General features: G+C 41.7%; 1 protein-coding gene across 1 annotated transcript; it reads left to right on the top strand.

Annotated features, from left to right (window-relative positions):
* Positions 1–20,345: 20,345 nt before the first annotated feature.
* Positions 20,346–51,572, top strand: TMEM161B (transmembrane protein 161B). Its single transcript, XM_082191967.1, has 12 exons — positions 20,346–21,008; positions 27,026–27,129; positions 28,847–28,930; positions 29,370–29,467; positions 30,373–30,529; positions 33,734–33,885; positions 34,974–35,034; positions 37,922–38,062; positions 39,784–39,897; positions 41,964–42,138; positions 42,981–43,077; positions 44,589–51,572. Exons 1-12 carry the CDS (start codon positions 21,006–21,008, stop codon positions 44,864–44,866), a joined length of 1,464 nt encoding a protein of 487 aa, XP_082048093.1. The 5' UTR covers positions 20,346–21,005; the 3' UTR covers positions 44,867–51,572.
* Positions 51,573–72,089: the final 20,517 nt, after the last annotated feature.

The following is a 72,089-nucleotide window of genomic DNA, read 5'->3' as shown; positions in this document are numbered from 1 at the left end:
CCATTGTGAGAACAGGATGATGGACTAGATGGGCCATTGGGCTGATCCAGCAAGCTCTTCTTATGTTTTTAAAAGGTACAGAGAGGTAAGAGACGAACAGTGGTAACAGAAGGAGAAAAGAGAGATATAGGGTTTAGAGAAGAAAAGGGTAGGGATGAGCTAAAAACATACAGTGGTACCTCCGGTTACAGACACTTCAGGTTACAGACTCCACTAACCCAGAAATAGTACCTCGGGTTAAGAACTTTCCTTCAGGATGAGAACAGAAATTGTGCTGTGGCAGCAGGAGGCCCCATTAGCTAAAGTAGTACCTCAGGTTAAGAACAGTTTCAGGTTAAGAACAGACTTCCGGAATGAATCAAGTTCTTAATCCGAGATACCACTGTACTCAGTTTAAATTGTGACAAACATTCCATCTTCAAGATGGTGACATAGCCTTCAAACTGAATATAAAACCAGTTCTTAGAGTGATCAGAGTAGCACACTTCTGTTTTAAGATGAAACTCTTCATTTCAAGGTTCAAACAAAAAATAAGCCTATCACTGGTGCATATTCGTGATGCCCTTTTGAAGAAAACATACATGTGTTGGAAGAATTCACCCCCCCCCCCCAAATCCAGCAATTTTACTAGAGAATAGAAAGGGAAGTTAAAAGCAGCAAAACTAACAAGATTTCCCCATAATATTATCAATTTCACTGGAAGCCAGTGATGAATTGGCATGATATTAATGGAAACCAATGAAATTAATGGAAACCAATGAATCACTGGATGAGGGAGTTGCTCTCCCTCTCATCTATGCATTTATCTATCATCTATTATCTGTTTCATATTTCAGCAGAAATCTATAAGCGATTTACAAATCCCAACAAAAAAGGAATTAATGTAAGAAATACAATACAAATCCCATTCAAAACCAAAACTATTACTACTAATTAATAAAAATTCTATGGTTTATGTAACATAATTTGAAAAATACTGTATCTCCAAATGATGCATGTAAGTAAAACAAATTTTGTATTCACCTCCTCCAAAACGTATCTAAATAAATGAAAATGCAACATAATTATAAAGGTAAAGGTAAAGGTACCCCTGCCCGAACGGGCCAGTCTTGACAGACTCTGGGGTTTGTGCGCCCATCTCACATCAATTGGCCGGGGGCCAGCGCTGTCCGGAGACACTTCCGGGTCACGTGGCCAGCGTGACAACGCTGCTCTGGCAAGCCAGAGCCGCACACGGAACGCCGTTTACCTTCCCACTGGTAAGCGGTACCTATTTATCTACTTGCCCCCGGGGGTGCTTTCGAACTGCTAGGTTGGCAGGTGCTGGGACCGAGCAGCGGGAGCGCACCCCGCCGCGGGGATTCGAACCGCCGACCTTTCGATCAGCAAGCCCTAGGCGCTGAGGCTTTAGCCCACAGCGCCACCCGCGTTATCACAAAAATCTATATCACAAAAATCTATATCACAAAAATCTCGTAAATATTACATACACACCATACATAATAAAACCATTCACCTACAGTATGCATTCACACTACACAGAACTACACAGTAAAATGATTAAAGTCTCCCTCCTACACAGGGAGGAGATGCTAAAATGTGAAAAAGCTCAAAAGTGTTGAGGAAGAACTGAGTGAAGCATTAAAAATCCTTCAAAAACCATTTGTCATTATCATTTCAGGTTTCTAGCCCCTAAAAGTGTGGGGTATAGGTTTGATGAGAGCACTCTTTAATTCCCTGGTTAGGAGAAGCAGAAGAAAACCTTCACTGTTTTGTGAGTACGCAGGCTTACATTGTTCTGATTGATAGATTTATGGAATTGTACTGTACTTTGATGCATATTTTGTTGTTTTAATATGCTGTTCACCACTTTGGGGGCCCTTGAGCTGGAAAGCAGCAAATGGCAATAATAATAATAATAATAATAATAATAATAATAATAATAATAATAAATTAAAATGTGCTTGAGATAAAACTCTTCAGTGATGTCACAATAACTGCTGGGAGGTTGATATGTGTTTGCAAATCCATCTTCTTGCATGTGTGTTAATTGGTTTAAAGCCTGCTACAACAGTATTTAAAAGTGCATTTCTATCATTTGCAGAATTCAATGGCAGCAAAGAGATTCAAAAGTGCTGGAAGCGGCAGGTGTGAAACCTGTCCATGCTTTCTCCTTCAACTTCCTGCTGTTGGCAACAGTAACAGATTAACATGGCTAGCTGCACCTCTGGAATTAGCAAAAACTGTATCTGGCTGTCTATCTAGCAACGTGCACAGTCTAGATAATATATCTAATTTCTGGATCACAATGTACTTGAATTTTAAGAAGCTCTCTGAAATGCTAATTGCAGCTGTTTCAAACCTAATTAATATTCCACAACATTTTTAATTTTTCTCTCCCTTTTTCTCCCTTTTTGCTCTTTAATTTTTTGGGGATTATTTTATAGCAAAGGGACATGTTGACCATTTCCTGTGCTGATTAAATTGAACTGTGCTGGTTTTTGCTTCATCCTCATTTTAAAAGTGTTTTCAGTGATTGCAATTAGTAAGTTTTAAATTGGCTAGGTGAGGATTTTACATAAATTAAATGGATGCAGTAATTTATTAAATTGGGAAATGAAAACATTATAATGTATACTGATCCGAAGTGCCAACTGGTACAAAAACACCTTTTCCCCCTCTAAGTGCTAGGACACAAAAGCCTTACTTTTTAAAACAGAAAGTTTGTGCATAATAACGAAGGAACGACATTTAAATGGGAGAAAACTCTTCCTTCATTGAATTGTAGGTACATGATGATTTCTACTGTCCATTCATTATAGTTTAGAATCTGCTTTGTTTGTGGGCTTTACTATTCATGTCACATTAGGACTGAAGTTGAATAAGAGGGGGGAGAGAGAGGAGGCGGCAAGAGAGACCAGCTGACAAGTGTGTTGGTCAGAACAGGGAAGCATCTTGAGCCAACAAACTGAATGACACTTGCCTTGGCAGTCTGAAGACCCATATTTGTCTCCAGGTCAGTTGAAGGAGCTGGGTAGGTTTAGGCTGGGAAAAGAGGAGACTGAGAGTAATAATAATAATAATAATAATAATAATAATAATAATAATAATATTTCCCCAGCCACTCTGGGCAGCTTCCAACAAAGATTAAAAATACTTCAAAATGTCACACATTAAAAACTTCCCTGAACAGGGCTGCCTTCAGATGTCTTCTAAATGTTAGGTAGTTGTTTATCTCTTTGACATCTGATGGGAGGGTGTTCCACAGGGCGGGTGCCACTACCGAGAAGGCCCTCTGCCTAGTTCCCTGTAGCTTTGCTTCTCACAGTGAGGGAACCGCCAGAAGGCCCTCGGCCCTGGACCTCAGTGTCCGGGCAGAACAATGGGCGATGGGGTTGGAGACGCTCTTTCAGGTATACTGGGCCGAGGCCATTTAGGGCTTTAAAGGTCAACACCATCACTTTGTATTGTGCTTGGAGATATGATAGCCATCTTCAAATATCTCAAGGGCTGTCACATGGAAGAGAGAACAAATTTGTTTTCTGCTGCTCTGGAGGGTCAGACTCGAACCAAGGGCTTCAGGTTACAAGAAGGGCAATTCCAACTAACTATTAGGAAGAACTTTCTGACAGTAAGAGCTGTTTGGCAGGGGAAGGGTCTCCCTTGGGAGGTTGTGGACTCTCCTTCCTTGGAGGTTTATAAGCAGAGGTTGAATAGCCATCTTCCATGGATGCTTTAGCTGAGTTCCTGCATTGCAGGGGGTTAGACTAGATGACCCTTGGGATCCCTTCCAAATATATGATTCTATGACACCTATTGGTTTCATCGACTTCATTCTTCTGTCTGAGCCTTCATTTGACTCACAACTCTGCAATGCCCAAAGGGCAGTCCTGATGTTGTTGACATAGACTGGGTTGCAGTGAGTGTGTTGTGACTTCTGCACTTAACCACCACCACCACATCTCTGTTCTGTCCACGCACAACATATTCAGTAGGACAGTGACACAAAATAAACACTGTTGCATTAGCCAGAGCTTCTGCACCAGCAGCAGCCTTGCTGTTTTGCTCCATCGGCGACTTCCAATATTGCACTTTGACAACAGACTACACAGCAATGAGATGAATCGGGGGGGGGGGGCAGTGTGAGCTGGAAGAGCAGACTTATACAGAGATAAGCTATACTTCTCAGCCCCAGAGAGATGGACGATAAACTTGTGCATTTAAAACTCAAAAGTAGTGCAACTTAGGACCAACTAAAATGACACAAAGCTGTGAGTGAGGTTTCATGTTTGGAGAAGCTTGCTACTTTGTCATGTTTCAGTTGCTCCTGCTAAAGATAGGGTTGGGTACAGGCTACAAGTTACATAAATCATATACAGTACAGTCCATTCTTAACCTGAAACTGTTCTTAACCTGAAGCACCACTTTAGCTAATGGGGCCTCCTGCTGCTGCCGCGCCGCCAGAGCATGATTTCTGTTCTCATCCTGAAGCAAAGTTCTTAACCCAAGGTAATATTTCTGGGCTAGCAAAGTCTGTAACCTGAAGCATCTGTAACCTAAAGCATCTGTAACCTGAGGTACCACTGTAAAAACAATCATGAACTAGAAAATCAACATAATCAGAGCATTTCAAACTTGCTTTAAGCTACAGTAATTGCCTTAAAACAATGAAGAACCTGCACTAAATACTGCAAAGCATGGTAAATCTTTACTTGGCAGCAGAATGATAAATGTGTTTGCACCAAGCTTCCAAGGAGAAGGGCATTCCACAAATGGGGTGCCACCACAGAGAAGGCCCTTTAATTAGAGGACTGCCCTCTGTAAAGTAGGGTACTTGGCTACCCAGGAGCCAAACACCTCCTACCTATTTTTATGTCAGTCCATCAGCTTTTAGAAGCTGAACTCCGTATGATTAATGTTTCTTACTGAGAGAAAATGTCACAAGGCTTTCTGTGTTCCTGCTCCACATATCTGCAAATCTTAACGGTCCTCTCAAGTATTCTCTTCTATTTCTCAAGAAAAGAACAGGGGGAGGAGAATGTGTACATGCCACTCTAAGAGAAAGTGCTTGCATTCCCGCTTCTTCTATTTAGCAATTGTATAGCGCTAAACAGTGTAACAGTGGCAGGCTTACAGTTCTGACTTTACATATTCATGGCTCTTCAGAAACGGGGGTGCCTCCTGAGAGACTAAAGAGGAAACAAGGCCATGTTTGCACACTTCCCTTTTCTCTATTTGTCCTTTATTCAGACTGGGTGGAGGTGGGAAGGAGAGAGAGATGTGGTTCATACCCAAGAGGCAATCCACAATTCTTTGGTCTGTGTCTAATGCCTAATATCACGGGTAGGCAAACTAAGGCCCGGGGGCTGGATCCGGCCAAATCACCTTCTAAATCTGGCCCACGGACGGTGCGGGAATGAGCGTGTTTTTACATGAGTAGAATATGTCTTTTTATTTAAAATGCACCTCTGGGTTATTTGTGGGGCCTGCCTGGTGTTTATACATGAGCAGAATGTGTGCTTTTATTTATAATGCATCTCTGGGTTATTTGTGGGGCATAGGAATTCATTCATTTTCCCCCAAAAATATATAATCCGGCCCCCACAAGGTCTGAGGGTCAGTGGACAGGCCCCCTGCTGAAAAGGTTTGCTGACCCCTGCCTAATATGCTTACAGCACAGGAAATAGTTAAGGTTCACTCTTCTGTTCTGCAGTGGGAATCCTTAAATTCGCATTTACATTCTGCAATCCCTGTTAGGCTGACTACACATTCCTTCACACATTTCTGCGTGAAAATACAAGAGAAAGAAGTGGTGCAGTGTTGCCTGCCTTTTCTGGCTGGGCTCCTGTGTGACAAGAAGCATACTGTAATTTCGGGTTAGCTAAAGCTTCACCTGTCGAACTTCCGCTTCATCAGAAACATGTCGTCCATCACCAAGGGTGAAGGGGTAGATGCGCACCTGTCTGCTCCCTTCCCAAATAGGGTTCTTTCACCAAAAGGAGTCCATGGGGGAGGAGAGAAGGAACCTGTCTTGCTCTTTTATGCTCCCCCCCCCCAGCTTGGCTCTGATACTGGAAGTGAACCAAGAAGGGAGAAAATTGCTCCAAGCAATGGAGCACATTTCACTTCTTCTTCCCATAAAGCACACAGCATTGCACTGCCAGTCAATTAGATGTTTACATGCATTGATTCAAAACCATTCAACTAAGAAGGCACCTCATTTATCTGGCAACAATTCTTCAATACTTTTGAATGCATTTTCAGTGTGTGCTAGTCAAGTCTATACTGGGGAAAAGAGGAATTTGTTTTATGATTTGACCACCTCCATCTGTATTGCATTGGTTTCTAACTTTGCACACTGCACTGGACTTTTAATTTTTTTTAAAAAGTCACTTCAAGTCTTTTGTGGGAAGTGATAAGCCATAGTAACTGAATTATTATTAATTAATGTTGTTATTATTATTATTATTTAATTTATTATTAGCAGTAATAATAATAATACAAGCTGAAAAACTGTATTTTTCATAACAGACATTCCTCTTGCCTCTTTAGATGGTGCATGCTGTGTCATGTGCTGACAGTCTCCAAAAACAAAGTATGCATTTTTCTTCACAACCATTGCTACTTCTATGCAGAGGCCTGGATATTTAAATCATTCTTAAATTAATAGTCATACAATTAATCAACTAAGATTTCTTTACTTGGGTGACAGCCCTCACCTGAAGAGAGAAGAGTTTTAAAATCCCAGAGCTCATAACTGAGTTTGTTGAAATTCCCAGGATTATTGTCAGAGTCATAACAACAATTAGTACTCAATTATTAAGTCCCTTCTCACTTTTAAAGGATGTTGAGTAGAAAAAAAGAAGGCATAATGCTTTTGCAATCCAGAAAGAGTAGCTGAAAATGGTAGATCTTTATAAAAAGATGGTGTACACCTAAAATGAGCTGCATTGTAATGAGCAATGACAGAGACAGGAGAGCCATAGCTATAGGCCTAATTTCACACAGCCCTTCACTTAATTTTATGCAAGTCACAAGGAGATGGGGGGAAAGTTGAGAACATCATCCCCTTACATTGTATTTTCTCTCACCTTAGGAGAGAAAAACTATGAAGGTGGTGATCACCCTCAAGAGAGATTGTGTGGGCTGGGGTGGCTCTGAGGAATTCATTTTCAAAAGGAACTAGTTCTATCTAGTAGAAGAAGGAGCTAATTCATTTTTGTCCAATTACAAAATGAATTAGCTTGGTTCACATTCATCCAAATTACCCTTGGCAACCCTCCCTGCCCCTCAGCATTCAGAATGTCACAAACTGCTGTGCTGAAGTATAAGACTAAGAAAACATCAAAACATGCACAGAGTGAAATAGGAATTGTTTGATTTATTTCCCTCAACAATTAAGATTTTGAAGCTTCAAGGACCAAAGAGTCAAAGAGTTTTTAAAAATCCATACACATGTAAGAGAATGAATTTAGAAGATGAACTAGAAATCCTCAAAAGTTCTATTCCAAAATGAACTTAATTCGCATTAAATTCACCTGGCAGTTATGAGAACTGCTTTAGGGTATAATTGTTGCCATGCCTGTGTTCTTACTTGCAACCAGTCCAGAGAATGAGTCTGCCTGTTATCTGCCTGCTCTTTGGTCTTGCTTTTGTAGAACTTGGCATGGAGGACAGGGACAAATCTAGAATGATTTGACTTTGCTTTGGTTTTATCTGCAATTGGTCTGCTTGCTTTCTGTCCTGCCAAATAAGATTCCAGTGTGACAGCAGCTGCTGGTCTGCTGCAAGAGGCTGCTAATCAAAATCTGAGGTTTCAAAAGAGGCTTAAAAATTACAAACTTCTTGTTGGTCCTCAGCATTGCAGTGGCCCAACACCAGGATTATCATGAGCTTCCTTTCCTAAATGTCTGTCTCTATTCAAGCTTCACTTTTGTAAGCTTTGGCTTTTTATTTTCAGGCAGTTGTAAGTAATAGTTCACTTGTTTACTGTTCTAGCCAAATGCCATGACAAACTTATAGCAATAGTATTAATAAAATAATATGGAGCATGCATCCATAATATAAGCCAACATCCATGATGGTATGAGAGAGAAGATATCAGAGACACCAACACGTTATGTCTCCTGGGTTGGTTTGTTTTTTGCAACCAGTGCATGGAGGGCCACTCTGTGTTACAAAGCTATTATTGTGTCTCAAAAGAAACCAAAGCATTTCTGCCAGGTTGTACTGCTTGCTTGTGTGCACAAACGTTTCAGAAAGTGATCCCTTAGGTCTCTTTATAAGGGGCAGGCTAATAGATAAAGAACAGTGTCTTGAAGTTGACCACAAATACAGTCTGTCTGCATACAGGACCATGTGGTAGTGGCCACCCAAGACTGTGGTGGGCATCACTTGGAAATGCAGCTCAATAAGAACATTTCTTAAGAAAACTGGTGAGTTTGGTCAGATAAAATGCTTTGTTCTCAGGAGTGGATACCAAGGGGGGAAACTGGTGTTCCTAATTAGTTGCAGGTACTTTTTGGATCCCCTTCATGGATCACTGTCTTGCTGTGGTGAAGGGGCTTGAATAACTCAGAGAAGCTATGAACTATGCCAAGCAGGGCACCCAAGATGAACAGGTCATAGTGGAGAGTTTTGACCAAACGTGATCCACCTGGAGGAGGAACCGGCAAGCCACTCCAGTATCCCTGCCAAGAAAACTCCATGGACAAAGACAACAGGCATATAAAAGTTATGGCGCTGGAAGATGAGCCCCTCAGGTCGGAAGGTGTCCAATATGCTACTGGGGAAGAGCGGAGGACAAGTACAAGTAGATCCGGAGCTGATGAAGCGGCTGGGCCAAAGCCAAAAGGACGCTCAGTTGCGGATATGCATGGAAGCGAAAGGAAAGTCCAATGCTGTAAAGAAAAATATTGCATAGGAACCTGGAATGTAAGAACCATGAACCTGGGTAAGTTGGATGTGGTCAAAAATGAGATGGCAAGAATAAATATTGACGTCCTGGGCATCAGTGAACTAAAATGGACGGGAATGGGCGAATTCAGTTCGGATGACTATCATATCTACTACTGTGGGCAAGAAACCCATAAAAGAAATGGAGTGGCCCTCATAGTCAACAAAAGAGTGGCGAAAGCTATACTGGGATGCAATCTCAAAAATGATAGAATGATCTCGATATGAATCCAAGGCAGACCTTTTAACATCACAGTAATCCAAGTTTATGCACCAACTACTGGTGCTGAAGAAACTGAAATTGACCAGTTCTATGAAGACTTACAAGACCTTATAGAAGTGACACCAAAGAAGGATGTTCTTCTCATTATAAGGGGTTGGAATGCTAAAGTAGGGAATCAAGAGATAAAAGGAACAACTGGCAAGTTTGGCCTTGGAGATCAAAACGAAGCAGGGCAAAGGCTAATAGAGTTCTGTCAAGAGAACAAGCTGGTCATCACAAACACGCTTTTCCAACAACACAAGAGACGACTCTACACATTGACATCACCAGATGGGCAACATCAAAATCAGATTGATTATATTCTCTGCAGCCAAAGATGGAGAAGCTCTACACAGTCAGCAAAAACAAGACCTGGAGCTGACTGTGGCTCAGATCATCAGCTTCTTATAGCAAAATTCAAGCTTAAACTGAAAAAAGTAGGAAAAACCACTGGGCCGGTAAGATACAATCTAAACCAAATCCCTTATGAATACACAGTGGAAGTGAGGAACAGGTTTAAGGATTTAGATTTGCTGGACAGAGTACCTGAAGAACTATGGGTGGAGGCTTACAACATTATACAGGAGGCAGCAACTAAAACCATCCCAATGAAAAAGAAATGCAAGAAAGCAAAGTGGCTGTCCAACGAGGCCTTACAAATAGTGGGGGAGACAAGGCAAGCAAAATGCAAGGGAGATAGTGAAAGATACAGGAAATTGAATGCAGATTTCCAAAGAATAGCAAGGAGAGACAAGAATGCCTTCTTAAACAAGCAATGCAAAGAAATAGAAGAAAACAACAGAATGGGAAGAACCAGAGATCTGTTCAAGAAAATCGGAAATAAGAAAGGAACATTTCGTACAAAGATTACCATAATAAAGGACAAAAGTGGTAAGGACCTAACAGAAGCAGAAGACATCAAGAAGAGGTGGCAAGAATACACAGAGGAATTATACCAGAAAGACATGGATGTCTCGTACACCCCAGGTAGTGTGGTTGCTGACCTTGAGCCAGACATCCTGGAGAGTGAAATCAAATGGGCCTTAGAAAGCACTGCAAATAACAAGGCCAGTGGAAGTGATGGTATTCCAGCTGAACTATTTAAAATTTTAAAAGATGATGCTGTTAAGGTGCTACACTCAATATGCCAGCAAGTTTGGAAAACTCAGCAGTGGCCAGAGGATTGGAGAAGATCAGCCTACATCCCAATCCCAAAGAAGGGCAGTGCCAAAGAATGCTCCAACTACCGCACAATTTCACTCATTTCACACGCTAGCAAGGTTATGCTTAAAATTCTACAAGGAAGGCTCAAGCAGTATGTGGACCGAGAACTCCCAGAAGTGCAAGCTGGATTTAGAAGAGGCAGAGGAACCAGAGACCAAATTGCAAACATGCGCTGGATTATGGAGAAAGCTAGAGAGCTCCAGAAAGACATCTACTTCTGCTTCATTGACTATGCAAAAGCCTTTGACTGTGTCGACCACAGCAAACTATGGCAAGTTCTTAAAGAAATAGGAGTGCCTGATCACCTCATCTGTCTGCTGAGAAATCTCTATGTGGGACAAGAAGCTACAGTTAGAACTGGATATGGAACAACTGATTGGTTCAAAATTGGGAAAGGAGTACGACAAGGCTGTATATTGTCTCCCTGCTTATTTAACTTATATGCAGAATTCATCATGCGAAAGGCTGGGCTGGATGAAGCCGAAGCCGGAATTAAGATTGCCGGAAGAAATATCAGCAACCTCAGATATGCAGATGACACAACCTTGATGGCAGAAAGTGAGGAATTAAAGAACCTTTTATTGAGGGTGAAAGAGGAGAGCGCAAAATATGGTCTGAAGCTCAACATCAAAAAAACACACGAAGATCATGGCCACTGGTCCCATCACCTCCTGGCAAATAGAAGGAGAAGAAATGGAGGCAGTAAGAGATTTTACTTTCTTGGGCTCCATGATCACTGCAGATGGTGACAGCAGTCACGAAATTAAAAGATGCCTGCTTCTTGGGAGAAAAGCAATTGACAAACCTAGACAGCATCTTAAAAATCAGAGACATCACCTTGCCAACAAAGGTCCGTATAGTGAAAGCTATGGTTTTCCCAGTAGTGATGTATGGAAGTGAGAGCTGGACCATAAAGAAGGCCGATCGCCGAAGAATTGATGCTTTTGAATTATGATGCTGGAGGAGACTCTTGAGAGTCCTATGGACTGCAAGAAGATCAAATGTATCCATTCTGAAGGAAATCAGCCCTGAGTGCTCACTGGAAGGACAGATCATGAAGCTGAGGCTCCAATACTTTGGCCACCTCATGAGAAGAGAAGACTCCCTGGAAAAGACCCTGATGTTGGGAAAATGGAGGGCACAAGGAGAAAGGGGTGACAGAGGACGAGATGGTTGGACAGTGTTCTTGAAGCTACAAACATGAGTCTGACCAAACTGTGGGTGGCAGTGGAAGACAGGAGTGCCTGGCGTGCTCTGGTCCATGGGGTCATGAAGAGTCGGACACGACTAAACGACTAAACAACAACAACCACCTTTTGGATTTTACCCAGAATAGCCAATCCCTTAGTTGCCACTTATTCAAGGTCAATGTAGAGTTCAGTTCTCAGTCCCAAAATCACTTAAAAACCCATGTTTGAAAGGTTGGCACTTTCTAAAATGCACCTTCTTATTAGATGAGATATTTGCCAGTTCAGAATATGGTGGGCCATTGAGCCTATGGCTGAAAGTGTGGAGGGTTGTTAATTCCATCATTTAGATCACCCACTTACTTTCCTATCCAGCTTACCTATGGTTAAGCTGTGGCAGCTTAAATTGTTGTTTTATGTGTGTTAGATTTCCTCCCCTATATTAATTTCCTATAAATACCCTATTTCTAGATGGTCAAGGAACTGTTCAGCCACCACCTTCCCTGAATTCCAGGACTGTAGGAATTCACCATAATCATTACTTCCATTTCTGAAGTTCATGTGGATTCTTAATGGCACCATCTGTGCACAAGAGGAAGAAAGGTAGCAGCAGATCCTAAGTTTTGCAAAAGTGTAAAAATTCTCAGAAAAATACTTTTATGGGACCCTCAAAACTGCCCTATAAGGATTAAATGTACTCACTTGAATGTGGAGTGAATGTTGGGAGATGAGAATGAGGGAAATGGAGTATCTTAGGATAGGGCTTCACTGAGTGACTCAAATACTGAAGAAAAATATTCCACAGTATGGTATTTTGCTGCAGATCTCACCTGTATATCCTCACAGAACTAAACTAGGTGATATGCCATGATTTCCCCCCCTACCCAGCCTAACCATTTGAAAATGGAAGGACCCTGCAATTTTTGTTGCCATCTATCGAAAAGGAGGCAGGCTTTCAGTATCACTTAGCAAAGGGAAGCATACAATTTTATTGATCACTTTACATATCAGCAAGCGCATAAAATGACACTTATTATGCAGAGAACAGAGTTCTTCACATTTTTACCTTAAGCCTACTTTGGATTCACATTAAGGCACACATGGGCCTAGCTGAAAACTTGACAGGCCTCACTATTCTCTATGGGTTTTAAAAAATTTGAACTTAATATTCTAAGTACATGTCCTGTATTTAAAAAGTGACCCAGATTCTGGTGTAATTGCTGAAGTCAACGAAACTGCACCAGGGATTATTTTCCTCTTAGTATTAACAACTCTGCTTTCTCTGTAATCTGCCTATATCAAGATATTTCCAAGGTTTCCTCTGTTTGAACCAGGGTGAATAGTCAGCCATATAATAGCACTTGCAGAGAGACACACAGTGAGTAATAAGTACAAACAACAAAAATCCTCACTAGCTTTTATTCTATGATCAGACATCATCACTTCCAGCTAATGCTATAGAAGCAATGACAGACTTTACTATTGGGTATAAACAAAACATAATGAGCATCTATGGGACACCACACAACTCCCACCAGTGAGGAAAGACCTTCATAATTCACATGTTGGTTTACCACTTCAGTTTATTTAACTCTGTCATTAGGTAGCAATTGTGTCCTCAGCTGAAAGTGGCAACTGCATGTTTCTGAAGCACTGAAAGCATAAAGGGGTCCCACCTGTGTACTTTCAATGGGAACGGGGAGGAGATAATTTAATACATTATGCATACGCGCTGGTGTTCTAGCATTATTCTTTAGTCAGAAGCCAGTATAGGTGAAAGCAACAAACTGACCCTTTATACTTCCACATGTTTGAATGACCCCTGAAGTCTGGCCCTTTAATTGATGAGCTGGTCTTCTTGCTTCAGACAAGACAGAAGAATAGGAAACTCGTCATCTGACCTTGATATCCCACCCTGACCCTTGCTGTTCCCTAAGCATCAGCGGTCTTTCAGCAAAGAAAAAAGCTGTTGCTTGAAGCTCATGCCCTGACATTTATTCAACCTAGGTTTTTTTCTTTCTGGTTTGCAGAAAGCTTCACATATCTGAATGCCCTTAACACATTATAAATATGACACAGGGATTCTTCTACTTGCACTATATAATATAAAGCCTGCTCTGTGGAATGTGTTTCACATATACTTTCTAGGAATCTCATGAATTAGGTTTTTTTTTAGTATATGTGCTGCCGAAGTGAGCACGGAATCTCATGAATTAGGATCTTTAGACATTCCCAACAATTTGTCTTGGTGGATTTATTTATAAAAATATTTATATACTGTTCCATTAAAAAACAACAACCCACAAGAGTCGATTACAACAGCCACACATAAAACCATACAATAAAAACCATATTACTATTATTACATATTTATTTATACCCCATATTTTCCCATGATGGAACTCAAGGAAGCCATATAAACATTTTAAAAGCAGAAATCAGCTAAGTGTTATGGAAAGATGTATTCTTAATTGCCCGCATAAGTCTGGCAGAATAGAAAAGTTTTCAGCAGGTATTTAAAGGCTGAAACAGGCGCCTGCTGAATCTCTATTGCCAGAGTATTCCACAGGACTGGACTGATGACACTAGAGACTTGGGTTTGTTGTTGCTGTCAAATGAGTCTCATTGACTTGGGAATGACCAATGATGCTCTGAATATGATCTCAGTGATTGAGCTGGCATATAAGGGCTCAGGTGATCCCTAAGGTACCCTGGACAGTTCAGGGCTTTGTAAATTAATGCAAGGTCCAAGAACCTGTCTTGGAAGTAGATGGATAGCCAGTACAGGAGTTTTAACTATGGTTTCACATGTTGTCAGCCAGGTACCCCATCAGCAGTCTGGCTGCCACACTCAGCATAAACTGGAGCTTTCAAACCAGATCCAAGGGCATTCCCACATAGAACACATTACAGTAAACCAGCCTCAAGCAGTGTTAGAAACTGAGATATGAAAGCTAGGAGCTAAATGGCACCTTATACCTAGATTACGGGTGCAACAACGGAATGTCTAGGTGATATATATATATATATATATATATATATATGCAGGTTTTGGTGTCTTCGGGTGTCTTCCCGTGTAAGAGTCGGGGTGTCTGTGCGACGTTTCGACGAGGTCTCACTCGTCATCTTCAGGCTGGTGCTTTCGGCTTCTTGTTACTGGAACAGAGCAGAGTCTGGTGTTTGAGTTCCTATAAATACTGTTGAGGGGTGTGGTGTATAGCCTCCAACGTTCTGGGCAGAGAGGAAGTTCCTAGATTAGTGTGCCTTTTCTTCTTTTGTTCCTTAATTACTTGAGGGATATCTTGGGTGATTTCATGAGTGATATTCTGAATACCACTGGGTGGGTATTCAGAATATCACTCATGAAATCACCCAAGATATCCCTCAAGTAATTAAGGAACAAAAGAAGAAAAGGCACACTAATCTAGGAACTTCCTCTCTGCCCAGAACGTTGGAGGCTATACACCACACCCCTCAACAGTATTTATAGGAACTCAAACACCAGACTCTGCTCTGTTCCAGTAACAAGAAGCCGAAAGCACCAGCCTGAAGATGACGAGTGAGACCTCGTCGAAACGTCACACAGACACCCCGACTCTTACACGGGAAGACACCCGAAGACACCAAAACCTGCATTCCTGTACCCGTGAAAATCTACGAAAGCATATATATATATATATAAACACAAGAAAACAAAGCTGAAAATGAATGAACTGCAGCTAAAATATTATGTTCATTTTCCCACATGGTCTAGTCCTTCCCCTGCCCACCTTCCTAATATTTCCCAGTCTTCAGAGAGTAGCTGGAAGTGGGGAGGCAGAAAAAGTTCCTCCTTTCCTGCCATTCTGCAGTTTTAATCTTAGGTGCAGTACTGCACCCAGAGCTCAGAAACTGCTTACACTAATGAAATTCCCTGTCGCAAAATGCACCTAAAACAATGGGCATTTCAAACACTGGCCTCAAGGTTACTATCACATGGACTACAGTGGCCAGTCTATGCCTGTACAGCTGTCATTGGTGAACTAGACAAAGCTGGTAAAAGCAAGTCCTAGCCCAGAGCTTTGCAAACTGTGTGTTGCGACATGTTAGTGTGTTAGCTGCAGTGTGTAGGTATGTTGCGTGAATGCTCCCCGCGCTCTTCCTGGGGCTGCAAAGGGGTTAGTTTAACCTCCGGTTTGCTAGTAAAACTGAATTACTGTGACACGAAATGATGCATGGCTAAACAGTGTGTCACCAATATGAAAAGTTTGGAAAGCTCTGTCCTAGCCACAGAGAACACTGTTGTATCCAGGAGTACCCCTGGATTGCTCCTTCAGAGGAAGAGTATCCCCATTCAGAACCAGTAATTTGCCCATCCCCTCAGACATGGAACTACCCACTCAAAGAATCCCCATCTTTCCAGGGGTCAAGCATTATTTACTTGCCCTTATTCAGCCCAGCCCTGCTTTCAAACACCACTGAGATGAGCGACTTTACAAGGTGGTCTAAACCTTTCCCAGCAGTTCCCAAGCACTCCCTTTGCAAAGTTAACTGAAGACATTTTTAAAACCATATAAGCAATAATGGACTGGACTCTCTGTTAGGTTTATAAGCTAGTAGCTAGCCTGCCAACAATTCTTAAGCTGCAGTGCTTGGTTTTCCTGTACAGATAGAAGGCAGTACTTTTGTACCCATCCATATATTTGGAGCAAACTTCATGGCTGCCTCAGGAGCTCACAACCCAGACTGGGCCTATGGCATTTTTAAAAAAATACTGTTCTCAGGTAGTTAACTTGCTCCCAAGCCTCAGAACATACTGTAGTTATTTTGTTCATTACAGTAGTTCCCCATGAAAGAATGGATTGATTTTCAAATTCTGTTTCTGACCTGTGTGACCTTGCAGTGGTCAAGTTCCTGTAGACTTGAATAATCACTGTTCCCTACCTGTCCAGCAGAAGCAAGTTACTTTTAATCATTTGCTATTATGTCTGAACACTAAGAGAATACAAAATCTTTACACAGGATGCACTACAACTCTAGAAGTCTGATTGTTTCTCAAATAAAAATGATCCTTATACAAAAGAATCCATTAGTTTGTACAGATGGGTAGGACCAACACATTCTAATTGTTCTGATCACATTCTTATACTAATACAGATTTCATAATTGTTTTCATTTAATATTTTTGTCATTAATGATATTTCTGCAACTAACCTCCTGGGATGTGCAGTACTAGAGAAATATAACTCATAAATCCATAAAGGCAGTATGTTGTGGAGCATGAACAGCTACTGTGGGATAAAAACAGCACTGAGTACTGAAATTATGTGCAGTGTGCTTTGGAGATAGAAACCTGCTAGTTCTTTAAAGCAAGGGTTGGATTGAAAACCCATACATTGCCAGACAAGAAAAAAAAGTAATGACCATATCTTTCATCTCAGAAACGAAAGGATAATATTTGAAATGTGACATCCTAAAATTTAGTTGTTGTTGATATGCAGGCTTCTTTTAATGTTACTGTTGGGAAACTGCCAGGGAGATAACGTCCATCATGGCCCCCAAGCCGGAGTTCTGGACGACCATCGGCCTCCCGTAGTCACGCAGATCCAACAGTTAGGGGCACAAAGCCTTAGAAATTCCTACCCACATTCCAGGGCTTGGTGCACCCTCTTTCAGCAGAAAGCACGGTCAAAAGCTTGCACCGCCGAAGAGCATAATTTACAGACTTTATTTAGCGTTTAACAGAACAAAAGAAAACGTGACCGTTCTGTGTCAGCATCTCTGGCCAACTGGCAAAAACGAAAGGAATATCAGAACATAAACATCCTGTGAATAGGACATGCGCAGACTCTGTGACTCCCCAAAGCCTGCTCCTTTTTAAGGTGGAACGGAAATATCCTAACATCCTCCCCCTTTCCGTGTAACCTGTTGTACCTGTGGTTCACCCAATTGCAACCTTTGTACATAAACCTTAAGTTGTTCTCTGTTAACAACCTTCGACAACAGATCAGCAGGAATTTCATTTCCTGGCATGTAGGACACCTGAATAAGTCCTTTCTGAATACACTCCCTTGCACGATGTAGCTTAATCTGCAAGTACTTGGTTCTCTGCTTGCAACTCTCGGAGTTCAGCAAAGCCAAACACGATCTATTGTCTTGATACACTTGTACAGGACATTTCACAGACACCCTGATGTCCTTAAACAGTTGCATCAACCATTCACAATCCATTGTGAGGTTTTCATGTTGTTGTATCAACACTGCAATTAACAACTGATTTTACAAGGTTAGTTCTGTTATGGTATCCCAGTAATGCTACACATAACTGTAACATTGGCTGAGATGTATGCTAAACCATTTTAACAGAGATATGGCAGAAAGCTAGCCTATTAAATTTAAATCTATTATACGGCAGCTAACTGAATCTTTTGGCTGATTGTGTGTGTTGGCTTTGGAGAACTGCCACTGATACAATTAAAAATGCTGGTCCAGGTGACTCAACACATGCTCTCCTGGTATGCACTCTGCTTTTTTCCAAGCCAGCATACAGTGTTTCCTCATTTCCATCATTTACTGGTTAACAGGTTTTGTTTTGTTTTAAAGACAGTTGGTGGTTCTTAAAATGTATCCATATCAGAAATGATTTTGTTGCAAATGTGACATTTACACCTCTGCCATTGTTAAAAATGTGTTTTGGTTTATGGAATTTGGTAGCTTCCAATTACAGTATGAGGTTCTTTTTCACTCCTGGCCCACCAAAGTGCAAGATGGAGTATATTTCAGAACACTTATGGGCTCTTCTTTACTGGGCTGGCCTTTGAAATTCAGGGTTAATTTGGAATGAGTAGGGGAAAATGGATGGGGAACTTGTATGTGCAAGCGTGTGGGGGAGATGTTTTGGATCAGGCCTTTGGTATCAGTGGACAATATACTTAAACAGAGGAGCGAGAACACAGAACAGCCTGGAGAAATCTAGCTCCCAGGGTTCCAGCTGAGATGACTTTTTGTTACCCAACTGCCACCACAGGATTATCAAAAGCTAGATTGCCCAGAGGAAATAAGAAAGGTTCCCAATTGCAGAGCCACCACCAAAAAGGCTCCGTACTTGCCAACGTAACCAATTTCACTAGCAGGAACATAAACCAGACCTCAGACCTGGATCTTAGATTATGACCATGGTTAATTGCAGCAAGGTAAGGTAAAAAGGTAAAAAACGCCTGGACGATTAAGTCCAGTCAACTATGGGGTTGCGGTGCTCATCTCGCTTTCAGGCCGAAGGAGCTGGCATTTGTCCAGACAGCTTTCCGGGTCATGTGGCCAGCATGACTAAACCACTTCTGGCGCAACAGAAGACCGTGTCAGAGTGCACAGACTTTGATTTAGGCCTAGAAAGCCAACACAACTGGTGCAAATAAGTGATGCCACATCTTTAGGCCTTCTGCCTACCATTGGAGTTGCCTTCAGAGGTAGCCCCATAGAAAACACATTTCCTTAGTCCAGTTTTCTCTCCCTCTCTCCCTGCGCCCATCAAAACTGGCGGGGGGGGGGCTGGCGGTGTTGGGAGAACCCCCAGAACACCTCAAGGGGGGAAAAGAGGGGAGGTTGCTCCATCAGCTCAAGCACTTCTGCTTGCCTGATGAAACCATCTCCTAAGTACCGGTAATACACTGAATCCCTCACATAGCATCCTTCAGCCACCAAATGCCTATGCAAACAGGAATGTCATCCTAGGATGGAGAATAGGCCAAGCCGGGGCTGTGCATGCATGCATGAATTTTCAGCTGCGAGCTGAAAGAAATGGAAGGCTTGAGCTTCTCTGCGGGCTAAATCCCACAAAGCTGTGGTTTGGTGGGTGGCTGGGTTCCCATTAAAACAAGAGCTGTTGGAACATCCATGCTGTAACTCCTTCCAACCTATGCTAGTCAGGATGCACACCTGTGGATCCATATATCCTAAAGACTCTATTGATTTCTATTCCCAGGAAACCAAACCTGGGTAAATGCTGGAGCCTCTCAGAGATTGGGGTGAACGCAACAGTATTATCCTTGCTCATTATTTTCATTTCGATTGTAAGCCAACTTGTATATTTTTTATAGGAAGGTAGAATATAATGCTTTATTATCTTTATGTGGTGCAGGCAATTCTACTGAGGGGTGGGTGAGGGGCTTCCACATTTCTCTCGCGTCAAAGCAGCTAGAATTGACACACATTGACACACACTCTCTCTCTCGTTTAGACTGAATATATATATATATTTGCGACTCGGCAACCAGAGATGAGCTCCTGCAATAATTTTGGTGTTCGCGTTAAAGGAGCTGGGAGGCTCGCGGTTCTGCACGGGTGGAAGCAACGCGCGCTGGTGAGGCTCCTCGGGCGGGAAAGAGCCGCCTCCTCCTACTCCTCCTCAGCGGCCTTAGAATAACGGCAAACGTAGCAGGCAGCATGCGCGAGCCGCCCCAACCGCCTTTCGCCTCAGCAGCTCGCGCGAGACTCCTGACGCGCCCCCCTCCGCTCCCCCTCCTTCCACGGCACGAGACATGCCAGCCAAAACTTCCGGGTGTACGCACTTTCATACCAGGCGGCGGTTGGTTATAACGATGCGTGCGCACTCAGCCGCCCTTAGCGCTTCTCAGGGCGGCGCATGCGCTAATTGAATGCGCCGCTCCGTTAGTCAAGTCTTCCCTCCCTCTCCCCTCATTGACTAGGTCTCTTCTCTTGCTCTCGTTATTTGTCGCTCTCTTCACACCGTTTTAAAAAGCCTAGCTTTTGCCAACGATCCTTGTGCTTAGCTACCTATGAGTAGCCGTCTTGCGGGGGATGGGAGGAGGGTTGGACGGACAGCGACCTGCAATACACACAAATCAGAATCCCAAGCGAGAGTCATGCCCGCTTCACCTCAGACTATTTATCTCGGACGGCAGAAAGGGCGACTCTGGTGACCTCCCATGTCACGTGACAGGGCTCCTTCCCTTGCTCCCCGGCATCGGGATGCCTTTCCTTGCGCCTGATAAAACAAATAATTCAAGAACAGCATCTTATGGGCGAAATGCATCCCCTTTCCGCTTAGAGTCTCGGTGTGAAGCAATTGCCTCTCCACCGCGGCAGGAATGCGGCGAAGCGGTGCGCCGCGAAACGAGAGGCTCTTCCTTTTTTCAGGCGGATCTTCAGGGCAGCACTGCTCGGGGTCCTTGTTCACCTGGGTCCCGGCGTGACCTCTGCAGGCTTTGGGAGGCGTGAGCCGGGCATTAGAAACCGGCGTTAGCTGGCGAGAGGGGTTCCGAGCGGCACCGGAGCCTCCCCGCGAGCATTCTGCGCTTCTCGGCTCGCGCGGGGAGGATTTATGAGCTGGGTGTGGGGAGAGCCCGCGAGGCGGCGGCGGCGGAGGCTCCTGGGGCAGCATGGTGAGTCTCTGGAGGGTGAGACCTCGGAGGGGAGAAGAGAGGCAGAGTTGGAAGTTCTCCCTAGAGCCGGTTGGCCCTTTTAGGGCTTTCGGGACAAATCATGTTTTTGAGGGCGAGGGCTGAAGCCGGAATAGGGGTGTTTGTGTGTGGGGAGAAGTCGGGGGTGGGGAGGCTGTGGGCCTCTGGATGTTGCTGAACACCACCTTCTGTCCGCGCCAACCAGGATGGCCAGTGACTAGGCGTGATAGGAGCTGTAGCCCAGCAGCATCTGTTGCCCATCCCTGTTCGGAAACGAAGGCCGGGCCTTCGGATGCTGCGGACTCCCACAATCCCTACCCTATGGACGTCAGCCCATCTTCTCCCCAACTGCCTACCGGGGGATGTAGGGTTGCCTATTTTCAAATATCCGTGTGCAACCTCACAGGAGGGCAGTGGTGGCCACCAACTGGGATGAATTTAAAAGAGGACCGAGGAAATTCGTGGCTGTCTCCTGCCAACCTAGCAGTTCGAAAGCACGTCAAAGTGCAAGTAGATAAATAGGTACTGCTCCAGCGGGAAGGTAAACGGCGTTTCTGTGCGCTGCTCTGGTTCGCCAGAAGCGGCTTAGTCATGCTGGCCACACGACCCGGAAGCTGTACACCGGCTCCCTTGGCCAATAAAAGCGAGATGAGCGCTGCAACCCCAGAGTCGGTCATGACTGGATCTCATGGTCAGGGGTCCCTTTACCTTTACGTTACTGATGGCTATGCCCTTGCCTCCACAGGGAGAGGCAGCGAATGCTTTTGGATGCCAGTTGCTGGCAAACACAGGGGTGAAGGTCTTGCTTGTGGACTTTCCGCAGGCAGCCGCTTGGCCAAATGGAGGCAACTGTGCTAATCTAGTAGGCTCTTCTTAGGTTAACTTGGGGAAGCGTGGCCACGTGTGTTCTCCTTTTTCCAGTGTGGGTGGACTTTCTAGGTGGGGTGGGTGAGGCCTAGTTTCATCTGACCAGCCACAGGGCCCAGGTCTGCTGATAAGCCATTGTTCCTGTTGAGGTGTTCCTGCTCTTCATTTGTGATTCAGGGACAGTCAATTGATCAAGCTCAATGGAATGCATAATGTGTGTGTGCACTGAAAACAAAGAAATCACCAAGTCAATGGATATAGTCAACCCGAAACTACAAATTTATCCAGATTTCCAGCTATTCTAATATATACCCTATGAAAAAAATACAGTTGGGTTTTATTTGCTTGTTGAGAACTGATTTGGCTGAGTCTAATCCATTTAATATTGCTGTTCTTAAATATAAGCACAAGCTGTGAGGCTGGATAAGAAGGGCATATGAACGTGCTGAAATAGCAATTCCAGCTCACCTGCTTCTGTGATGAAAGGTAGTTGTCTCCTTGTACCATACTTGATAATTTCACTTGGAAATATACATAAGTATGAGAATGAGCACTAGTGGTATTGGTACAATTTGAGGGAGTGGGGTTGTCTGCAGATGGCACCTGTGATAGTAGTATGCATTCCAGATTTCAGTGACCCAACCACTGCTGAATGAGTGGTCAGCCTATGTTGTTTCAATGACCTGCAAGCCCTTCTGTAAAACTTCAAAGAAAAAAAATCAACTTCATATATGTGTTTCAAATCATCCTGAATATCACTTCTTACACTCCATTACCTAGATTTACCACCAAGCATACACTGAGTCATGGTGTCCTATGAAATCTCTGCTCTTTCCCAACTGTATTTGTGTGATGTGTCATATATGTGTTTTGCAAATGTGTTTTCCACATTCGCACCATGTAACCTTTACATGTACACCTAAAAATATCAGTGGAAAATGAACCCAAGGGTATATGGGATAGATTGCCCCATTAAATACTATTAGTCATATAGTTAAGTGGAATTGCCATACCACTGAAACTGGATGCCTCAACTGTTGGGAGAGGATGGCTATCAACCATTTAAGGACATTGCTTGTGAACTGAGACCTTAGTTATCGACTGAAAAGTATTTTTTGGTGCTTTTTGAGTAAAACCCTGCAATAAACTGGATTCTCCTAATATTAGGCCAGCACTGGTGAATGTTTCCTGAAACACGGTATTGTGACCAGCTGAGTGGATGTCCACCAATGTAGGAAGGAAAGGGGTTCTCTTCTTAGGTTAACCTTATGGTTTGAAAATCACTGCTGCACATCTCTTTTCTAGTTTGCTGTTTAGACCAGGTCCTGTATATCAACATGGCTCATTCCATGCTAGTGTTGCCCTGTTGGGGAACTGGGGTGATCCTGGCATGGAAAGGAGCAATATTTTCAACTCCTTTTCACATGGCCTGAAGCTTCTGAAACCACAGAAGAGATGTAAGAAGGAGCCAATCCCATGCTGTTGAGACTGTTGAAAGAGCTTTAGAATTCATACTACATATTATCTTTAGGGGCAAAACTTCTTAATGTAGGCATGATAAATGTTGCATGAGCTATATCGTACTTTAAGAACCTCTTAGCCAGTGGTGTTTGAGAAACTAGGTCACTAAGCAGCAGTCTTCTGAACTACTTATTATCTTCCATTGATTTAAACTGTGGGAAGCAGCCTTGTACAACTGGAACCTAGTGAATCCTGCCAGGACCTGTTTAGTTTCTGTTTTCAGCCTGGACTTGAGGATCTGTTGCATTTCAGCAGAGCAAGGACGCAGCTCCCAGATTTCCAGCTCTACAGTGCCATTGGTTGCTACCCATACTATGAGTTAAATTTGTATATAATTTATATAATAGATTTTCATTTTCTACCTTTTGGGGGCAGTGGGAGTGTGGTAGACTTGTCACGCTTCATCATTAGGAAGAGAAGCAGAACATTCCTAAAGTTTAACACTGAATACTTCTGTTCACACACCTTGACACACAAATATTGCCTGCAAATTTCTCTCTCTCTAATGCTTATATGAGATCTAACTAAGTCATAACCAGAGTAGATTCATTGAAATCAATAGACTGATTTAATTTCATTGATTTCAGTGGGTATATTCTGAGTATGGCTAATGTTGACTTTCGTCCTCTGTATCTTTGTGTTATATTCATAATCTCTGCAAAAGAGATGGATGGATCACGTGAATGGAATATGAGTATATAGAGAGTTGATCTTTCATGACCTTGTATGCACAGTGGGAATGTACGCAAGCCTGAGACTTGTGCTCTGCTTTGTGTGGTGCCCCCCAGATATTGCTGAACTACTACTCCCATTGTCCGTGCTGGCTGGAGCTGATGGAAATTGTAGTCCAAGAACATCTAAAGGGCACCATGTTGTCTACCCTTGATGAGGAGAAGCTGTGTGAATCAACTCTGAAATCTTAAACTCAAGAGTACTTAATATGCCTAAAGGGTTGGTACTTATAGTGAAGCTGTTGTTTTTGTTAGAGAAACTACTAATGCTGCATTGCAAACAGTTTTGAAACTGAGTTTCAAAAGCAGTGTCCCAAATCAGCCCTGTAGTCATGTTATTTCTAAAGAGCAATATAAAAATCTGAGAAATAGTGCACTTGTGCTCTGCATTTCACCTTATACATTTTTCTCTCTGTTGACCTTGTTTCCCCCCTAGATCATGTCTTCCATATTTAACCTGTTTTGTCAATTGCTCTATGCTTACCACTTATCACAATGCCTTATCAGAATGTGGTTCCAAACTGTCTGACCTCTAGATATTGTTACAATGCAGCTGCTAAATTCTTTTCAAAACAAAGTGCTGCAGCAAAAGTAAATATTAGGCATAATTGTGTGCAAACAGTTTTCTTGCCCTTGAATAAGTTATTTCCTGGGGGCCTTTTATAGTCTGACTGTATTATGGTCACTATTTTTCCATGAAATCTCAGACTATAATTTATCATAGCACTGGGATGGAAAGTGTATACTATAGATTTACGCAATAGTAATGTGTTTGGTAAGTAATAAAGTGATGTTTAGCAATTGGTGAGCCTTGCTTTTTATCAATATTTTCGGGAAACATGGATTGCCGACTTGGGTATATAAGATGCTAAAAGCATCTTGGGCAGTTTTCTCTCACTGTGAAGTAAAATGTTAGTCTGCTGCCTCTCAGATGGTGCACTATGCATGCCTAGCAGCGTTTTTTTATTCCAATATGCAGAAACTTGAATATGGGTTCCAAATGCCACATTAAACTAATAATTTTTGACTGGTGTTGGTTGCCAAATACCATATATACTTGAGTATAAGCTGACTTTTTCAGCACATTTTTAATGCTGAAAAAGCCCCCCTCGACTTATACTTGAGTGAGGCGGGTGGCGGTGGCAGAGGGACGAGCAGCCAGAAAGGAGCCTTTTCTTGCCACTTGTACCGCTGCTGCCCGCCTCTCACAAGGGCAGGTACAGGAGCTGCAGTTGAGAGAGGCGCTGCACTGTGCCTCTCCAAACTGCAGCTCCTATGCCTGCTCTTGCAAGCGGCAGAGGCGGCGGCGGAGGGATGAGCAGCCCGAAAGGAGTTCTTTGGGGCTTCTCCTTCCTCCTCCGCCTTTGCCGCTGTCAACAGTGGTGGAAGAGAAATGAGCAGCCCAAAGGAGCCCTTTCGGGCTGCTTGTTCTTCCTCCGCTTGTCGTGAACCGGCTTATACTCGAGTCAATAAGTTTTTCCGGTTTTTGTGCTAAAATTAGGTGCCCCGGCTTATATTTGGGTCAGCTTATACTTGAATATATACGGTAAATGTTTTTGTTTTTTGCTGCTGCATGACACTGTTGACTCATGTTAAGCTTGTGGTCCACCAAGACCCCTAGATCATTTTCACATGTACTGCTAGTAAGCCGGGTGTCTCCCATCCTATATTTGTGCATATGGTTCTTCCTGCCTAAGTGCAGGAAGTTTTTGTTTTGCTGTCTTTAGAATTGAGATGCAACTTTTATGTGGATGGGGTGGGATGTGCGTTCTCTGTCTTGCATTGATAAATGGAGAACTGGAATGTGAACCTGATGTGTGATATGGGATGGTGCTTGGGGAACATTTTGTGTGTGCGCGCTTTCCTTTGTTAGCTGGAGAGCCTTTCTGGCTCCACCCACTGCGTGGCCCCTGGAAGATGGCCATCTTTGAATTCAGCCCTTGAACCAAAAGAGTTTTCCCACCAGATATTTAGTCTCTGGTTTTTTTCTTTGTTTTACTTATTATTCCATATCTTTACTTCTTATTCACCCAACATAGATTTCTAAAGGCTTATAGGTATAAGACTTTGTGATGGAAATTTCCACATGTATTCTAGTTATGCAAATTCATCACTACAGTGTTGCACAGGCCACATTGGAAAGTATTATACTCACAACCTCTTTACTTTAGGCTGCAGGCTGGATATGCAGATGTACAGCATGGTAGCATGTAACATTTCTTATTTTTATTTTTTAAAATAGCTTTATTTACAAAATTGTTTTATTTATGAAATTGTCATTTTTATAGTTCAATTGCTTTGAAATATTTTATAGGAAGTGATTCATAAATGGTAATAAATGCAATAAATATGTGGGGAACAGACTTGTCATGTGCCCAGGAGCAATGGTCAGTCACTCTCTTGAGTTTCCTATAGTAGGCACATGTGTATCTGGGCTTCTGCATGTATTATGGATCAGCTCTGAATAACCAGTTTTTAAAGATATAAGAGAGAATGGACCCAAGTCTGGAAGCTGTGACTTGTTTTACAAGTGACTAATTGCAAGCTTGGCCCAGGCAGGGTAAGAATTTGAACTGAGCATTCTCTGTCCCCCTTTAAAACACATTTTTAAAAGTAATGTTGGTGGTTATGTAATTTATTTGATCTTCAGAAATAGTGTGCTACAATGGAAAAACAGCTAGATGTGTGCTTTCTTTCCTAGAAAGCCATATTTCTGAATCCTTTATCAATGCCTTTATGGAGGGATTAGGACGAACAGTCGTAAGTTCACAGTTACAAAAACAACCCTGCAGTATATAAAGGTTCATTTTAGAACTGTAGGCTTTGAAATATAAAAAAATGTTCCGGCATGTTAACATACATTGGCTTATTCCTCCACAGGGTGTGATAGGTGTGCAGCTGGTGGTTACCATGGTGATGGCTAGTATTATACAGAAGATCATACCTCACTACTCTCTGGCGCGGTGGCTTCTCTGTAGTGGCAGGTAAGATAAGGGCAACAAATTGAACGTCTGACAAAGTGGGTTCTAGCCCATGAAAGCTTATACCATAATACCACTGATAAGACTGTAAGGTGTTGTTGTAATTGCCCAATTCTGTAATGCATTTGCGTTTACCTAGAAACAAATCATAGTGATGTGCAGATCTTGAAAGTTTGGCTTTCAGTAGAATAGTCACTTTCAATCTTTTAAAGTCATTTGCAGATTTATCACTGTACTGTAACTTCAGATGAAATTGAGTAATACGTGGTATGCTTAGTTATACTACTGTGTATCTTAATGAACATAACTCTTGGCAGGGTTCTTGTTGCAGACTATTCTGTTCCATCTAAGTTTCTCTTAATCCTGCGGCAACATATTTCTTCCTTAAGTGCCTGTAATAAAATACAGTTCTTCCTATAGTTGAAATACGAAGTTGAAAATGAAAGAAAGAAGCGGGATAGTTTATTCACAAAACAAGCTGTTGTTAGGGGCAAGTATACTATTTGTGATACATTTCTTAGTGATCTGGATCACAATAGTTCAAGATTAGTCATAAATTTCCATTTGGATGTGTTCTTTTCCTTGCAGGTTGTCTTGTCAACAGATAGTTCTGAAAAAATGGTGAAGTATTAGCAACATAATCCCCTAGCTTACAGACTATTCTGATATAAATGTTCTGAAATTCCAGATAGCAAGAATTAATCTTTTTTTAAAAAAATATTCCCGTAGTAAGAAATCAGTAAAAGATGTTGATTAAATAATTCCACACCTAGTTCAAACAAAATCACTTTAAAATGTGTGGTGCTGAGGTGTTCAGTTGATTGGTTTTACAAGTAATAACTAATGATTTTCCCATTCACCTTAAATTGAATTGATTATTCAAGTAAGGATTGTATGAGCCAGGTGGCTGGATGGGAAATGCAAGGATGGATTGTGGGAGCTGCTTGTTCTAGACCAAACATCTCACTAGAGAGGATAGGTAGAAGCACAAATTACGCAGAGGGGATGATATAGTAGCGTTGACCCTTGCTTGGTGTTAAAACAACAGCATTTTGTTGGTCCATCATGGACTCCCATAGAGATTTTTACAGCTGCACCTGGATATTCATGGGGACTGTCATGGAATATTGGAAGTCCTGACATTAATTTAGCTACAGTAGTGAAAATACTGCATGTTGCCAGTGGTTATTTTTGCATAGCAACACAACCCTTTTCTGTTTTGTTCTGAACTCTTAATAACCAAGTTACTTAGAATGTGAGATTTTGGTTTCAGAAGTTGTTTGAAAGGATGAAAATGTAGGCAGATGGCAAAAAGGTGGGGTTTGGGCAGAAATGAAGAGTATGATTGCTCTGCCCCCCACCTCCAGTCACCAGAGGCTTTTGGTAGTCACTGTGTGCTTTTAAAACTATTTTTGAACCTCATTAGTTGAGTCACAGCACTTTTAAACTGTTATCTTTGAACCTCCTTATGTGCGTTTCTGTAACATAGTAAGCTAGTCTTTTGAAACCTCAATGTACAAAAGTGACCCCAGTTTGGAAGCTCATTCTGATAACTGGGGCTATCTACTACAGAGCAACAATTATGTAAGGCAGTATGTGACATATGATAACATCAGCTTGAAATCAGGAATTTTGTGAATGAACAAGAAAGCAAATTCTTTTACATTTAGTCTGACAAACACCTGTATTTCTCTTGGTACCTGCTTCAAAAATCTGGTAGCTTGCGATGGTATCTGCATCCCACAGAAGAAGAATTACGTATTCTTGCCGGGAAACAACAAAAAGGAAAAAGCAAGAAAGATAGGTAAGTAAGCAATATGAGCCCATCACTGTTTTTCAACCTCTGTCTCCTAGCTAGAAAATGGGGATGACTATTTGCTATTCCAATTAGTCTTTCAAAATGAAGAAAAATACTGTTCTACATATGGAAAACTGGATGGATGTGCACATCTGCCCCCCAATACGCATAGAATATAATAGAATAGTATTTGCCTTCCCTCCACCATTATCCCCATATTGAGTATGGCTTATAAATTTTGTTTGTTTACTGTAGGAATGGCTAACTCTTCATTTGTGGCCCTGATCCAAACCATTTTTCCCACTCCCTCCGACTCCACCAACTTTGGCTGCACCCTGATGCTAAATAAATCACACACATAGAGAAAGAAAAAGAGGGAGACCTGGTAACTTTGATGGCACTCAGCATATGGAATGGTTTTTATGATGTATCTCTCTCTTTACAGGAAATATAATGGTCATATTGAAAACAAACCGCTAACCATTCCTAAAGACATTGATCTTCATCTGGAAACAAAGTCTATTACTGAAATAGATGCATTAGGTAAGGGTCTGAAACCATTATAAACTGCATGGTGTCACAATTGCGTATTTTTTAATACTAAATGTATGGTGTTGTCCAAAGAGAGCTACATAATTCTTAATTCCAGGTTTGTTCAGGTACTTTCTTGTAGAACAAACATTTTCCAAGGTGCAAATTAGCCTTTTTTGAATTTCAAATCTGGCCCCTGTTTTAAAAGCATCTAGTTTCTAAACAACGACTTGCAATATTAGTGGAGAAGTTGGGAGGTGAAGGGTAAGCTCATTATAGCTGTCCCTAACTTTGCATAGTAAATTGTGTAAGTTGAGAAATGAATTCCATGTAACAACCATTATTTGTTTTACAGCCAATTTCAAATAAATCATGAAGGGAGGAAGCTATTTTAAGTTTTGCATTGGAAGGATTTACTTCACTTTGAGCATCAGTGCATGTTGGAGGAGGACTTTCTGATGGCATACAGAAAGGGCTCCAATCAGCATCATTTTAGTGAGAGAAGACCCACTATACATTGTAGGCTAAACTTAAAGTTTTTAAGCTGTCCCAATATGATACTGATATCAAACTGGTCATGGTAGTTCTCATAGAGTGAATCATTTGAACTGGAGTGAATCCATTTGAACTGGATTCAAGGAGCAATATTCTCCTTGCCAAAAAGCTTGTGCCTTCTATTTGGTGTATCTGGATATTCTAGCTATTTTCCGCATTTTGTGATTGGTCTTCTAGTAATCTAATTAGAGTTGAAAGCTGTTGTTGGTTTTTTATTTTTTTATTTTTAAGAAAACAATGAAAGGTTGATAACTGCAGTTCATGTATGGACATCCTGGGTGTATTTGAAACTCTAGGAACCACAGATGCTAAAAATGCTTTCTGCTTGTATTTCAGTTACTAAGTAACCATTTATATTTCAGCCTTGCATTATTTTCCTGAATATCAGTGGCTGGTGGACTTCACAGTTGCAGCTACAGTGGTATATTTGGTTACTGAAGCCTACTACAGCTGGGTGAAGCCCTCACAAGAAATGAATATCAGTATAGTCTGGTGTCTGCTTGTTCTGGCTTTTGCAATGTATCCTTTTACAGTGTCACAACTGTTCTATATGACTGCTTAAAAGAAGATCTAATGTTCTGTGAAACACGCAGGAGATAATTTGTTGCTTTTAATTGAATCATAGGAAGTCTTATGGTAGTGTTCATCTAAAGCATGCATAATTCATTATTACATAGTGCGTTATTCTGTATGAAAGAATTTTTCTTTGTCCAGAAGCATAGCCAACATCTACAAGACATGCACAGTACTGTGCAGCAATGCTAAGCTTCTGCTTGCTGGTCCTGGCAATGGCGACTGGATAGTACCAAAGAGGTGTTTAAAGAATGCTGAAACAGTCTTGCATGGCCTGCCTATATTTTGCAGAGACAGAGTAAGTTGCAAATAAGTTGTTGAGCCTCACACCAAGCCTCCCCGTTCCGTCTTGTTCTGGATATTTTTGGCGTTAAAAATGACTTTGTATGTTTTAGGTCTACACAGCATTCTTTGTCAGGCTGGCTTCTGTTCACAGTGATAAGATTTGTAAGAAGGCTGAGTAAATACCCTTGCTTTCTAATGTTTTCCCCCCCTGTCTAGTGCTAGTGATTGACATTGCTGCTCAGGTATTGATAAATAGTCTTTTATGATTTGTTTGCTGACATAAGTAGAATAAATCCTATTTCTAGTTTTAGGGATCAGATTTTCTGCAAGATGCTGGTTTTAATGTCTTTATTGTAAGATATGTTAACTAAACAATGCACTATAAAACTGTCCTATTTATGAACTCTTTCATGGCTGTAAAATCTTAGCCTAGATCTTGTTTGTAATTATTTGCATAGAGAGAGATCCAAAATTGTAACATTTTGTTAGACTCTGAATACAAACTTGTACTAAATAATTGGGCTGCAACAAAATTAGGGCTTCTGCCTACAGCTGCCTATATTGCACAGCATGCAGCAAAAGTCATAGTTATGAATAACATATACTAAAAGGGGCACTTGTGTTCAGACTGCTATTGTAGAAGAGTACCACCAGCAGCAAGCTATATATAGCTCTTTTTCTCTCCTTTGTAAAAAGATCTCAGCATGTGCCAGCCTCTGCTTATCTGCAGGCTTGCTGTCAAAGAGGAGACCCTGCAAAAATACTGCAGCATTTAGGGTAGGGAATGGAAAAAAGTCAAATTGCTGATTGCTATCTCTTTGTTGCATAGATTGTCCTAAAAACTATTATTTTGCATTCTCTTGAAGCTTTAGACATGCTTTAACTTAAGACATTTGCTAACTTTGAAAAAGGATAGCACTGCATTATCTACTGGATAGCTCAGTCGGTTAGAGTGTGGTGCTGATAATGCCAAGGTTGCAGGTTCGATCCCCATAAGGGAGATCTGCATATTCCTGCATTGCAGGGGGGTGGAATAGATGACCCTCAGAGTCCTTTCCAACTCTGTGATTCACCCACCCACACTCACAACCTCTCATATTGTATGGAATGAGATCTCCATTGAAGAGTTTTGTGCACTAGTTTGCATCTCTTGTTGCTTAAATCTGTCTCCTCAACCATAACTTACCCACCCAAAAAACCCAGATGGATATATGGGCAAAAAAATATGAAGAATCTGACAGCGCTCAAAAGGTGGTGGCACCAGTTGTATGTGGCAGCCTTCTTTGTACTCCGATCTTGAAAACTCCTACAGCTTCTGTACATTGTCACATAATTAAGAAAACAGACCACTGCTGCTTCTATAACAAGTGCTGGTCAAACAGCTTTCTGAAGAGAAGCTTCATAATGAGTCTAAACTGGTTGAAGTAGAGGAGGCAGAGTTCAGTGCAAGATGTTGGTGTCTCTTGAGCTGATAAAGTCAAATGAAACAAAATATTCGCAGTGTTCCTTGTACGTGGATAGCAGTTTAATCAGTGTAGTTCATGGCTAAAATAATATTTACCTCTATGCTATGAATCAAATAAATGCCCAGTAGGAGGTGACATTCTTAAGTATGCATACTGAAATGTGCATTGGGCATTGTTGACTAATGACTCCCCAGGCCATAGAGTGCATGTACATTCAAATTCTGATGTACATTATATTAAGAATCAGTATGGATTGATACAGTTAATAATTGCTTGTTTGTGCTCTTAAAAGTGTTGCTTCAATAGCGATATGTCTGCATTAGTTGACTAACAGTCAGTACTGTATTGTGTTCTTGATTTTCTTTTTTTAATGAAAACTCATTATGTTATTTAAACTATTTTAAAGTCTTTTGGAAACTGATGATAGTGTGATTAATAGAGGAAAAATGATTGTGTGATCATGTTATCAAGTCATGTTTTTGTGTTCAACTTCTGCATAAAATTTGTTAAATTCTGGAGTTTCTGATCAGAAAGGCTGTAAGTTTTAATATCCTAATATCTCAATTTAATTCCAGCTTCCTTTAAAATAAGTGAAATTAATATTCAACTGTACAAAAAGCTTGTTTGGTTTCTACAAAATTGTTGGTTTTGGATGTAACTTGAGAGAAATCAAACTTTGTTAAGATCAACTCCTTTTATACTTCATTTCTGAATAAATCCTTGGTCTTAGCTGTCTTTAAATACATCTCTTTAATAGGTAAACTGGAAGTTGTATCTAATTGTGTCTCTCTGGTGATGGGAGGCTCGTTGTTTCGAACGTGGCTTCCATTAGTGGTAAAGGGGGGGGGGAGTTGGTTTTAGTTTATACCCTCTGCACCACCCAATCTACTCCAGGGAGTTTGGAGACCCTTAGGAAAACCGGGAGTCATGCAGGGGATGCCCCTCCCCTCACAAACCCTTCCAACAGTGGAAACCTCTGCTGAATTAAGCAGCCTTCCATCAGCAGAGAGAAATATACAATTAGATACAAACCAGGATTTGAGCAGCTAGATGCACTATGTACATGGTAGGATTTTATTTATTTTTACTTTGATCAGCAACCCTCCCCCATTCCATATCATTAACTTCTTTTGGTTGAACTTGTCTCTGTTTGAAGAGGAGGGAACCATGTGGCATATTGGAGCTACGTGCTGATGATGAAACATAAGCCAAATTCCCTTTGGGCATATGGAACTAGTTGTCTGATGTTTTTGTAGTAAGTTTAGTATGTGTTGGCATCACTGTGTTTAAACAAATCCATTCAGCTATGCTTTTTCCATATAATTTTCATCGTAAGCTAATTTTTGGCTAATCTACGGATTGTACAAAACTGTTCTTTTCCTTAACTATTCTTATGTAGCAAAATATTGTTTTCATTAACTGCACACTACTTCAAAGTAGAAGAGGGAGGTGAGCGATCCGTCTGCGTAACCTTTGGCTTCTTTTTCTTTGTCAAAGCCATGACCATTCTAATAGTAACAGAAAATTATCTAGAATTTGGACTCGAATCAGGTAAGACCATAAAACGTTATGTTTGGGCAACATTAATATCATTTAGTTGGATCCAGAGAAATGTTTATACAATATTTATCTATTTCCAAAATTTATAGACTCCTATTCACCACAGGTCACAAAACGATTTACAGAGCAGTCCATAAAACAAATCACTGATCAAATAATTTGGTGTTTAAAACAATAATAAATTATAAAGTGGGCATAATACAACTTCTTTTAAATACATGCTGGAATTGAAAGGTCTTTGTCAAGGAGATCAGTGGAAGGTGACTTTTTCATCTGGCAATCCCCAAGCCCTCCCCCCCCCACCCCCTGGGCCCTGCCCAACAGGGTAGGATGTGGAACAGGAGGAGGGGCGGGGATGATGTAAAATCAGGTGGAAATACTTGTGCTGCTCTGGTTCGCCAGAAGCTGCTTAGTCATGCTGGCCACATGACCCTGAAGCTGTCTGCGGACAAACACCTGCTCCCTCAGCCTATAGAGCAAGATGAGTGCCGCAATCCCAGAGTCATCCACGACTGGACCTTTACCATTACCACTACCTTCTGTGTACAAGATCTCTCATAGAAAGTGGTTCTGCAAAATTTCCAGCACTAACTTTTTTCTGCTCTGCACCGCCACATCACAGCACACCATATGTGTGGAGCCAAAGTTCAGCCCAGTGTGTGTTTTACAAACAGATTCTTTCTCAAAATATTTACTACTCTTTTGCCTACTTCTAACCTTAGCTTGTTTTCATTTCTTCAGCTCTTTCCCCATTACTGCAGTTGCCTGAAGTACCTCTTCTAGAAATTGGTTATGCTCTTAGGTTGTAATTTAGGCCCATTAAGATCAACACTGTTGACTTCAGGTGGATATAGATTGCACTCTTAAAAAGAAGACACAGTCTGTTCACCCTTAAGAGAACATACAAATAGCTGAGAGATATTTTCCAAGGCCTTGCCTTATCATAATTGAATTAGAGCATTCTGACTGGCGAATGCAGAAAAACCTGGCTAACATTTGAAAATTACCTCTAAAATGTTTTGTGTTGCTAGTGTTTTGAGATTCTGCGTTTCACCTTGTGCAAAATTTTCCACATGCAGGCTTCTCAAATTTTTCAGAAAGTGCTGTGCAGTTTTTTGAAAAGCAAGGCTTGGAATCCCAGTAAGTATAACAAACAACTATGTAGAGATGCGTATTGTTACTACTGGGTTCTATTCAACTAACTTTTACTTAGAAAGGACCCCCTGAAATTAATGGCTATGATTAATTTAAGACATTCATTTCAATGGCTCTACTCTGAGTAAAGGCTAATTGAATACAACCCACTGCAATGTTATCCATGCTCTCATTTTAGTTGAATTTTGTTTGTATTAAGGTTCTTTAATTCACAGGAGCACACGGGACAAGGGTTTCAAACCCAGCAAAGCCTTTCACATTCTGTTCATGACAGTAATTCTTTGTATACCTCAAACTGCTTCTGAAACTGTTGGGTACAGCTTCTGATGTGGCACATGAGAGCTGCTCTTGAAAATAAAGGTTCCAGTCGACTTTCATGATACAGGTCCTGTTGCAGTAAATAATAATAATATAATAATAATTTTTTATTTATACCCCGCCCTCCCCAGCCAAGGCCGGGCTCAGAGCGGCTTACAAGCAATAATAAAAACAAGATGAATGATTACAACTTAAAAACAAAAATAAAATACAACATTAAAATAATGGAACATTAAAATATTAAAATGCAGCCTCATTGTAGGAGAAGGAAAAGAAAAGTAGGACCTCATATTCCTGAATACCACATTCCTGATGTACCAGACCACGCTTTCTATTTTTCAGTTACTCCTTTTGAATTTGTAGAAACTGCAAAAGCCTATGAATCAAATGTTTTCGAAATGGGAGTTCATAATTTGCAACTCCACACTTTTAGAGGAATGGTGATGAAATGCAAGTGAGAACAGGGCTCCTGTCCTTTTTTAATTATTAAGTTTAGTTGCATAACTAGCTGCAATTTCTTATTGTATTGGAACTCTGTCTTTTTCTTGAGTCTTGGTGGCCTGGCTTCAGGATGCGAACAGGGCTCCGGAACAAATCCCGTTCGCATCCAGAGGTACCACTGTATTTTGTTGGAAGCCGCCCAGAGTGGCTGGGGAAACCCAGCCAGATGGGCAGGGTATAAATAATAAATTATTATTATTATTATTATTATTATTATTATTATTATTATTATTATTATTATTCGCTCAATGGTGAGGCCAACAAGACTCAAGAAAAAGACCGAGAGTCCTGTTCTCACGCGTGTGACGTTATTTCGAGCGTCTGCGCATGCACGAGTGGCAAAACCTGGAAGTAACGCGTTCCATTACTTCCGGGTAGCCGCGGAGCGCAACCCGAAAACCCTCAACCCGAAGCTACTTCAACCCGAGGTATGAGTGTACTAAAATACAATAGTCTGTCAAACATTAAAAGCATCCCTAAACAAAGCAGTATCTAACTAATTCTGACCACTGTCGTGGTCAGAAATTCAATTCTGATAATCAGGTGAAATCTCCAATTTGTTCATCCACAGATGTAACAGATTCTTTAAAAGTTGCTAGCAGTAAAGGGTGACAGTGGGCAAAACGGTATTGTTCTCCATCTTGTGGTACGCTATAGCATCAGTGTCATGATTTGAAGGGTGTGTGAGATTATACACTTAAAATAACCTTAGAAATGATGAGTTGGAAGGGACCACAATTCCAATTAGTCCAACCCCCTGCTATGCAGGGAACTTTTGCTCATGACCCTGAGATTAAGAGTCTCATGCTCTACCAACTGAGCTCTCTCTTATGTATGAAACACACAAGCGGAACCTTCAACAAAAATATTGCATTGTGGAGCGTTCCTATTCGGAATGCAAGCCTTGCCCTCTTATAGGATATTCCGTTCCACTCCCTCTTCCATTCCACTCTGTTCCCACTGACCATGCTAAGCCCTTACCTATCATGTTTTTGGTGTTCTTCTCCTGCCCAAGTGCACACAGATTTTTTGGGTACTTTTGTAAACCTGGGGTTTTCCCCAAACGTGTTCCTGTTACCTCTCTCTTCTAGGTGTGATTCATCATGTTGCCTATATAAGTATCCGCAAATGGAGAAAAAATTTTCAATTAGTATATAGCAAGAGTGGGCAACAGGATCTGGTGGACAGGCTAGTGCCACCCCACCCCAAACACCCATCAATCATCGAATGTCAGGTGACCTATTTTAACTACAGTGGGGCTTGCAAAACACTCTGCACGCCCTTACAACTGGTTGATTGTTGAGGCTTGCAAAACATAATGCAAATCTACTTTTAGCCCAGTTGCATCTTTCCCTGTATCTCATATGAGGTTATGTGTAGGTATGGTTTGGTCAAAATGGCCTGGCAGGACAAATTGGAATATCTGGCAGACCTAATATGACCCATGGGCTAGAGGTTCCTTACTACTGATACATTGATGTTGACACACAGAGATGCACACATGCACCTGCTATTCCTCTCCTGTAAAAAACAATGAACAACCCATTATTGGACAGCAAGTACCAAAGCAGCTTTTGCATAAATGACTTGATATCTCAGAATACACTTTTTTACTATTACAGTCATACCTCTTGTTATGTTTGCTTCAGGTTGAGTGTTTTCAGGTTGCGTCCTGTGGCGACCCGGAAGTACCGGAAAGGGTTACTTCCAGGTTCTGCTGCTCACGCATGTGCAGAAGCGGTGAATCGTGGGACGCACAGACGTCGGTTGCGTTCTGCTAATGTTGTGAACGGGCCTCTGGAACGGATCCCATTCGCAACCAGAGGCATCACTGTATGCATTCTGCAAGAGTAGATTGGTTTAATATTTCTGATTTTCAGTAATAAGTTTATTTCTTAACTTATTTCTTAATAAGTTTATTTCTTATTTCTTAATGGCTTTTGTTTGCTTTTTTGTTTTCCTTTGTCATGTTATGTAAGAGCAAAATATATACCATGTCCTTAAAATGTTGGAAAAGTTGACCATTGTTTCCCCTTTTCCCTTTTTTTCTTAGGGGTCCTGTTTCTAAACTAACCTTCAAATTCTTCTTGGCTATCCTTTGTTCGTTTATTGGTGCTTTTTTGACATTCCCTGGATTGAGATTGGCTCAGATGCATCTGGATGCTTTGAGTTTATCAACTGAAAAAATCACCCAGTAAGCCACGTCATGTATTACTTTGCTTAAATAGTAATATTTGGGCAGCACTTTTTCTTTTTCCTCAGCTAAAATATCAATTCATAACCAGTTTTCAGTGTACAATAAAAGCCAAGGAAAGGCTGGAAAAGTCAAGGAAAGTTGTAGCAATTGTTCTGCATGCAGAAGGTTTCAGATTCAGTCCCATGCATCTCCATGCAGAGCTTGAAAAGATTCCTTTTTGCAACTCTGAAGAGCTGCTTTTGATTGGTGTAGAAAGTACGGATCTAATGGACCAATAATCTGACTCTGTATAAGGCAACTTCCTATTTTCCTAATGAGAATATGGCTAAACCATCTATTAAACATTTTAAAAGAAGAAAAGGCAGGGGTGAGGAGAGGAAGAAAACGAGACTTGTGTTCAGAAGTCTTAAAGGTGAATACCCGGAACAGTTGAATATCTGAACAGAGCACATTTATTCAGTGAGGAACCTGGCATAGTGCAGGTGAAGTGGCCCGTGCTGTCTTAAGGCACAGCGGTGGCAGCTCCGAATTGTGTGTGATATCTGAGACCCCAGGAATGTTCAAGAATGCTGGACAGGAATAATAAGATCATGGTTGCCTGTGCCTGTAAGCAACCTTGCTGCTGCATTCTGAACAAGCTGCGAATGATGGAGAAGCACTGTTGGAAACCCCTATAAGAGGATTAACAGGCATTTAGTCCTGTGGCTAACCCAGAGATAGGTTGCAGTGGCGGGTCAGCCTGGGAAGAAGTAGTTTAGGGACATTATGCCACTGTGAAGAATCCTCAGACGACTTGATCATTGGATATGCTCATAGAAAAGTCACAGAAAAAGATGATTCCCATAAATTATACTTGATCTGCTGCCTTCTGTTGGGCCCCATTCACAAGCAGAAAAACCCAAGGGAAAACATTAGTTTCATACCAGCTACCTCTTTCTACCTGCATTGCCTTAGTGCTTTCAAATTGCAGAGATGCTGTTTGCTAATTAAACTGTTTATCTGTTTCAAAGTTTCCTTCTCTACTGTCTAATCAACAAATGTGCTACTTTAGAATAACAGTAACTGTATTATATTTTGGTTCATTAATAAATTTGGGAATCAGGTTTGGTGTGTGGATTAGGGGTGAAGCTGTGCATTCATTGGAATTCCCTACACTTTGCTTGACTGTCAATGTAATAGACTGAAATATCTGTTCGGGAACCCCAATGAGCCTGCCAGAGAGTGTGAGGCATTCCTGGGCACATAGCTAACTCATATTCAGTGCTATTGAGACTTTCTGAGCTTCACTGATGCACTGTGCAACTGGATAGTGAATCTTACAATATAATCTAAATTGAAAATTTGGTAGTGGCAAGCAAGCTAGAGCCATTATGGGTCTTCTTCCTGAAGAAATGATGATGATTTATTAAATTTATATACTGCCCTCCATCTATAGATCTCAGGGTGGTTCACAACATAAAAACACAAGATTACCCCCCATATACAAAATACATATTAAATACAAGAACAAAAACAAACCAGCAACCTCGCCCAGGATTAAATACAGGAGCTCCAGCATTTTCAGTGACATTTTGAAAACCACCATCCTAGCAGATAAAACAAATGTATCGGAAGGGTTATGAGCTAGTTTGTATGTATTTTACTTTACTTTTCAACACAGCAGTTTGAAAATGCAGTTATTATGGTGCATTAATTTTGTTTCTCTATTTAACTTTCAGAACTCTGCTGCATATAAACTTCCTGGCACCCCTCCTGATGGTCTTATTGTGGGTAAAACCCATTACTAAGGACTATATAATGAATCCCCCATTGGGAAAAGAGAATGTGCCTTTGTAAGTTGCTCTTGAAAACCTACCTTGTAAAATCTTACCGTACATGTACCACTTTGTAAAGGGACATGGGTGATGCTGTGGTCTAAATCACTGAGCCTCTTGGGCTTGCTGATCGTAAGGTTGGCAGTTCAAATCTCTGTGACGAGGTGAGCTCCCATTGCTTTGTTACAGCTCCTGTCAACCTAGCAGTTCAAAAGCCTACTAGCACAAGTAGGTAAATAGGTGCCACTGCAGCATGAAGGTAAACAGCATTTCCATGCGCTCTGGCACTTGTCACGGTGTCCAGAAGCCATTTAGTAATGCTGGGCACATGATCTGGAAAAGCTGTCTGCAGACAAATTCCATCTGTCTCGGCCTGAAAGCAGAGATAAGTGCTGCATTCCATAGTCAAATTCGACTGGACTTAACCGTCCAGGGCTCCTTTACTTTTATCTTTTTTTTACTTTCTAAACCATAATAGTTCTATTGAGTGGAAAGAGGACAAGCTTTAATTAAAGCCCCAGCTTTAATACTTGGAATTTTGTTATTTTTTAGTACCAAGGAATATAACATATATTATGGTAGCTTGTTATTCATTCTCTTCTAATGGTTTAACTTTGATGGTAGTAACATAGAGAAAGGTGGCCACTGGAATCAAGAAAAGGCACTGGTTAATGTTATCAACGTAGGGGATGTGGGTGGCACTGTGGGTAAAAGCCTCAGCGCCTAGGGCTTGCCGATTGAAAGGTTGGCGGTTCGAATCCCCGCGGCGGGGTGCGCTCCCGTTGCTCGGTCCCTAGCAGTTTGAAAGCACCCCTGGGTGCAAGTAGATAAATAGGGACCACTTACTGGCGGGAAGGTAAGTGGTCCCTTACCGTGTGCTGCGCTGGCTCGCCAGATGCAGCTTTGTCATGCTGGCCACGTGACCCGGAAGTGTCTCCGGACAGCGCTGGCCCCCGGCCTCTTAAGTGAGCTGGGTGCACAACCCCAGAGTCGGACACGACTGGCCCGTACGGGCAGGGGTACCTTTACCTTTTTTAATGTTATCAACAGAACCTACTCCTTGGTCTACACAGATCTCAACTATTAATACCACTATATTCCCTATTTGGCTATAACTGCAAAGGAGGCAGCTGGTTATGTAAATCACTGAGAAACTGTAATGCAAAGGATCTGTTGATCTTTAGGCATTGGGGAGAAGCTTCTGAAAGATAGCTATAACCACTGCGTGCACAAAAATTGTTATATTTTAATATGCAATGTTCTTACGCATCTGCTATGAATTCTTTTGTAAATACAGATGGCAAGGGTCTATATTTGGTGCCTGTCCTCCTGGCTCCTTCAAGCAAATCTTGCTTTGCCACTTCATAAAAATGTTTATATTTAATTTCATAACTGTCACTGGGAGGTGGGGAGGAAGTGTTTAATAATAACTTAAGAACTTGCTTGTGAGCATAAATGGCACAATCTTATAGCTTGTCTAGCTCTCTGTAACAATGAAATGAGTTTTGGGCTTGGATAGGATATTTTTTAGCATGAACAGCATACAGAACAATTTGGAAGATTTCTTGTAATTGCTTGACATTTAATAGAACTGTGGCATGAGATAGAATGAGAATAAGACTGCAATACAAAGCCCAAAGCAGTAAAAAGACCAAATATCCTGTCCAGTAAACTGCATAAATTAAAAAAAGTCAGTATTAATTATCTTCTGTTGCATCCCATTGCCTGTAAAAATACACTGAACATATTTTTGTCCTTCTCTTTGACAAGGGAAAAGAAAGACAAATGGGTCAAGACTCATTTATTTACTTGAGTACATATTGCACCCAGTATCTAAAAATCTCTGAGATAGGAGTGCTAACGATAAAGTAGTAGTAATAAGAGATTTTCTACACTCCCTCTCCTAAAGGCTTGTGACCATCAACATCTCTGTATATTCCATTGATATTTGAATGTTTTCACTCTGTAGTGGAATTGTTTCTTTCAGCACTCTAGCAATCTTGTACAAAATGGAAAATATGTGCTTAGTACAGTGTAGGATGTCCTTTGGAAAATCACTGCATTCCTTTTTCTCTAATCTACAGAATGTCAGAAGCAACATTTGATACTCTCAGGTTGTGGATTATAATTCTCCTGTGTGCTTTGAGGTTAGCCATGATGCGTAGTCATCTCCAAGCCTATCTTAATTTAGCACAGAAATGTGTGGATCAAATGAAAAAGGAAGTTGGCAGAATAAGTACAGTTGAACTACAGAAAATGGTAAGCCTGCCTAAAAGAATAATAGTGTGTATAAAACAAATGAAGTAACTAATGATATATTTAAACTCATGATATATTTTATATATATATTTAAATTCATGAGTACAGTACTCTCCCATCTTGTATTTATAGTCAACCTGAAATGTTATCTGGAATCATGGTACTGTGACTTTAGGGACATTTAAATCTAATATTTTCTGGCAATAATCACTTCTTTCTTTTCATTAGTTCTAAAGGATATTACTGCAATTCTAATGGTTAGTTGATAGAGCAATTAATGACGTTGTAGGAGGGAAACAGTAGTTATCAATGAAAACGGCTGTTTTGATTGAAGGCTAAAATACAATGAAAGTTGCAATCAGCATATCTATGTTTTTTTGCCTTGGAGAAATAGTTTAGTGTTATGGTAGTGGGAGTCCCTTTGATTTTCAAGGTGTAATACTACTTTAACCAGACGAGTACATGAATGGTAAATCTATTCCTAATGTAAACTATATACTTGCTTTTAGGGAGTGTTTAGGACAGAAATAGCAAACAGATTTCAAAGGGATCACTATTAAAATTGCATGGGTTTTCAGATTGTTCTGTTCAGTGTTGTGATTTAGTCTTTTACTCTATTCTGATACTATGTATGCTTTAGATTTCAGCTTGTGATTTAGTTACTGCATTCTTTCTTGTAAACTTTTCAGAAGGTTTTTCTGTTAAGTGAAAGATAAATTATACAAAATAAACTGCTTCTAAACTATTTGATAATACCAACAACTGTGCTTAATTGCTTGCTATGTGATAGTCAGACTGCATTGGCTTGTGCACTGAGTTACTCGATATTTTTGTTAACTTAGGTGGCCAGAGTGTTTTATTACCTTTGTATAATTGCACTTCAGTATGTGGCGCCTCTGGTTATGCTGCTTCACATGACGCTGCTGCTGAAAACTTTAGGTAAGATGTATCCAATAAAGAAAAGAATCTGCTAAGTAATGCTGTTGTCTAAAACGGTATTATTTTGTTAAGTATTCTGGGAAGAAATGGCAAGCCAAGATGTTGAGGCACAACTGCTTGACAAGCATTCCTGCATGCTTCTGTGTACGTAGCTCTTATCTCTGTTGCAAATCCAGGAATAACTGGCAGGATGTTCATATATAAGACAGCTTGCAATTAGGGCAGTTCTTGCTCAACAACAGCTGAAGAACTGAATGTATCAGTGGTTTTGCATAAAACTGTAGAATAGTTATATTTTTGTGAAGGGCACACATGTATTTGTGCTTTCTGTCCATGAGATTCAAAATACGCTTGTTGGGCATAACATATTACACTCCCACTGCCTCCCACAATAAGTGCTGTTCTTGTTAGAATGTATAAATCAGTTCTTAGAGACACAAAGTTTGTCAATACAAAATAATTTTCATTGGGAACTCGAGTTGGGAATAAGGTGAGCAGATGTTTTGGTCATTACTTGTAAAACTGTAGGACAGAGAAGCAGTATTTCTTTATCAGTCTTCTCTCTGTTATTTATAAAAAAATACTTTTACGTCACTATTCATAAAAAATACCAGAGTGGTTTATAATAATAGTATATAAAACCATACAGTAAAAACTGCACTAAAAAGTTAAAAACAGAACTGAGTTAACTATTATGGAATTCTTAATTTCCTGAATAGAAAGGTTTTCAGCAGGCATTTAAAAGTTGAAAAAGAAGGCGCCTCTATTGGTAGAGTGTTGCACAATAATGAGTTGATGACACTAAAGGCTTGGTTTCTTGTTCTTGTCAAATGAGCCTTTCCAGCTCAAGGAACAGCCAACAACATTCCTGTAGACGATGGCAGTGCTTGAGCTGGGATATAGGGGTTTAGGCAGTTCTCTTGAGGTACCTTGGACCAAAGTTGTTCAGGGTTTTATAAATTAATACAGTGGTGCCCCGCAAGATGAATGCCTCGCAAGACGGAAAACTCGCTAGACGAAGAGAATCACAGAACGGATTCTTTTCGTCTTGCGAGGCACCACTGTACAAGGACCTTGAACGTGGCTTCATATTAGATGGGTAGCTGGTGCAGAAGTTTTCCCTTTCCCAAGTCATGTATTCTTAATTTCTGAATCGGTGCATGCTGTCCTAAACTTAATTTTATATCTCCAAGCTCAGGCTTTGCACACTAAAAACAAGAAGCAAGTATAACTTGTGATTTTGGAACTTGCACATTTGACTTCAGGGGAGATGTGCAAATTCCTGTTTCATCTGTTGCTGAGAGCATGAAAAAAGGAAATTAAGTTTGTATTGAGCAAAACTGCTTTGTGCATCTTGGGATTCAGGTGGCTTCCATTTTATTACCTTCTAGAAACTGGTTCAGCTCTTTACACCTTGAGCACTAGTCATATCCTTGCTTATGGACATATAATTTAAAATGATCAGAGAGACTATAACCCTTAACATCTGTCGTCTTACTTTCCTCCTGTAGGTAACTATTCCTGGGGCATTTATCCAGAAGCTACTTCAGATTTACCAGTGGAGAGCAGTCCACTGAGCAATTCAGTAAACTCTGAATCTTCATCTGATGATGGAAAGGTGAAGGTAACTGTAATACAGCTAACAATGGCACTGGCTAGCCTGAAGAACATTTTCACTCCACTCTTATTCAGAGGACTTCTGTCCTTCCTCACTTGGTGGATTGCTGCTTGTCTCTTTTCCACAAGCCTTTTTGGGCTGTTCTATCATCAATACCTAACAGTGGCATGACCTAACAAGTTCAAAGCTAGGAAGCCCATGTGCCCAAAGGAGACTGAAGAAAAAATGGAAGAAATAACACGACAAAGTCTTTTTCATAAATGCTTTCTCCATGTTCTGGGCAATTGTTGGGTAATGTTGGAAATCGCAAACGAGTTTGTAACTTTGTTACCTAAAGTTGTAGGTAACTGCTGAATTGTTTTTGGACTGCTTTGAAATATGTCGGAAGTACCTTCTGTTTTGGTGAACTTCGTGCTGCCCTGAAAACACTGTGTTATTCAGTCATTGATTGGCTGATCTTAGTGGTGTTAAGGTACTAGGGTTAATAGTCACTGCATAGAAAATGGAACGTTCAACTGAGCCATATAAGGGGGTTGGAGAAGTTATCCTGTTGGCAAAAACATGGGTGACTTTTCTACTGAAGAGCAAAGTCATCCAACAGGACAAAGAAATACTGTATATTACAGTAAAGGAAGCTGTTTCAAAAGAGTTTATTGTAAATAAAATGCATGGACTCAGCAAGCATTTGTGCTAAAGGACTTGTTTACATATTACAGTAAGGGTATTGTATTGCAATATTGTGTCACTTGGTTACTTAATGTATGAATGTTCAGGAGTGTGCAGTTGTCAGACGTTAAAAGCATTTCACTCTTTGAGCACTCACATACTTGAAACGCATCTTTTAGTGGTTATAATGGAAGAGCAGTAAGTCATAAGACTGCGAGACTACGTGTACCTCACTCCTGCACATTCATGTATTAGAACTATGCAAAGTGGTATAATATGCTGAGGCTTCCACAGCATATGTGAGGCACTGTATCCTATAATGTAATGTGTCAGGAAGTCCTAAAGAATTTTCATATTGTAAAAGTAAATATATTGTTTCAGTCTTAATAGTCTTTTAAAAAATAATAAATGGCCATATGACTCCTTGGACGTATTGGTGCTAATATTTATCCACTTAGATCCAGTTGGGTTTTACTGTTCTGAAATTAAGACAGATTTCATTGGATTCACAAGAAAGGTTGACACTAATCAAAGTCTCCTAAACTTATTTTACTATGTGTGTATAGTTAGTTAATAGATCAAAAAAGGTGAAAATATTGAAATTTCCCTATGAATGTGTACTGCAGGACAGACAAGCTTGGGAGAATTAATAAGGGTTATGCTGTGAAAAGATTTGTCAATGCCTTTAATTATAAGTAATCAAAGCTGCAATGTCAATGAAAGCACTGTAGTCCAGCAGTAGCCAGTGAGATGCTCTCCAGATAATATTAGACTCCATCTCCCGTCAGCCCTGGCAGCATGGCCAGTGATCAGGGACTATGGGAGTTAGGAGTCCAACAACATATTGAGGATACCGAGTTGGTTACCCTCTGCTCTAGAATTGTAGCAGATTTTGTAATTTTCAGTGAGCCACCTGCCCTGCCTGTTACAATCTTGTTATAATGGATACAGATTCTAGATGGTGTCAACGTACATTGCTCTGTTGTGGCCACCTTTTTGCTATGGCACATACAATACTGTATAGCAGTAGCTGCTGTCACCAGACTGTTACCACCCTAGAATATGGTACAAGTGCAATATGCAGAGTTAGCTCATGACAGCACCATGGATCACTGTATCACGCTCGTGCAGTAATTGCTATGCCCCGTCCTAAGTGTTCAGCTGTCACAGTAGCTGTTGGGACTATGTTAAGAAACTTTGCTAACCCAGGTGAAGAAACTCCAGCTAAAGCTTTTCATTTACTTGTCTGTATGTTCTATGTCGGTTGACAATGTTCAATTGGAAAGATAGAAGCAGCAGTTGGTCGTAAAACTGACTTTTCTAGCATTTTGCTTGTTTTTGTTTCAGGAACTAAACTGGGCATTCATATAGATAAGGTGGAAGGATTTCTTACTGTAGCATGAGAAACAGCAATTCACAATAATCTTAACAGTTCCCTCTAGTAGTGTAAACTTGAAAACGGGAACTTCTAGACAATTTGCCTTAGATACTTCTGCCTAACCAAAAAGGCAGTATTCCCCAAATGCCAGGCTCACCTTCTAAACTGACTGTCTCTTCATTGTACTGCCTTTGTTGGGCCTTAAACTTAATTCATTATACTAGCCTTGGTTCTCTCTGTGTGTGTGCACATAGACACAGCACATAGAAACCTGAGAATTGCCTTGTGGCGTCAAACTTGTCACCCACATACCCCCAAGAGGTTCACAATTAAGGCATGATGGAGACACCTGTCCCTTTTTGGTTGATCACATAATATGGAGGTTTCATTTCTCTGCCATAGCTTCTACACACTTTTGTTTTTCTACTTCAGCTCTAGCCTGTTGTAACTTGGCCTGGAATGTCAGGGACTTGTAACATTACACCATTTGAGAAGAGTACTTAGTTAAGGCCTAAAATGGTACATTGTCACCTTCACTGCTGGCGTTTATGCACTTTATTCAGACAGAGAATGCTGTTAGGATTATAAATACTGTATCTCAAAGGTGATTATACTGGTGTAGAGTAGTTAAAAGAATGAGTCCAACTGGTGGCTTATTGACCATAACAGAGTCACACACTGACCTAAAGGGAGCCATACCAGTAGTGTCATCACTTGTACTTAAAAGAGAGAGAGAGAAGAGAAAGATGAATGTCTACCATCAAAAATTGGAATTCATTCCCATTAGCAGGGTGCATTTAAAGGACTGCAGGTCTGAAAACACCAAAGCTTAAGATTAAGAACCACAGAAAGAACTGTACAGAACAACGGTGAATGGTAGTAAAACTGATTTAAACATCTCTTGTACATCTCATTCTGCTAGTAATTATAAACCTGACCAGCTTTTTATAGATAGGCAAGGTATTTGTGTAAGGTACTCACGTGTTTCATTCATAGACCTGGCTTGCAGGTAATGCTTTGACAAACAATGACTTAGTGGAAATGTGCGGGTTCCTGGAGACAAGATTCTGACTGCTTTTCTCCTCCAGTCCTGGTGCTTCCATTTTCCTGTGAACTAAAACATAGTTTGGCTTAGTGTCACCTCCAAATCCAGGCTTGTGGTTTAACACAAGATGTAGCCGAGGTTAATTCTGTGGCATACCATTAATGATTTGTCTGGAGGAGATAAACCACTAGCCCAGGTTCATATGTAATGGTAAACCCTAACTATGGCTTAGCTCACAGCCGCAGGACTGGAAGAGGAGCAAAATGGGTGCATCCTTCTCTCCAGGATCCCACACATTTGCTTGTTCTCACTAAGACTTGAAACCTTTTTATGAAGTGCCCTGGCAGGCTAACACTTTGTCAGTGATTCTGTGTAGACTCTGTGTTACTAGAATACCGTGTTACTAGAATACTTTGACTCTTTTTATGAAAAGTGCATGTGTACTTAAGCTGTTTGTCAGCTTTGCACAACTCACATCTGAACATTGCAAAGGCTGGTGATGTACAGACGGCATTCATTTGTTTAAGGAGAAGGAAAAAAATCTGAATCCAAACAGTTGTTCTGTTCTGAAGTGTGGTATCCAGCCTGAGGACTTAAAACCAAAAAAATGATGCAGTTTATTTAGTTTAAATGGTAGTAGGGCTTTATAGAATTATGAAGGAAGCATTTTTTAAAAAATAATGGCTTGGATCCTAACACAAGCAAGTGGAAATCTACAATCACACAATGGAGCTTTCTTATCTCTCACCTCCACTGCAACCACTTGTTCCTGAAAAGCCACTTTTGAGGCATAAGATCCTCAGATATCATGGTACAGGAGTCTGCAGTAATAGAAATGGGGGGGGGGGTATCCCTTTGGCTTGCACAGCTGCACTTTTGGATCCAAATCATTATATCAAACTTGGCCTGAAAAATATTGGTGTCCTGTGATGGCTTCTACAGCATTGACCATCCTTCTGAAAAACAGCCATGACTAAATAAATAAAATATCTAGGTTACAGTGGTGCTGATATGGTTTCACCCAGGGAATGTTGTTTTTCTGCACATAAATGTTCTCATCAAGTGATTTCACCATGCAACTTGCCTGCATATCAGAGCTTTCGCACTCAAGTTTCATAGAGAGGGGGTAGCTCTGTGTATGTGAAGGAATGTGCACCAGTGCCTCGATCAAAGTGAATGGGACAGCTTGCTTGCATAGGATTTCCACATGCTGACTGGAGCATACTGAGCGATCTCATGCCCGTTTGTGCTATTGCACTTCCGATATGTATATGTGAGCTGGAGAACATGAAACATGGAAAAAAGATTGCGAAGGAAGGAAACAGTATGGAGAAAAGCATTGTAATAATTGGGGTTATCAACAGTGGCTGAAACCCAGGTCCGTCTTGATAAAAATACATAAAAATTGGATTATTATTTTTTTAAAAATGCAAGTTCAAAAATAATATATGTTTAAAGGTATAGATCTTGCATTTGCTTGAATCTCTGATGTGACACACTATATAAATAACCCTTTCCATGCAGTTGATGCCTTTAGGTTGTCTTTAAATGCTTGTTAAGCTATGATACAACAATTTCAAGTAGAATTAGAACTGGCAACTTTTCTGGCTTTTAACAGGTGCATCTATTTCTTCATCACTGCACCACCATTTTTGCAGAAACTTTACCAGCCGAATTTCTCCTTGTCATATAATTGGTTTAAACATAAGAACTTGCTGGGGGAGAGGTGGATGTTGGCAACAGTGAAATACAGAATTAATCTTTCATTGCTTCATGATACTACTATACTTTTGCCTGTGACTAAGCTTGCAAGGCAGATTAACTTCATTTTCTAAAAATGTTGGGGGTAGCATAAAATTATACACCTGAGATCATTAGAAATCAGTATCTTTTTTAAAAAACTTACTTTTTTGTAAAATGCAGAACCTATAGAAAATATGCTTTAAATTTTTCAGTACCATAGAGCAAGAACTATCTAGTCCTTACAAGAAACCCATTACTTAAGCATCCCTGACCATCCAGCTTGTTTAAAATGCTCTAAGGAAGAAGAATCTATTGCCTTATGAGGCAATGTGTTCTGCTTTTGAACACTGTTAAGTTTATCGTAGTGTTTCACCTAAACCGTTTTTCTTGCAACTTGAACCCATTGGTTTGAGTTCTACCCTCTCGACCGCTAGAAAACAGATTTGATCCATCTGTGTGTCAGATAATGTCATCTTTGACATCCTTGCTGTGTGATCTCTTTAGAAGTGGGTGGTAAATTGGAACATTGTAGCAATGATAAGATAGACATTTAAGGCAGGAGTCACCTAACTTTGTCAGTGGAAGCCCTGAACATGGACTTCTGTTTGCAGAATGGAGTTTTCCCCCTCCTTCCTCACACCCCCAGAAGAGTGGACAAGGAGAAGAGAAGGATGATCCTTTCATTTGGCAAGCTGCAATGCTTGTGCAGATGAAACATTCATCATAGTGTGATATCAACTTAATATTGTATGGTTTCCACTTAATCTTGATCCAATGCAAACAAATCTGAATGGCAGAAAACTTTCTTAGAAGCCTTTCTGGGCTGTTGTGTGATAAAACCAAAAAGTACTATGAGAATTAACTTTTTGTTCACAGGTAAGAGAATACAAATTACACATATAAACCAATAGACTGGATAATCACTAATTTTAAGTGCAGCTTTAAGTCCTAAATACAGTAACTGGAAGAAAGTCTCTCAGTGTTACTTGAAAGTAGTCATATTTAAGTCTTCAGCTTCTTATAACCAACAGACATCTCTATCTTCTTGGCTAACTGTTATTTTCTCAAAACCCACACACAGCTGGAGAATTCAGATGAGAAATGAGCTTCCCTATTTATTTATTCATTCATTTATATAAAAAACCTTTGTAGTGGATCAGTCTACAAATCAAAGTGCAGTGTTTGTAACTGGAACTCCATAAAATTAAGATTGTACTGAAGGAAGGCCCCCCCCCCATTCAAGGGGAAAAAAGTCTCTTCTATACTTTGTCCATCTCTCGGTTCATTGCCCAATGCAGTTTGTGTAATATTCCAGTGCCCATAGGGTAGGCTATACTTCAAAACCAGCAGCAAGTAAGAAGGTATATGCAAAAGGTGGGGGCCAGGAGACCTCTTCTATAACCTACAAATTTTTACACCATGTGTAAAGAAATCGTATTGCTTATTGCTATATTTTATGCCTGCAAATAAAAGCAATATATTAATCTGCTTTATATTTTTGCATGTCAGGCAGCACTTTACTAATAATGGTGGGAAAGGATAAGAGGTAGTTGTAATAAGGCTTGTAAACTGCTCTGTGCTCTGCAAGTGCTATAGAAATTATATCCCATTCAGCGTGTGTTGATACCAATGTAGTAAACACTGTGACTCAAGATTTGCTTTTTGTATAATTCGTCAAAATATTCTAGGAGGAGCCGGATTCTACAGTCTTCTCTGAAATGGGTTGCTGGCTAAGCACCAGCCATACTGGATTTATATGAATGTTAATGCCTACTGTGGATAGCAGTAATTGCATCAGTAAGTTTGCCTCTGCAAACTATCACTTCAGCTGGTGGGAAGCAATATCAATTACGCTGAATTTACTAGGCAATAGAATGTTCTTAGTACTGTAATGTTAATGTTCACTGTAACTTGACCATTTAACCTGTTCGTTTGTTCATACCATACACGTGAACTGTTACTGTATCTGTTCTTTTTGAATTGCTCAGATCAGAAAAGGGCAATTTATTCAAACCAAAGATCAATAAATATGTTGTGGTGTTGAATTCTTTTGTACATGTAGAATGGATACACCTGCTTGGTCTCTAAGATAGTACCACTATTTGATTTGTCCTGTTTCAAAGCCATTCTAAATATATTTTATGCACAGTGAATATTTACGGACCAAATCCTTAACTAAAGGCATTGCTGTTTCACAGAAGTTTTCTCAACATAATCATGTGCTTGGAACCCTGAGATCAATTGTTGTTGTGGTGGTTTTTATTTCTTTGGAGACTAGCAAAATAATGCTTAAAGGGGGAGTTGGGAACTTAGGAAAAGGACCCAAAAGTGCAACTGGAGTCCACAGAGGAGGTATACGAAACCTTGTTGGGAGTTGTGTGCTATCAATATGTTCCCATGCTTTCCCTACTTCCTTATTTTTCCAACTTCATGGTACTACACTTTGTGGAATTTGAAAGGAACCATATTCCTTTGAGGGTCGTGGGGTGTGTGAGTGTTGGTAAAGTAGTCTGCCTATACCTTTGAGATATTCAGTTGTGGTTTTTTTTTGTTTTTGTTTTTTTTTAAAGACAGTATCAAGCTACTCCAGTGTGTGAGAGTAGCTTTGCCATTTTTATGGACTGGGGGGGGGCAGGATTTGTCTCATGGATGAGGTGTGTGTGTGTGTGTGTGTGTATAAAATCTATTGTAAAAATATAAAAAGCAAAATATAAGAACCTAATTTAAGTTATGGGTTGGAAAATATAAGTTCTATAAATGTTACAACTGGGCAAGGAAGAAGAGTCCACAACCTCCCAAGGGAAACCATTCCACTGTCAAACAGCTCTTACTGTCAGAAAAGTCTTTCCTGATGTTTAGTTGGAATTTCCCTTCTTGTAACTTGAAGCCACTGGTTCGAGTCCTACCCTCCAGAGGGTAAAGAATAAACAACAGCAACAACTATAAGTTAAGCAGAAGAAAAGCAAGTGTTAAAAACTCTTTCTGTCCCAGGCTAAAAGCCTGGGGGAAATAAAGAGATCTTGGCCAGGCAGCAATATAGTTGTCAGGTGGGCCTCTCTGACGAGAGCTCTCAAAAAATGGGGCACCACCACTGAGAAGGCCCCTCTCCACCCACCTCACAGCAGGCAGTGGAGGCACCTTTCTCACCCACTGTGAAGTTTGACTCACCCTAGCAGGCAGGCTGGGAATATGGGCCACGGTAGCAGTGGGGGATGAGAGAGATGATCTTTCTACATAATCCTCTGCCCTCAAACTGTTAAGGGCCATCCAGAAAGCACTGCTGAGCTTATTGCATCTTCCACTGATGCCTAGGGCTGCCTCTGCAATTCAGCAACGAACCTTCTGTATATTTCATTTCAGCTATGAAGGATTTCCTTTCCTGACAAGCCCATGGGATCCCCACAGGCTTCCTTAAACTGGCAAGCACAATGCAAGCTTGGGTGCCAAGGTGGAACTATTTGGGTGGGTGGACGGGGGGGAGGTGAGGGAGGAAGGGAGGAATTATTTTTTATTAGCTTTAATAATCAGGAAAGGGAAATTTTAATTGAAGTGTTTGCAGTTCAACTGACAGGTTGAGCGTGCCTTTTGATGCTAAAAACGGTTACAAAATTAGTGCGAAATACTTCGTCTCAACTCAGTCACACACCAAAACGGGGGGTGGGAGAGGAAGTAAGCACATTTAAAAATTGATTAGTGCTGCATGAAGCTGTTCTCCAGAGATTTGAACTCTTGTGCATATGCCCTCCGAGCTATCTGGCTCGTTTCTGCCTTTGCCCATTTAGTCTGCAGCTGCCTCACCTTGTTGGTTTGTGCTGACCTAGTTTATCTGATTACTAGCATTGGCTATGGCAGAGAGCATTGTGGGATGAGGGAGACCTTGTCCCTAGGACCCCTCTGGCCTCCAGCTCAGCAGTTTCCACGGTATTATGATGGACCATCTTTGGGGCAGAAGCTGATCTGTGTGGTGAACTGTGCTGAGTTTTCCAACACAGGGAAGGAAAGTCTGTCCTGTTTACACATTTTGCAAAAGTCGAACGAAAGAGGCTCTTTAAACCCTTCAACAGATGAGATGTGTTTTGGTTTGAATATAAGCAAACATGAGGGACTCATGCACAACATATACATAGTATGACACATGCAGCTTCTACTTGCCTGCTTGCATAGCATGTTGGGAGATTCTGGTATTGCTGCTGGCTGTACAACTTGATATTGGGCTATAAGACAGTATTGTGCCTTATTTCTGCACACTGCTGAACTAAAGAAGCAGAAGAAGGGGTGGAGGTGGTGAGTAGAGCTGAGCGATATATCAATATACAGTAACATCCAAAACCAGTTTGATGACCATATAGTGATACTGGTTTCATAATTTTTGGCCCAACAATATATTATGAATCGTGTGTGTGTGCTGTGCAAAAATCAGAATGTGGGGGAAAGTGTGAAGCAAGCCAATGCTTCTATTGATTCCTGCAGCCCCTGTTAACTGTTGGCTCAGCTCTTCCCTGCCTCACACAAGGAGCAGTGAATCACAAGAGCAGGCACTGAGGAAAATCACAATGCAGGAAAAACCGTGAAGCCAGCCAATGCCTCTACATAGCTCCATCCTTATTTCAGGCATTGTGATGTATTTTTAAATTGCGATGTTTAGCTAGTGATATGATGATGTTGAAAAACCAGATATTGCCCAACCCTAGATGTGAGCATGACCTGGGGGTAGATGTCAGCTACAACCACATAACCTTGAACAGCATCTATGACTTCACATTCAGGAGAAGTTAGGAACATGAGAAGCTGCTTTATACTGAGTCAGACCCACTGGTCCATCAAGCCCAGTGTTGTCTACACTGAGTGGCAACAGGATTCAGACAGGGAGTCTCTCCCACCCCTACCTAGAGATGCTGGATGTTGAACCTGGGCCATTTTGCATGTAGAAGAGATGTCCTGCCACTGAGTTATGGCCCCTTGTATTATAGGAATTTGTTAAGATACCTCCTACCATATTTGTCATAGTGTGTTGCATTGTAATAGGTCCATGAAAACACCTCATGGACCTGACTTAAACATCATATAGTATTTTGCCTATTGGACAGATGCTTACAATCCCTTAGCCGGTCACAGAAAATAAGAATAAATTTGGTGTCCAAGAGCTTGGGTCCTAACTAGGCTTCTGCTGGCAGGAGCACCCCAAGCACTACTCCACTCATGGAATGCTCCCACCACTGGAATGGTTGTGATGGTACTGGGGAGAGGGGACTCAGCAACTCCCCTTTCCCTTTCCTACCCCTTGCTCTCTATGAAACTCTGCTCTGGGAGGTTGTGGGACCTGAGCTGCATGAGAGGTGACTTGGGAGGATAATAATAATAATAATAATAATAATAATAATAATAATAATTTATTATTTATACCCCGCCCATCTGGCTGGGCCTCCCCAGCCACTCTGGGCGGCTTCCATAAAAACCAAAAATACAGTAAAATATCACACGTTAAAAACTTCCCTGAACAGGGCCGCCTTAAGATGTCTTCTGAATGTCAGGTAGTTGTTTATCGCTTTGACATCTGCTGGAAGGGCGTTCCACAGGGCGGGCGCCACTACCGAGAAGGCCCTCTGCCTGGTTCCCTGTAACTCGGCTTCTCGCAATGTGGGAACCGCCAGAAGGCCCTCAGAGCTGGACCTCAGCGTCCGGGCAGAATGATGGGGGTGGAGACGCTCCTTCAGGTATACTGGACCGAGGCCATTCAGGGCTTTAAAGGTCAGCACCAACACTTTGAATTGTGCTCGGAAACGTACTGGGAGCCAATGTAGGTCTTTCAAGACCGGTGTTATATGGTCTCGGCGGCTGCCCCCAGTCACCAGTCTGGCTGCCGCATTCTGGATTAGCTGTAGTTTCCGAGTCACCTTCAAAGGTAGCCCCACGTAGAGTGCGTTGCAGTAGTCCATGAGGATGAGAGGAAAGCATAAAAAGAGCCCTGCTGAACCAGGCCAGTGGCCCTTCAAGTCAAGAATTCAGAGGCCTGTGGGAAAGTCCACAAGCAGGAGCTGAGGGCAACAGCGCTCTCTCTATTGGTGATTCACAGCCACTGGCATTCAGGGACATACTGGCATTGCCTTCTCCTGCTCCCCCACCCCAATCTGCTGGTATGATCCCTTGCTATCTGTGAATGGTGGGAGGCTTTCCATCTGCAGACACCAAGTTGGAATCCAAGCCATTATCTCTTGAAAACTTGCTGCATTCTGATGACTTCTGGATATAAAGATGGAGATGGTGTGTGGGATGCACATGCGCAACTATCTTATTTTGACCATTTTTGTGTGTGTGCTCGGTGAACAAGAACAACAACAAGGTGTACATGTGTGCGCCTGAGGCAATACAGAACAATTTCATTCCTGAAATGGAGGAAGCCGATTACTGTCATTTTGATGCTGTGCCTTTTTATATACATTGGTGGTGGTATGGAAAGACACTGGCTTGGAGCACGGCGTACTTTAGAGTGCTTTGAAATTGTTGAAGAACTTCACATTTTACAAAGTGTTCCATTTTGCTGCTGGCTCAAGTAGCATGGAAACCAGTGAACTGGCTGTTGTGTGCACAGAAAAACTCACTGCCAGATGAAGAACTCCCAACTCCCAGCTCAAGTTTCTGCCAAAGGCTTTAATGCATGAATCAGATGGGTGCATAGGCAAGGTACAGGTTTCAAGGTGTAGTAGGGACACAACAGGTATATAGATACATGGCTAAGTACAAGCTAAGCTGTTGATCCAACAAGTGATATGCCCCCTGCACCTTCCTTTTGAAGAGCAGAGCAGGCACAGCTCTTAGCATGGCAAGCAAACAGTGTCCTGGGACTCTGGGCAAGCAAACAGGCACTCCTACAAGTGGGTTGGATTTGCAAGGTTTGTTCACGCTGGCATCTTTGTGACCATGGAGATAGACATGGTGTTGGTGCCAGCGCAGCATCAGGTTTACTCACATTCAGTTCACAGTATGATCCCTGAAGTCAGGCTTTAGCTTAGAAATATAGAAAAGAGTTTGAGTTCATTCCATATGGGAACTCATCCCACATGCTGCTGGTTGAGAGCCAGCAGTGCAGTCCAAAAGAAGTTAATAATAATAATAATAATAATAATAATAATAATAATAATAATAATAATAATAATTTATTATTTATACCCCGCCCATCTGGCTGGGTTTCCCCAGCCACTCTGGGCGGCTTCCAACTGAATATTAAAAACAGTACAGCATCAAACATTAAAAACTTCCCTAAAGAGGGCTGCCTTCAGATGACTTTTAAAAGTAAAATAGTTGTTTATTGCTTTGACATCTGCTGGGAGGGCGTTCCACAGGGCAGGCGCCACTACCAAGAAGGCCCTCTGCCTGGTTCCCTGTAACCTTACTTCTCGCAATGAGGGAACCGCCAGAAGGCCCTCGGTGCTGGATCTCAGTGTCCGGGCTGAACGATGGGGATGGAGACGCTCCTTCAGGTATACTGGACCGAGGCCATTTAGGGCTTTAAAGGTCAGCACCAACACTTTGTGCTCGGAAACGTACTGGGAGCCAATGCAGATCTCTCAGAACCGTGTTATGTGGTCCCGGCGGCCACTCCCAGTCACCAATCTAGCTGCCGCATTCTGGATTAATTGCAGTTTCCGTGTCACCTTCAAAGGTAGCCCCACGTAGAGCGCGTTGCAGTAGTCCAAGTGGGAGATAACTAGAGCATGCACCACTCTGGCAAGACAGTCCGCGGGCAGGTAGGGTCTTAGCCTGCGTACCAGGTGGAGCTGGTAGACAGCTGCCCTGGACACAGAATTAACCTGTGCCTCCATGGACAGCTGTGAGTCCAAAATGACTCCCAGGCTGCACTCCTGGTCCTTCAGGGGCACAGTTACCCCATTCAGGACCAGGGAATCCCCAACACCCGCCCGCCCCGTCCCCCAAAAACAGTACTTCTGTCTTGTCAGGATTCAACCTCAATCTGTTAGCCGCCATCCAATGGAATCCAATGGAATCAAAAGAGGAAGGTGGCTGTGTGACTGGACCTTTTGTGGGGTCTGCCCACCTACCTGGTCAGGTGCAGGGGGAGGGTGCTCCAGACCAGGTGGAACAGGAAGTTCAGCTAGCTAGATCAGCATCCCCCTGCCTGTGTCCACTCTAGGCAAACAGGAAATGTTGTACTTGACTGCTTATGTTTCATCCCACACTCTCCCCACAAACCCACCAATTTTGGTGGGGGTGGCAAAAATATAGTTTTGAATGTAGACACAGAGCTGGAGTAGGCAGAGAGGTTTAAGTCTTTCTCCCCATCCCAGCACCTCAATAGGGAAGCAAATCACCCCTCCCCAGTTTTCAGGTGAATAATTCAGCAAGGGGTGATAACTGTACCCCTTCCATGGCTGATCTGCACAAATCAGCTGAGTGCCTCTGTGTATGTGTGTCTCCTAGTAAGTGCATGCAAGAGCCACTGTTCTTTTGGCCTCACAACCCCTGGCATGCAGCTGCTGGAGAATTGGTAAATGCAACCAAAAAGGTTAGCCATTATTGAGCTTTAGGCTGACTTTGGCTCTCATGACCAGAAGTTTGCAGGGCATAACCTCCACCAGGCTGATCTCACTATCCACTAGTTATGTTTGCTGGTTGCCATTATACAGACTAATCTTTTGTGCTTGTTGAATGGGCCACATTTTAAAGCTTTTTGGATCTGAATGTTGAAAATTGCTGCAGTTTCAAGGAAGACAGAGATACTTGGTCATTTGCTATGTAGGAGGAAGAGATTTTGAAATTTTGAATTCAAAGTGCATTGCTTTTACTTCAAATCTTTCCAAAGAGATTTTGGAGATGACTACTGACACAGCTTATGCTTTTAAAGTAAACGGGGACATTTGAATGTATGTGTTTTTCTCCAGTTATCATTCTTTGTCTTTGCAGCCTGCTGTACAGCAAGTATATAATAACACTTGCCACCTTATCTTGTATTCTTTGCAAGTGTAAAGAGACTGCCTATTTTCTGTGCTCTTTAGAAAATGTGGTCTTCTTTTTCTATCACTCAGATGCCAAGTAATTATTTAAAAAAACCAACCCACACTGCACCTTAGTTTAGTACATAGCTCACCTCCTAATTTTTCAACAACATAACTTTTCTTGATAAACATGAGTTTTTACATCTTCCAAGAAGGAGGAGCCAGAGGCGTTCCTGCACCAGAGGCAAAATGATCCTTTACTGCTCCCACAATGGTGGAGCAAACTCCATAAGGAGTCTCCTTACAGTGGGGCTGAGCATTGGCTCCTTCCTTCAGGAGAAGCCAGTGCAAATCCCTGTCACACTGCCGGATGGGAGAGAGAACTCCTTCCCTTGGCAGAGCTTTGCCACCAGTCCCTCTCTGCCCCTTGAGCCCAGTGAGACCAACTGCAAAGCTGGGTGGTGAGATGGGGCAGGCGCTCCTAGGGGAGGTGCTACCTGAGGTGCCTGCATTACCCAGCCTCATAGGCAGGCCAGCTCTGCTTTCCAGCAAACACCTTCCACTTCAAGGCATGGAAGGCAAGACCATGGCAAGGGAAGTGCTTGGAAGTTCTGTTGAATAATGTTTGAAAAGTTCTGTTTCTCCAAACCTAAGCTTCCACACTCTAAGTGGTTCTTGGCAAAGTAACCAAGGAGTTAGAAAGTAAAAGCATTGCTACAAAAGTTGGGCACCACTCCCATGCTCTGCTGAGATTCCAGGGGGTCCCAAACACTCTCCCAGGATCTGTGTTCCTTTGAGAATCAAGATGTGGTAGACACTGCCGTAGTTTTAAGAAATATGATTTATTCACATATTTATACCTTCAGTCTGCATGGAGGGAGTCCATAACTTACGCCATGGTTGTCTCAAAAAGTGCTTGTTCCCTACAGCAGTGCAGCCATGGAGTCCAAGGCATCTCTCCCAGCCTGCCTCCAGCCAGCCTGCCTAAGATGGCCCTCTCTCTTTGTTCTTCCATCTTCTTCCCAGTACACCTTGCTCCAGACACTCTTTTCCTGTCACCTCACACCCGGTTACACTGGCATCCTCCCAAATCTCCAGTCTGCATTCGCACCTCAGGGCATGGAAGCCAATTCTCAGGGGCCTTGATCCCAACTGGTGATGAACTGGCAAAGCATGAGGAATAATAGGAGCACTTGAGAAGGGACAATTATTTTCTGTAGCGAGCTACCCTCTCCCAGAATATTAACACATTGTGATTAAAGCTTTCTGACATTTATGCATTTTTGTCATTGTTCTCTCTACTACTTGTTCTTCCAACCATCTGCATGATATCAGTTCAGGCTTCTAGTGCACATGGTTAAGGGCATTAAAAACAACAACCTTCCATGTTCTAATTTGCATTTTGTGTCAAAGTCTGCCCTATCAGTGGTTAAGACACACTGGTTCCTCTGCTCCTCTTCTTACCCTACAAGCTCTTTTGTCCAACAAATTGCCTGGATGGCACTGTGAGCAGCATGGCTGAATAGCTATCAGCCAATCAATATTTATTGCTAGCTTCACCTATCCAATTTTCTCCACATTAATTTATTCAGTATATAATAGGAATGCTTTTTAAAAAATGCAAAAAGGAGGGGTGTCTGCTATCCTCCACAACCCCTCGAAGAAAAACAGAAGGTTAAACCACAGAGCCTAGGACTTGCCGATCAGAAGGTTGGTGGTTCGAATCCCCGCAATGGGCTGAGCTCCCATTGCTCGATCCCTGCTCCTGCCAACCTAGCAGTTCGAAAGCACGTCAAAGTGCAAGTAGATAAATAGGTACTGCTCCGGCGGGAAGGTAAACAGCATTTCCGTGCACTGCTCTGGTTCGCCAGAAGCGGCTTAGTCATGCTGGCCACATGACCCGGAAGCTGTATGCCAGCTCGCTCGGCCAATAAAGCAAAATTAGCGCCGCAACCCCGGAGTCGGTCGCGACTGGACCTAATGGTCAGGGGTCCCTTTACCTTTGCCTTTAAGGGTTGATGAATAGCTAAATGCGACATCTATCATGATGACATCCTGGATTCTTGTTCTCACTATGGTCTAAAACCCAAGTTGTGTGCATCTCACTTTGCTCGAGTAACATACTGTTACACTCATCCTGCTTCTCTAAGCACTGAGATCCTCAAAGGGTGTAGCACTTACCGGTACTTACCTAGGTTTGGTTCACTTTGAGAGGAGATCATTGGAGGCTTATAGGTGCTTTCCAGTTTTTGCATTTCGTTACTACTATAGAGGCTGTGTATAGATAGATGCCCAGCTTAACTACTCCCCCTCGATCCACTTTTTGCATGCCATGCCTTATTTTATAAACTTCTCTTGTGTTGCTTCTACCTGCCTTTTCTCTAAGCTTAACAGTCCCCAACGCTGCAATCTTTCCTCATAGGGAATCTTGCTCCATCCCTTTAAACATTTGGCTTGCCCTTTTCTGAAGCTACAATATCCTTTCAGAGCTGAGGCAACCAGAACTGAACACACCAAAACAGTTGCACCAAAACAGTTTCCAAATTTTGCCCTTCTTCCCACACAATTTCCTCATTTCAAATGTTACTATAGCAGAACAGAAATGTTGCCCAGATAGAATATGAGCTGGGTCTAATACCTGTGGGAATAGGGGGTGACCAAATTCATTCTCTGTGCTTTGGGAAGTGTGGCCTTCACTGACAGGGCAAGGTGTTGAAAAGTTTCCCTTATATGCTTGTACACAGAAACTTGTAGGCATGCACGGAAGCCCTTATGTCTGTAGGAACAGTATTCATCAGCACAGCCAAGGGAGAAGGTAGCACTAAGTAACCAGGTTATATTTAGTGCACTTTTCTAGCAGTGCTTTTACCACTCTGCTAGCGTTCCATCTGTATAACTTGTCTACCAAAGGGAGATGGAAAGCTTTTTACAAAAAACACCTGCCATTTATGCAGCCTAGTGCTTTCCAAGTCCAAAAGCACATTATTTACAGATTTTTCATATTTTTTTATGAAGCCCAAGAATAAAAACCATCCATTAGAAAGCTTCAGCTAAACTAAAGCTGAGTAACTCACCCAGCCTTTCAGGCTGTTTGATAAATCTTAACACAGGAATTCTCATGAATTAGTTTCAGTGTATACTCTGGTCCAAGTGCCATCCTAAATCCAGATTCATAACACTTGCTCGGCTATGAAGATCGACTGCCCAAGGTAACCAAGCAAAGTCTAAAATGGACAGTGGAGAGCAGGCACGCTGCCTTGAGCTCCTAAAGGTAGGATATAAATGTAATACTTATGACTTATTCAACCAAACATTTACTGACCATTAGCTTGGATTGTGATCAATGACTGTGTGTGTGTGTGTGTGTATAGTTTGTTTGCTTTCTGTGTTATGGTTTGTTTTCCTTTATTTTTATGACGTTGCTAAATTATTCTGGAAACTGTTTAGTCATGCTAAGTGAAAAGCTGCTTGTAAATCATTCTAACTAATAACAATAGAATTGTTATAAAATTTAATATCAGCATTTTATTTTAATAAGGTAATATACATTTTAGAATATTTTATTCTTAATGAATTATTGATGCATACTTTATTTATAAAATTAGTCTTGGGTACATTCACTTGTACCCTGTTCTTAGTTTCTTATTTGATTTTGTGTATTGTATCCAGCATGTTGTACCCTCATACACCTTGTGGATGAAGGGCAGTTTACATGACTGATGATAGATAGATAGATAGATAGATAGATAGATAGATAGATAGATGATACAGTGGTACCTCGCAAGACGAATGCCTCGCAAGACGGAAAACTCGCTAGACGAAAGGGTTTTTGGTTTTTTGAGTTGCTTCGCAAGACGATTTTCCCTATGGGCTTGCTTCGCAAGACGGAAACGTCTTGTAAGTTTGTTTCCTTTTTCTTAAAACCGTTAATACAGTTGCGACTTGACTTCGAGGAGCAACTCATAGAACGCGGTGTGGTAGCCTTTTTTGAGGTTTTTGAAGACTTTGGTGATTTTTGAAGCTTTTCCAAAACTTTTCCGACACCGTGCTTCGCAAGACGAAAAAAATCGCAAGACGACAAAACTCGCGGAACGAATTAATTTCATCTTGCGAGGCACCACTGTAGATGATAGATGATAGACAGATAGATAGCTCAGGGCAGCATACTTGACTTCCCCCCTTGTCTGTATTTATTCTCACAACAACCCTGGAAAGCATAATATGTTTTTTTATATGTTAGAAGCCACCCAGAGTGGCAGGGGCAACCCAGTCAGATGGGTGGGGTACAATTATTATTATTATTATTATTATTATTATTATTATTATTATTATTAGCTAGGCTAGCCCAAGACCACCCAGTGAGCTTCATGGCAGAGTGGAGATTTGAATGTCTGTCTTTCTCATCCTAGTCTACACCATACAAGCTCTCATCGAGTGTCCTGACCCTGCGAGGGGCCACAGGAGAGTGCTGTTAAGTGAACATCTCCCATATTGTAATAGACATGGTCATATTTTGTCTGATAAATTGTGCTCATAAACTACATTTCTTTGCACGTGATAAAATAAATACATGATAAGATTAATATTAGGGTGATCTCCAATTAAGCATTACTCAGAGCAGACCCACTGAAATTAATGAACATGACTGAGTTAGGTCTACTAATTTCAACAACTCTTCTCGGAGTAAAACTTAACTGAATGCCACTTAACTGAGGTTCATCTCCAGTCTGCAAATGGCCACTGAAAGAGACGAAGGGTCCCCAGAAAGCTATTCTGAACTGTGTCTCTCGCCAAGAGTTTCTCACAGTTACCTCAGACGTGGGCTCCATATACCAGAGCAACGTATTCTTTGACTGAACTCTTCCCAGCCCTTTCCAAAAGCACAGGATTCTCGTGCTGAAGACCTTTCCCATGAACTTCCACAAGCCTTTGCATTTACCCAAACAAAAAGTTTCCCAATAGCCTGAAGAAGGCGGCTCCTCTCTCTTTCGGTTCACACAGCGCCTTAGACCTACAAAGCAGCCTCCTCTGACCTGCTTCATCTCTGCAAGCTAGAGTTGCCATACCTGTTAGAATGGGTAGCTATGAAAAGCCTGTCTCCCATAATAGCCTGCTAAATCTTTTCCTTAAGAAAGCAATGACTGCCAACACAGGGAAGCGAAATAATTTTCATTAGTGTCCTGTGGGTGAAAGTACCCATCTACTGGGATCCTAATTCAATCAATATCAAAAAAATGAGATATAGTATTTATTAAAAGCAAAGAAATTGAAAAGGCTCTTACATGATCGGTGTCTCTTGCTGTAGCTAAGTGACTGGACCTTTTTTAAAATGACCGGCCGAATTTCAAATCCATACCTTCTGACATTGTGCTGTGAAAATTGTGCTTTGAAAATGGCTTTGTGCTGTGAAAATGGTTCAAAGGTTATTCAAAAGCGACTGGATTTGAACCAGTTTCCACTTCTATGCCCATTTGCTTGCAATTGTCCTGTTGATTTCAGCGGTGCCTGCGTTCATATATGTTCACTCCATGTGCAGTCTATAACCCGTCAATGGCAGTTGAGCCATTGACTTCAGTAGAATAAACCTACATTTCCATCAGACATCACCTCTGATGGTGAGTCCAGAAAGAAGAATAACAGCAACCCTTCATATCTGCATCAGATAAAAAAGAAAAATAAACCCAGAAATCTGGGGGCATGAAATATTAAAGGCAGGCACAGCAATGAGGCCCTGCTTCCGATTGAATCTGTGATTGCTCTACATTCATGTAGCGCATGGATAGAACTACAGCGACCAAATCCACCCAAGGAGTTTCATGGTTTAACATTACCCTTGAAAGTGAACCAAGTATAAAAAATGGGGACAAAGTTCAAAATATGTATGCAATTCATACACCCACACAGTCGATTTCTCCCCTGAACCTTGTACAAGCTTTTATTTTATAATGAGCACTTTGACAACCCAGAAACAAGTATTAGATTAATAATTGGTCAACTTTTTTATTATTATTAATTGCTAACATTGTGGAATGTATTATTACCAGACCAGTCAAGTACAACATTTTCCTGTTGCCTAGAATGGACACACAGGGGAATGCGGCTCCAGACAGGGAGGACTTCCTGTCATACCTGCTCTGGAGCTTCCTCCCCATGTGTGTGACCAGGGTAGATGGGTGTGACCCTAGCTGACCAGATAAAAGGGCTGGCCATGCAACCTTCTCATTCATGGACTCTTGGACTCTTAGTCTTCAACTCTCGCTCTCCTGGCTCTTAGCCAATGCATGGCTCAACCTTCACATAGGATGGAGCCCAAGAGCAGAAAGTCTGAGATGTAGCTCGAGCTTCTTCTCACTGGAACCACAAGATAAAGCCTGCCTTCAGATTACTGCTGTGAACTGAATAGGAGTCAAACTTTATTCTTACTTTTAAAGAAGACTATGTTGTGTTGTTATTATTTTAAGAGGGAAATAAAAATGGAAACTTACCAGGAACAAGCCAGACTGGATTGCTTAATTAAAGGATTCTAACAAATCATCAACTTGCTTCCAATAAGTTGCAAAGGGAATGTGCTCTGCTGTTTACTCACTAGCGTGAGTGAGGAGGCATAATATCAAAACAATATATCTCCTCCTATCTTCCTTTAACATTCCCACAAACCTTAACAGAATTATTCAAAGTAACTCGATAAGGGCAATCATACTAATGCAATCCAGTCAAAGTTAGGCACATATTGGACTTCAATCGTACTGTCTCTTACTTACCTCCACTGAAATGAGTGGACTCTACTTCTGAATAGTCATGGATATGATCAGACTCTACACTGCACAGATTTCATCAGAGAAGTCACCCATGTGTAAATTCCATGTAAGACTAGATCACACCCATCACTAGTTGTGGTGGTGTTTGGTATCACTGCTGAAATGGGTAGAGATGAAAAAGCTGGAAGGAGGAGGAGGAGGAGGAGGAGGAGGAGGAGGAGGAGGAGGAAGAAGAAGAAGAAGAAGAAGAAGAAGAAGAAGAAGAAGGGGCTGTTGTTTCTGTGTGCCAAAAATTTGGGTGCAGATATTCTGGATGGAGTTGCAGTCCTCCTAAAATATCAGGTTTGCAATTCAGCCATGCCTTTGATGCCATAAGTAATTCTGCATACTAAGAGACAGTGGAAATGGCAAGGAGTGTGCTTTATCAGCTTTGGTTAATATGCCAGGATGGCCTTCTCTAGAGAAACTGGAATTAATGCCTTAGTTATGTGGGATGTGAAACACATAGCAGACAAATGCAACATTCCTAGAGTGGACATAAAAGGGGGTGTCTGGACCAGCCAGTTGGAACTTCCTGTTTCCTCCTGGGCTGGGACAGACTTCCTCTGCATGTGACCAGAGGTGGGTGTGATCTCACCTATGCAGGTAACAAAATACCTCAGGGGAGGCAGCCATCTCTCTTTCTTACTCCATTCCTCGAAGAAGCAACATATTCTTAGCCTGAGATGCTCTCTTGGCTTCCCAAGAGAGGACAAAGGAACTATCTCCTTATGGGATAGATTCCAGGTGTATATATTTTGAAGAATTGATGCTTTTGAATTATGGTGCTGGAGGAGACTCTTGAGAGTCCCATGGACTGCAAGAAGATCAAACCTATCCATTCTTAAGGAAATCAGCCCTGAGTGGTCACTGGAAGGACATATCCTGAAGCTGAGACTCCAATTCTTTGGCCACCTCATGAGAAGAGAAGACTCCCTGGAAAAGACCCTGATGTTGGGAAAGATGGAGGGCACAAGGAGAAGGGGATGACAGAGGACGAGATGGTTGGACAGTGTTCTCAAAGCTACAAACATGAGTCTGACCAAACTGCGGGAGGCAGTGGAAGACAGAAGTGCCTGGCATGCTCTGGTCCATGGGGTCACGAAGAGTCGGACACGACTAAACGACTAAACAACAACAACAACAACATATTTTGTAACCTAGGTCTGCCTTCTGGGATCCATCTGTGAACAGAATGTGTGTGAATAAACTCTTTCATACTTTTATACAAGACTGTGTGTCATGTCTAATCTTTTTAAGAGGGAATAAGGGGAATTACCAGGAAACTTATTTTAGAGGCTTAAACAAGCCTGGCAAATACGTTATCCGCTGCACAAGTTTAAAAAGGTGAATGTTACTCTGCTAAATTATAAAACATGTTAACACAAGTTCAGAAGGATATAATTAAACAATATATCCTCTCCTGCCTCCCTGAACATTCCCACAAGTTACAGCCAAACGAGATAACTATAATGTGTTGTATATGCAGCTGCCTTTGAAGATAGCCCAGAAGCATTACTTGGTTCAAAATTCAAATACAGTGGTACCTCGGGTTAAGAACTTAATTTCTTCTGAAGGTCCGTTCTTAACCTGAAACTGTTCTTAACCTGAGGTACCACTTTAGCTAATGGGGCCTCCTGCTGCTGCTGCGCCGCCAGAGCACGATTTCTGTTCTCATCCTGAAGCAAAGTTCTTAACCCGAGGTACTATTTCTGGATTAGCGGAGTCTGTAACCTGAAGCATCTGTAACCTGAGGTACCACTGTACCAGGGTTTAAACTGGGGTCCATAGATTAGACCATATAATTCTAATAACTCTAAGTGATCTCCATTGGTTACCCAAATTGTTCCCATTCTCAATTCAGAGTGCTGGTTTGCCCTTTAAACCCCGGGCTAATCTGGGACCAGGAGAACAAAAGAACTTGCTCCTCCCATCAGAGTTTGCTCAGGCGTTAAGATTGGCATGAGAGGACCTACTCTCCATTTTTCCATTGCTTTTAGATATTGGGTGAACTTGCTTGAGAAATGTCCTTGTCCATATTGTCTCCTAGGGATGGGGGGGAAATGTGGTTTTGATGAAAACCTACCTAATTCATACTTTATATAATAATCTGTGAACCGAGTTGTATTCAACCTCTGAGAATGCCAATTAAAATTAATAGACATGACTAACAAAGGTATATTGATTTCGTTGGGTCTACTCTGAATCAAACACAGTTGACTGCAACCAGAAACACAGCTTACCTTTGAAATTCACAGTTCTCCAAATTTTATGACACACTAAGATATGTGGAGGAAAGTGTTCCTAAAGCATATACTAGTGAAAAAATGTAATATATTTAGACCACCTTCCAAGTTCTCAAGGCTATACATTATATTAGGGGAAATGCATTTATTAGGTAAAATGACATACAAAATGTCTTTATTAGGAGAAATCTGCATTGAAAAGCTGGTGCTGAGATAAACTGAAATCAACAAGTTCATCCATCCTTAATGTCACCTTGATTATGAACTATCCTCACAGGGAGGTTCTACCCAACTCCACCTTTGTATATCTTTCTGAAAGACAGTTAAGGCTTAATTATTTCAGCAGGCTTTTGATGTCTATGGATGCTTTAATTGCTGTTGCTATGTTGATCCTCCCATTTGTTTTGTATGCCATATTAATATAGTGAGCAAAATTTTTAAAAATAATAATAAATGCTCTACTACACTATTAGATCAGAGTTCACTATACACTTTGAATAACTTATCTAGAAAAGTGGGATAAAGATATATTGAAATAAATGTTTGTTTAAATGAGTGTGCTGTGCCACTAGCAAAGAACCACTCTAATATGAGTGTCGGTTACAACAGTTACATTAATCTGACTCTATAGTTTAAATTGCAGATTATTCCTCCCTCCAGGGATTGGGTATTTTCATTTATGGGATGTAAAGCAGATAAAAATTCTGAAGTGCAGGTGCTTTTCATGACAACCTTTTTCCATAGGCACAACCCTTAGAAAACTATACAACATAAAAGGATTGTTTAGCAGGACAGACATTATGGTTTTGATACCTTTTCACCCTGTTTTGCCCTGCTCTGCTTATCATTCCACCTGTTGAAGAGTTCTGTAGGGACTCAAAAGCTTGCTCACTATTTTGTGACATTTTGGTTGGTTCAAATAAACAGATCGCCCCCCCCCCATTCCAAAATAGAAGTGGCAATTTAGCCCTGAGTCATGCCTGGTAATATTACCTGCTTCTGCCTCTGTAGCTTATATAGTGACTCTCCTTCTGGGAGCGGAGAATGTCTGGCGTGGAGAGGGTTGGCAAAAAGCACCCCAGGAGATGACATCACAGTCCTTGCTAAGAAATGGGTGTTGGTGCTTCCTTCGTCTTCCGATGCATCACTGAGGCAATGTAGCCCTTTGCCCAACCCTATCCAAGTCTAATATCCTTAAAGTCCACCGTTCAACTCATGCCTAGACTGCAATTCTAGGCACAGGGCAGACTGCTGTCAGCACAGCAGCGCTCATTTTTGAGCACACGCGCGCAGGACAGCTGTGTTAGATTTTGGATATGAATGTACGTGAAGAGGGAACACTTCTAAAAATATATATATTGTGCTTTAAATCAAACTCTGCCTGAGCTCACCCCTTCCTCCAACCTGCTGCTTTTTCACCCTTCGGACGTTGTTTCTTTCGCACGGTGCAACTTTGCGCACGAAACAGATACTTTCTCCGAGGGTGATGTAGACAGATAGTTTCCGAAGAGCAAATCAGTGAAAGAAGTAGGAAAAACTATTCTACTGTGTTAAATAAATGCAGGATGGAGAGGAGGAAGCGGCGAGGCGGAAGGGGGGTGGGGGGCAGAAAAAGGAAGGAGCCAAAGTTTTCAAAACTAAAAACTCTCAACAGCTCTCGTTGCTTTTGCTTATTGGAAAATATACTTTTTTCTGCCTTGCAAAGGATATCAGTGCGCGCGTACTTGTTCCGTTCGTGTCAATGTCACACTCTTAGCAAGAAATAAAAGCGACAGGGAGAGGAAGTTAGGTAGAAATGCCCTAACTCTTTGTGTGCACAGTGTTGTCAGTGAATTTTCTCCTCCCCACTCAGCACGGATTGGAATCAAAAGGGCTTACTCAGGAGTAGAAGCACGTAGGCTAGAGACATTTTGTAGGCTTGCCCTGTTAATTTTACAGCGGTTTCTCCACTTCGTTCCTTAACAGGGTTTTGCTGTGAAGTCCTCATTTCTATGAGGCTTACTTTCAAGTCAGAGGCTTGACGTTTCGCGGGTCCATCTTCTGATGTCAGCGAAGATATTTCCCCTCCCAAGGGAATTCGAGAACGAGAGCAAGACGATCCCAGGGCGGGGCACTTTCTCCTGCTTGGAAATTAGCTGAACTGTAGATTGATCCTACACGGGTCTGCTCAGAAGTAAGAAAGACCCTCGGAGTTCAGCGGGACTTATTGCTAGATAAAGGGTGAATAGGATTGCAGCCTTAGAGTATACTGTATTTCGAAGGAGCAGGACATCAGTTCAAAATCAGATAAGGGTTTTCCTTTCTTTTCAACCTTCGGTTTCATTTAAGCATCATTATTTGGAGCAAAGAAGCAGCAAACTATATTTCCACTGTTCATAATTTGGGATGAGGGGTGTTAAATAAATAAATAAGGCACAATCTATCCAACTTCAGCGACTTCAGGTCTCACTAGTGTCGATGGGAGACAGCAGGAGCCTCCTTAACCCTCGAGAGGGCTTAAATGTGTTTGACTTTGGCTGGATCGTGCCCACTGTTTTCACCCATTGGACATATTAGCTCGGTTTGCCGCCCACTTAAGCCGAAGTATTGGCTCTTAAGCAAGTTTAAATCCGGCTGGTTCCTGCGGGATTGGCGTGCCATGGAAAGCAATGGGACTTCCTTCAGAGCCCTGAATTGTTGAGAAGCAAAGGCATACCTTCATGACTGAATCTCTTTGCGATTACAGATCCACGTGTCGCGATTTTAAGCAAACATTGTTATTCTCAATTCCCTGGGGAGTTGTTTGGGTAAATCCTACACCTTCGCTTCCGGAATCCGCAAACGTTTGAAAGGAATACTGTAACTCACTTCCTTGGTGAGAGTGATGAAGACAGAAATATGTCCCTGCCTGGGAGTTCATCCCATTGAACTCATAGTAGAGCTTCCCTCTGAATCGACGTGCATAGGATTGCACGGTAACTTTCCAATCCTAAAAGCCTGGATTTGGAAAACAATGGTGCTGATTTCTGGAGAACGTGGCCAGAAGGGAATTTGCTGAGAAACCACAGGGAAATCTCTCGCCCTAACCCTAGTGAGGCACCCCACTTCACCCCCAAATCCTTCAAAGTAAAGATGCATTTATTCCAGTGGACTCTGCTGCCAACGCGGAGTGCACTTACCTGGCTCTGATGGCTTTCACTGACAGCACTGGCACGTAACGTCTCAGGAAATGGGTACACGTGTCTACTCGGAAGTAAGCCCCACCGAGATCGATGAGGCTTACTGCCATGGACTGCCGCCTTAAGAAGTTTTACTGTGATTTCGAGCTGACTAGCTGCAGAAGTCCCATTAATTCACAGTCCACACGTAAATGTATTCAGAAGTTATTTAGCTATCCTTATAATATTTTATTTGGCACGATCCACACTCGATATATCCTATCTGCATGCCTTGAATCAGGAGGACCCATATTTACTTCTGACCCTCCCTCCTCCCCCCTCCCCTCCCCCACGCAAGGACCGATCCTCAAGCAGTTAAGTCGAAAACCTTGGCATTTAAGCACCGATTCCATCGTTTTGAATCTGGGCACGTCCAGCTGCTTAACTAGACTGCGGATTCCAATAACGGCGATGATTCCTGAAATTACTTATAATTGTCTACAACACGCTTGAGAGTCAGCCAGAAAACAAAAACAAAAAAAAACCCCCGCAGCTTTCCTGAACCAGTCTCTTCCTGCCCCATTCTCCTAGGCATCACTCGGAAGGGAGTTTAGTGAGATTTACTCCCAAGTCAGTGTTTACTCGGAAAATTGCACGGAAGCGAATTTAACGGGATTCACTTCCAAGTAAAATATGTGATTTCAGCCAGCCCGGATCTCTCTGAGTCTGAGCTTCAGGAAAGTGTACCAACAGAACTCAGAATAGAACAGCAAACCCAGGCATATTTCTTGACCTCGGGGATCAAAAGTAGTGGAAGTTCCTTCCAAGATCACACTCCTGGGTTTGGGCTGCGGGTCAAGGAAGGATCCCTTTCGCCCCACAAGGGGGATTTGGACCCCTCCTCGTTCGAGTTAAGCCTCATTCCTGTGGCTTCTCTTATCAGCACCGGCTGGTTGAGTGCATCAGAGGAAACCTTCAAGGGCTATTTAAACGCGGAGACCACTTGGCTCCATGCTCTGTTTGGGTCATCAGTGGGACCTGAAAGAGAAAAGCGAGCTGCTTTGGCAATTCTACTAAGGCTATACAAGTACCACAGAGCTAGCTTTGTGCGGTGGTCAGAGGGTAGGACTCGAACCTGAGAGACATGGATTCAAATCCCTTGACCAGACGTGGCGCTCTCTGGGCGACCTCCCAGGCATTGTCCCTTAGCCTTAACATACCTCACATCATGAACGTGGGGGTGGGGTAGCCGTCCTTCCTAAATCAATTCAAATCAATAAAAATACTTAACTAATTTCTGACCCCCCTAACAAAAGCCTGCCCCCCCATGGCTATGCCTCACATGGCTGTTGTGAGAATATAAAATAATGGGCAAAGAGGGTACCCTCATGGCCGACAACATTTTTCATTCTTAAAAAGGGAATTTATTCA

Source organism: Podarcis vaucheri (assembly GCF_965113315.1).
Source record: "Podarcis vaucheri genome assembly, chromosome: 11".
Taxonomy (NCBI): domain Eukaryota; kingdom Metazoa; phylum Chordata; class Lepidosauria; order Squamata; family Lacertidae; genus Podarcis; species Podarcis vaucheri.
The sequence above is the reverse complement of the archived record's forward strand: the minus strand, read 5'-3'. Positions and strand labels throughout refer to the sequence as shown.

Bases quoted from the DNA above. Each gene is read 5' to 3' on its own strand.
- TMEM161B (XM_082191967.1), top strand. The intron at 29,468-30,372 runs GTAAGGGTCTGA...TTTATATTTCAG, and splicing joins TACTGAAATAGATGCATTAG to CCTTGCATTATTTTCCTGAA. The intron at 43,078-44,588 runs GTAAGATGTATC...TTCCTCCTGTAG, and splicing joins GCTGCTGCTGAAAACTTTAG to GTAACTATTCCTGGGGCATT.